Here is a 61043-nt window from a genome sequence, read left to right on the forward strand (position 1 = left end):
AGAACACAAGCGCTAGTCAACCTTTGAGGGCATACGTACAGGTATATATTTGTATACTTATTGGAGTGGATTTCCTCTGCAAAAATTTGCCAGAGGACTTCATATGTTACCATGGGTTCTCTTTCAGTGCGTCAAGTGCATGCTGCGTACGGGACCTGGTATTTGTATTTGTATCTGTATTTCTTTTTATCACAACAGATTTCTCTGTGTGAAATTCGGGCTGCTCTCCTCAAGGAGAGCGCGTCGCTACACTACAGCGCCACCCATTTAAAAAAATTTTTTTTTCCTGAGTGCAGTTTTATTTGTTTTTCCTATCGAAGTGGACTTTTCTACAGAATTTTGCCAGGAACAACCCTTTTGTTGCCGTGGGTTCTTTTACGTCCGCTAGGTGCATGCTGCAGACGGGACCTCGGTTTATCGTCTCATCCGAATGACTAGCGTCCAGACCACCACTCAAGGTCTAGTGGAGGGGGAGAAAATATCGGCGGCTGAGCAGTGATTCGAACCAGCGCGCTCAGATTCTCTCGCTTCCTAAGCGGATGCATTACCTCTAGGCCATCACTCCACATGGCTTTATCGTCTCACCCGAATGACTGGACGCTTAGAGTTTCCAGTTAGACTTGGGAGAAGGGGCGGGACTAGGATCCGAACACAGACCCTCACGTTCACAGTATTGGCAGATAAGCGTCTTTACCATTCTGCCACCTTCCTCTCTCAATAGACTGTTGACAATCCCGTCCTTTGCTGCCTGCTGTATTGCTGGAGTACGGGTCTGGGTTGCATGAGCGATCTATACAGCGCTGAGTTTACTGAGCGTTTAGAACGTTCCAAAGTCAATGCAGTTCGCGTCAGGGTTGGGAGCGATTTAAATCGATGTGGAGTGTTTGCCTAATGGTTGCGCGTCCGCCTAGGAAGCGAAAGAATTTGAGTGCATTGGTTCGAATCCCACAGTCGCCAGTATTTTCTCCCCCTTCACTAGAGTGGTGGTCTGGACGTTAGTCATTCGGATGAAACGATAAACCGAGGTCCCGTGTGCAGCATGCACTTTGCGCACGTATAAGAACCCACGGCAACAAAGGGATTGCAAAATTCTGAAGAAAAATCCACTTTGATAGGAAAACGAGTAAAATTGCAGACAGAAAAAAAGAAAGAAAAGGACGGCGCTCTCGGTGTAGCGACGCGCTCTCTCCAGGGAGAGCAGCTCGAATTCCACACAGAGAAAGCTATTGTGACAAAAATAGTAATACAATGCAATAGAATACAATAATTATAGCTCAGCAAAAGTAGCGTTGCTGATACAGCTCCTGCAACCCAGCCATTGATATGGCCGTTCTGATGGTTATCTATCAAAACGTTCAATGCTGGTGCTTCGGTCTGTGTAACCCCCCCCTAATTTCATTCCACATTTTGTCTGTTTGTCTGTACCACACACACACACACACGAACAAAACCTAGTCAAAACCAACTGATTTCCTCTTTTTTGTGAGAACGAGGGACAGCTTTTGTGAACGTTTTCTATTTAGAGAGACAGACAGACAGAGAGACAGAGAGAGACAGACAGACAGACACACAGAGACCGACTGACAGAGAGAGAGAGAGAGAGAGAGAGAGAGAGAGAGAGAGACAGAGACAGAGACAGAGACAGAGATCAAAACAAACAAGGCATAACTTCATTAGCAAAAAAAAAAAAAAAAAAAAAAAAAATCGATTCACATAGTCTGATTGATCATCACTTTCTTCGATCGTTGCTGGTGGTGGCGAGCTCTGAAGAAATCGAACGTGGCTTATTTGTGGATTGTTGATTGCTATGACTTCTAATTACACACGGGTCCGTGTTTGTTTGTGGCGATCGGCAAATCGTGGTAAAAATGAAAAAGTGTCGCGGAATGATTTACCTGACGGATCGTGCCAGAGATTTGAGTGACTGGTTTGACAGCACTCGTCTCTTTTCTTTTTTTTTGTTCTGTTTTGCGTGGGTGTGCTTTTTATGTCCTCTTGTACTGATACGTTTGCTTTCCTCTTTTACACGTGTGTGTGTGTGTGTGTGTGTGTGTGTGTGTATCCACGTGTGTCTGTATGTATGTGTGCATGCACGTGCACACGTGTAGGTGCATGTGTGAGCGCACGCGCGCACGCGTGTGTGTGTGTGTGTGTGTGTGTGTACTTAGCTTACCTAGCTATTTTGCTTCTTTCTGTGTGTATGTGATCTTCAGAGCAGACGTGTGTGCTTGAGTGTGTGAGAGGGTGCTTTCTGTGTTTTGTTGTTGTTGTTGTTGCTTTTTTTTCTTGCTGCGTCAGCAAACTATCATATTTCATAACTAAAAAGGAAAATGATAATTAATCATCACTTGCCGTTCATTTCTAATTGGGTGGCAGTGAATACCAGCATGAAATCTTTCTTCTTCTTTGTTCGTGGGCTGCAACTCACACGTATGGGCTTTTACGTGTATGACCGTTTTTACCCCGCCATGTAGGCAGCCATACTCCGTTTTCGGGACTATACATGCTGAGTATGTTGTTTCCATAACCCACCGAAAGCTGACATGGATTATAGGATCCTTAACGTGCGTATTTGATCTGCTTATGTATACACACGAAGGGGGTTCAGGCACAAGCAAGGCTGCACATATGTTGACCTGGGAGATCGGAAAAATCTCCACCCTTTACCCTCCAGGCATCGTTACCGAGATTCGAACCCGGGACCCTCAGATTGAAATAAACATGGAAGAAATAAATTAACAAGAAAGTAAATGAAATAGAATATAATAAAATAGAGTTGAGACACAGAGAGAAAGAGACACATACAGAGAGAGAGAGAGGGGCACAGAAAAACAGGCAGAGAAAGACAGAGATAGAAAGAGGAGAGAGACCGACACAAGTTTAAGACTACTAAATTCTCACATTTTTGTCACGGAAAGTTTGCAGCTTCATAGAAACATAAAGCAGTAATTACATAAGGAAAGTCAGGAACATACAGGAGTAGTCAGACACATAAAGTACTTACATAGGAACGTCGAAGTTTATGAAGCATTCCATTAGGTAGCAATGCTGGAAGTTAGGAAGTTTCCTGTGGAACTACGAGAGATGGGATGTAGTCGATTTCTCTCTCTCTCTCTCTCTCTCACACACACACACACACACACACACACACAGACACTCACACACACACACACATATATATATATATATATATATATACATACATACATATGATCACAACAGAATGAGAAGTACGAACGAATAACGCACATGCACGTGAGCACGGGTGTCAACACGTGCAAATCGTAAAATGAAGTGAAAGACTTTATTGATAGTTGTGTCAAACATCAGAACAAGCTTCTGAGCTGTGAAATTTGGTAAATGTACAATAGTGAATTAATCATGCATTTAGTTAAAGCGTTATTTACACATTCAATATACGTGCGATTACCTAAAGAAATGAAAATTTTTGTCTGTGAGTAAACAGTTTAGTTTCATTAAAATGAAAAAGGTGAATAACAGTGTGCAGGAAAGTAAGAAACGGTGAATCATTGACACAGTCAATTGAAGTCTGTTTAAACAACAAAGATGATTTGTTTATACAAATTACAGATCTTAAATTATCATAGAAAATTACAAATAGTGCACTGCCTGCAGAGTTTGGTGAAGAAATGAAATATCACTGGTTCATTATATCACGGTGGTTTTAACTAGTATTTTCAAACACAAAACAAGACAAAGTGGCATGGAAACCGTTCATCCATGATGACATAATAAAAGTGGACAATCAATTGTCACAAGTCCTGACACCATTTAGACACAAAGAATCCACACCAGTCATAAGGTACGTTGAACTGTCAAATAACTCGTTCGTGTGATTTCACAATTATTCCTAAACGAATATATTGACACCTAATGAATTTCCTTGATGGATGACTCATCCATGCAGCAGAAGTCCACGCCATGAATTGGGGTATGTGTCAAGTCCTTGGACAAAATCAACATGCTAAACTAATACAATCACATAATAGCGGTAAACAAATACATTTTGTTGGTTGGATAACTCATAACAGTCACACATGTCACAAGCAACAGAAACAATCAACAGGAACAACACTTTGACTTCATCAGCTTCAGCCATACAAAAATTGTATGTGGACCGGAGACCCAGTGTGCCTAACTAGAAAGCGAGTATCCACGGGTTCGAGTCCAATACGGACCGTGGTTCTCTACTTCCAACTTCATTAGTGGTCTGGGTAGTAGTCTTTCGGAAGAGACGATAAGCCGAGGCCCCATGAGCAGCATGCACTTAACTCAAGTAAGAGAACCCACGACGACAACATGGTTGTCCCTGGCAAAACTATGTAAACAGAATCCACCTTGATAGGAGGCAGAAAATAAACGGTGGCACTGCACTGTGGCGACTTGCTCTCCCTGGGCTACGCTGCTGGTCAGGCATCTGCTTGGCAGATGTGGTGTAGCGTATATGGATTTGTCCGAACGCAGTGACGCCTCCTTGAGCTACTGAAACTGAAACTCTCCCGGGAATTGTAGTCCAGATTTGACACAGAAAAACATGTTATGACAAACAGTAACACACTACAATGCTAAACAACACATATTATTAACAAAAAAGCAAACAAAAACGAAATCAAACATTCACCAGAAACAACACTTAAAACTCCAGCAGCTTTATTACTGAAATATCTATCTTATCTCTCTCTCTCTCTACACACACACAGAGAGAGAGAGAGAGAGAGAGAGAGAGAGAGATTATCGGGGTTATGATTTCTATGTAAAATGTTTCTTTTTATGATAATTCACTCGTTTGATATGCCTTGAGCATTACTCAATCTTAATGAAAGCCGCACCATTCTTCTTCTTATCATCACCATCGTCATCATCATCATTATCATCATCACTATTATCATATAAACTTGACTATCGGTACAGCAATCAAACAGGTTAATGGTGGATGGGAGGATGCAGGACGTGGGCATGCATGCAGGCAGCTTTAGCCGAATATATAATTCATGCACTGCATCAAACATACAGGAAAAACGCCGAATAAAACAGAAGCGAGTATTGAAATGGTAGGCTCTCAGGGCCTGACCAGCGCGCTGGGTTTATTCGACGGCCAGGCATCTGCTCCTCCCCCGCCCCCCCTCCCCCAAGTAGATATGGTGCAAGGTATAATGGGTCAGTCGCGCACTTTGAAACTGAACAATCTTTTGTTTTTTCCAAAGCAGATGGGGTGTCGCTTGACATGGGTCAGTCCTCTTGCTTTAATTCACCCAGTACGGCCAGTCCTCTCTTCTCCTCTACACTGACCTCTCGGATGTCCAGTGTGTGTCTGAATGACCCAACCTTTAGCTTCCGTCGTCAGAATTGTGGTATTCTTTGTCAACATTCACCTCTTCAGTATAAGAGCGTTTCGCTTGCAATATTTTGATGATGGTAATTATGATGAAACGCTGTTAACGTCGTCTCTCTCGCCGTTCGTATGGAGAGAGTTAACATCTTGAAACTGAAACTGATGCTGTCAAACAACTATATTTATCTACTAGCAATACTAGCTATACAACAACATAGCGAGAGAGAGGCAGAGAGAGAGAGAGAGAGAGAGGCAGAGAGAGAGAGAGAGAGAGAGAGAGAGAGAAGAGAGAAACAGACAGACAGACACACTGACACAGAGAGAGAGACACACACGTACAGACAGAAAGACAGAAAGACACAGACAGAGACAGAGACAGTGACAGAGAGTTGACAGATCAGACCAACGGAGGCATGGAGGGCAGACAGTTAAACAGAAGTACATTCATATACTAACATCTCAGCAGGTGCAGCTCATGAAATCAGGCTTCAGAAAGCCAGAAGGTTTTTCTTCTTTGTCACTCACACACACACACACACACACACACACACACACACATCCCCTTCCTCTCCCACTCTTCATCTCCCCTCACAAGACGCCAAGCCTTCTTACTCCGCAGCCCACTTCTTCTTGGCAAGTCCTCTCCGCGGCCCCAGCCTGCGTGTTGCCTTGACACCGCCGTCACAACAGAGCCCGGTGACGTCAAAGACCACAATGACGCCAAACACCACACCAAGCACCACAAGTCCCAGCCAGCCAATCGCCTGCGCGCTGGTGCGTTGGTCGGGGGCGCTCACGTGCTTCCGCTTGTGGGCGGTGGTTTTTTTGCGGTCGACGAGGAGAGCGCTGAGGAGCTCGGAGAGGGCTGCTTGCTGGTCTGCGGCCGCGCTGTCAGTCCTGTTGGTCTTGCTGCACGTGCAGCATGTGGGCTTCTTGGTTTCGTGCATTTCTGTGAAAAAAAAGGTGCCGACTGTGACTGATTCATGGGTTCGTCAAATAGGACTTTACTAGCATGTGATCTGTGTACCCATTTGTCTGTCTACCGGTCTGCCTGCCTGTCTGTCTGTCCATCTATCAATTGATCTATCAATACATTCATCATCGGTGTGTGTGTGGGGGGGGGGGGGGGGGGCAGGGGGGGGGGGGGGGGGCGGGGGGAGGTGCACGCGCGCGCGCCCGTGTGTGTGTATTTGAAATCGTTCATATCATGAACATGAATTTCTGTGTATCATGGAAAAATGCATGATGATCAACATTCATATACTTGTGTCACGAAAGGAACGAAATGTTTCGTTTTCAGTTTCATTTTCTCAAAGAGGTGTCACTGCCTTCGGACAAATCCAGATATGCTACACAATATCCACTCGGCAGATGTCTGACCAACAGCATAACTCAACGCGCTATTCAGGCCTTGAGAGTATGCATACATCATATTGGGAGGAATGTGGCAGAACGGTTAAGATGCTTAATTGGCAATACAGTGTCCGTGAGGGTCTGGGTTCGAAAACCGGTCTCACCCTTTCTCCCAAGTTTGACTGGAAAATCAAATGGTATTTAGTAATTTGGATGGGACGACAAACCGAGTTCTAGTTTACAGCACGCACCTGGCGCACTGAAAAAGAATCCATGGCAACAAAAGGGTTTTCCTCCTGCAAAATTTTGTATAAGAAATCCACTGATAGGTTGACAAATTTTTATGCATGCACTTACGCATTTGCCTAGCGGAGCATGACCTTGTCCGCTGAGGGCTGGACACGTGCCTTCTTCGGGTGGTGAGTCAAAATGCTTCCAATGCTTCGACTGGGCTTTAGTCTCTGAATCATAGTGATGAATCCATGTTTCATCCTGCGTGATTAGTCTGTCGAAGAAGTCCCCCTGGTCTTCTTGGCACATGGCCAAAAGAACCTGGGAGCATGTGACTCGTTCCTGCTTCTGGAGAGGTGTGAGCAACTGGGGAATCCATCGTGCAGACAACTTCCGCATGTGCAAATGGTCATGGATGATTTTTTCCACAGACCCCACACTGTTCTTAACAACTTGGGCTAGATGGCGAACGGTTATGCGACGATCCTCCAAACTGGTGGCCTCCACTTGCTGGGTGGTGTCTTCACTAAATAGGGACTGTGGTCGTCCGGAAGTGGGAGCCGTTTCCAGCGATGTCCGACCACACTTGAACTGACGATGCCTGTGCTTGACGATGTCACACGATGGGGCATCCTCCCCATAAGTCTCTTTCATCTCATCGAACATCTCCCTTGGTGTGCGGCCTCTCAAGTACATAAACTTGATGAGCGTTCTGCATTCAACTGGCTCTATCACACCTTACCCCACCATAGCACATGTAAACGAGAAAGTGTCATGAGTTCAGAAATGCAAATTACCACGTGCAGTATAGAGATATGTATTATTACACATGTGCAGTTTCAGTATCCTACAATAACCGGAAGTAAGTCAGGGGAAATCTTTTGTGATCATCCATCATACCTGTAGGTGAGGTCACTTGGAAGCTGTCCGTCTGGGTTCTCCCAGCCTGTGTGCCCTCGCTCATGGTGATGAGTCTGCGAGTGGTGGTGGTGCTGGTGGCAGTGGCTGTGGTGGTGGAGTGTATGGTGGTCAGTGTTGTCGTTGTCTCGGCATCCCCCGATGGCGTGATGGTGGTGTCTCCTCCCTCTCTCGGTGTGACTGAGGTGGTTGTTTGCCAAGTTCCCCGTCCTGGTGTTGGTAGTGATGGGGTGGTGGTCGGCATCGGTGCTGGTGATTACCGTGTATGAAAACCCGTCAGTTCAATTTAGAAGCATGGGAAAAACTAGTTTAGGTATTGGCGGAAGATTAATGGAAATTCACGGACAGACAGCGTAAACGTGCGCTCTCGAACTCGTGCGCGTGCGCAACAGCATGAGCTTCACACAAAACAAAGAATAACTGCAACGATAATATCGCCATCACTGCCACTGTCAGAAACAGCAAGAAGAACGACAACTCTAACAACTCCTGCGCCACAACATGCGCACAAACAGCAGCACCAATAGAGACAACAAACAAACTCTTGATGTTGCTGAAGCTGAAATCAGTAAAGCGTCAAAAACCTGCGTGTGTGCGCTCGCGAGTGTGTGTGTGTGTGTGTGTGTGTGTGTGTGTGTGTGTGTGTGTGTGTGTGTGTGTGTGTGTGTGTTCGTTCTTTAGGTTAGCGTCTTTTCACTATCAGTGATATTAGACGATTGAAAAAAAAAAAAAAAAAAAAAAAAAGGGGGGGGGGGGAGGGAAGAGGAAAACAGAAAAGGAAGAAAACTACCAAAGAATGCATAACTAACATTTAACAGTAACAATTCAATAATGATAATAATAATCAGAAACCATTAACACAATTCTGAAGTACATTAAAGGAATGTAGAAATAGGGCTAAGAACTAATGCCTGTGAAAGTTCGACCATGAGAACCTCGTCAGAAATAACTTTCCAAAAATCATCTGCAGAATATTTATTCTCTTTGAAATACTTGGGCAAGAAGGTGCGTTAACTGCTGTCATTGAAACAAACAATGATGCAAGCTGAACTGCTTACCACATATGCATGTAACATTTTTACTATAATTTGTCTTCAGCCCATCAAGTTTTATACGGAAGAAAGTAGAGGTTATTAATTTTGTACAGCAATCTGATGGATTCGGTATCTTTTCTTTAATAATATTCTCGGGGAATATGTCCGTTTATGTTTTAAAAAAACCTTTTCCTTCCATCGGTTATGAAATCGACACTATACTGATTTTTCAAACAAAGCGTATGCCTCTTTTACGGAAAGACGGACACGTATTTTTGTCGATTTTTCTGAATGTTGTGCTCCTCTCTTAGCTGCTTTATCAGCAGCTTTATTGCCATGAATGCCCATTATGAGAAGGCACCCAACAAAAACTGACCTCAGTCCATTTAATCCTCAAACAATGTACCAAATGATGTGCCTCAATAACTAAGTCAGGTCTTGTTTCAAGGCTAAATAATTCTATAGCATAAAATACTGATTTGGAATCAACAAAGAATGTTATTTTGGAGAAAACATTTTAATAGCTCACTAAGTAGTTCAGAGCTTGAAAAATAGCAATTAGCTCAGCTGTGAATATGGAAAATTGTTTTCAAATAAAGTAAGATTTTTCAACTTTAAAGGCAGGAATATAGAAAGCCGCGCCAGCATTTTTGTCATCAAGAACAGATCCATCTGTAAATATATGGAAATGATTCTGATATTTTTCTGCTATGTTAATTCTGGCAGTACTTGTCGTGATATTGATGTTTTCTGCCTTTTTTGTTTCAGAATAACTGATATCAAAATCTGCTTTCAACATTTCCCAAAAAGGAACAGGAGAATGCTGTGGTTTTGCAGCTAAGTCTTTTATGTTAACTTCAGATTCTTTTAACAAATTTGAAACGTAAATTACGACTGTTTCTTGTGATGAAGTGTGTGTGTGTGTGTGTGTGTGTGTGTGTGTGTGTGTGTGTGTGTGTGTGTCTGTGTCTGTGTGTCTGTGTGTGTGTCTGTGTGTAATTTCGGGCACGATCAATGAATAAGATTAAACTTAATTTGAGGCGGAACAGCTCCACCTTAGACGGGCGACGGGAGCTGTTCACTGGTCAGTGAGCTCTTCCCCATGGACTAATATATGTATATATTATGTATAGATTGTGTATATATTGTATATACTATATTGTTTTGCATATAGTCTGTATATATGTATATACTGTTTAAATATATATATATATATATATATATATATGTGTGTGTGTGTGTGTGTGTGTGTGTGTGTGTGTGCGCGCGCGCGCGCGTGTGTATGTGTGCGTGTGCCCATGTGTGTTTGTGTGCCCGTGTGTGTGTGTGTGTGTGTGTGTGTGTGTGTGTGAGAGAGAGAGTGTGTGTGTGCTGGTATGGTATGTGCGTGTGTGTATGTGTGTGTGTGTGTGTGATAACCAACCAATCAACCAATCTGTCAATCAATCAATCTCTCATCAAGCCATTCAATCAATCAATCAATCAATCTGTCAACATATCAACCAATCAGTCTTCCAATAAATCAGTACACAACGTACCTGAGGCTCCGAGACACGTTGGGCTGAATAATTCATGTCCGGTGACAAAATCCGTCTCAATCAATGAAGCTGTGACAAATGAACACACACACACACACACACACACACACACACACACACACACACGGGCACACATAGACATGGCACACACACGGGCACAAGCACACACACACACACACACACGCGCGCGTGCGCACACACACATACACAGGTACACACCGCGCATACACAAACGCACACACACCCGCGCACCAATAATAACAATAAGAATAATAATAAAGATAGTATTTATATGGCGCTGAATCTTGTGCAGAGACAAATCTAAGCGCTTTCACACCAGTCATTCAAATACACACCACACCACGACGCAACACGCACGCACACACACGCACACCACAACAAACCTCCCTCCGCCATCTCCCCCCCCCCCACACACACGCAAAACACAACCCCCCCCCTAAACCCCCCCCCCCCCACACACACACACACACACCACAACACCCCTCCCCTCCGCATCCCCCCCCCCCCACACACACACACAACACAATACAACCCCTACACACACACACACAAACACACACGTACACCATAACAACCCCCCCTCCTCCCCCCCCCCCCCCCCCCACACACACATAAAACAACACAACCCCTACACACACGCACACACACACACACCACAACACCCCTCCTCCCCCCCCCCCCGCCCCCCCCCCCTCGCCACACACATACACACACACACACAGACACACACACACTGCTCACCATTAAAACATCCACGTCGAACATTCAGGACGCTGTCATTGGCCGTCACTTCCAGATCGGCATCAGTGAAGGGAGCGTGAGCCAGAAACAAAACACACATGTTGTCACTGGTCCACTCGGCTGCGTAACAGTCTGTGCCTGTGCTGTGCTCCTCGGAAATGCACGCCTGCTTGCAGTCGCCTGGCGTGGCTGTTTCGTACTGGAGTCTGTCTTCCACTGCTGCTGTTGATTTGATTGTGCGGGAGTCGACAACGTCGAAAGAGTTACAGGTTCCTGTAGTGAGGGGGGTGGGGGTGGGGATGTGGGTGGAGATTAAAACCCAGCGCGGAAACATTCGAGAAAATGTACACACACACACACACACACACACACACACACACACACACACAATGTCAACCACATACTTGTCCAGTGTCCAATAACAAGACAACAGTTCTTTCAAAAACTAGCCGACCAGTTTCCACCAAACACATATTTTCCACTGGAGATGTTTTGAATAATTATTCATTACTTAAAAAACAAAAACAAAACAAAAAACACAAAAACAAAAAATCTGAATGTTTGATTCAAAAGTCCAGAAGACTGATCTCGTTTTTTTTGTTATCATAAGCATGCTTTTCACTGTTATATGGATTATTAACTCGCTGTTATAGTTCATGTTATAATTCACTGTTCGTACAGTCCCCCCACACACCCCTCTCGTCTAATATCACTAAACAGTGAAAAGACGGTAAACTAAACACACACACACACACACATTTACATGTGTGTGTGTGTTTTTTTGTGTGTGCATATATACATACATTTATGATATATATATATGTATGTGTATATATATATATATATATATATATATCATAAATGTATGTGTGTGTGTGTGTGTGTGTGTGTGTGTGTGTGTGTGTGTGTGTGGCAAGATAATCATCCCGTAATCTTTCGTGTTTTTGTTAAATGTCTATCCACAATTGAGATTTTAGACGACAATCCATCCCCTTCACCCACACTACCATTGCCTCATATCATTACTACTTTTTCCTATTCTTCTCTTCTCATTTTGCATCACACACACAAAATATGAACAAAATAAAACAAGAAGCTAACTACTCAATCGGCATAATTAGAACAGCGGGGAGCCAGTGGGGCTTCCAGTTAAACTCTGAACAATATGTAATGCAATATGATGTAATGAAGAGTAGCGCAGTCTTGTAATCGTCTCTCTCACCTCCTGAACACACGGCGGAACAAGACAAAACTAGGGAAACGAGCCACGGCAATGTCCAGTTATTACATTTATATTCATAATTATCACACCAGTCATTCACACACAACACAACACACCACGACACAACACAACACAACACACACACACACACACACACACGCACGCACGCACATCACAACATTTTTTTCTTCTTAAATCCACAAACCCAAGAATTCTTATTTAATGTCAGTACTAGGTGTATCCTTCAATAAGATAATTACCTCAGCAGTATTCACACCAAATGAATATCGGAGCGATATGAAATAATATATAGTCACATTTCAGATCAATGGGTGGATGGATATGGATGCTTACATAGCGTCTATCGTCGGTCAGAGACCAATTTCTAAGCGCTTTACAAACATGAATTCATTTGCACAACAGGCTGCCTACTTTGGTGGAGCTGACTGAAAGGTGCCATTGGGCGCTCATCATTTGTTTTCTGTTCCTTTCAATCAGGTTTCAGTCACGCACACTCACATCTTTGAACATACATGTAACATTTTACGTGAATGACAGTTTTGTTTATTTACCACGCCATGTAAACAGCCATGCTCCGTTTTCGAAGGAGTGTATGCTGGGTATGTTCCTGTTTCCATAACCCACCAAACGCTGACATGGATTACAGGATCTTTAACATGTGCATTTGATCTTCTGAGTGGGAAGGGGGGTTCAGGCACTAACAGGTCTGCACAAAATTAATCTCCACCCCTAACCCACCTGGGGCCGTATTCAACAGACCATTGTGCCTGCAGTTAATGTGTGCCTGTGGTTAATCTGTCTGAGGCAATGCAAACTGCCCGGGGGTTAGCAATATCCAGTATTCAGGAACACGAAAACCTACCTGTGGTTCTACAAACCCGAAGGCAAGTTACCTTTACTATCTGCTAAGGGTGACAGCCCACGAGGCAGAGGTAGGCTAAATATGGCGAATCGTTTTGTTGCGGTGGTTATTTTAAGGGAAAACAAGATATATATATATATGCGGAGAGACCATACCTTGAACAGGGCCTCTGATAGTTTGATTTTATCCTTTGTTCGCTTGACGCATTGAGACTGGCAGGCGTCATTATATTCTACATGAATTACATATGTAGCTGTGGAATGAGTACACTTGCAGACGACAGATTTGGAATGCCCGAAGTCTGCGTATCATCGAAATTCGTTCATTCCAGAGAAATATTTGAATCCTAACTCCATTTTTTCAGTTCAAGCTGTAAAGCAGGGATGACAATGTGTCAGAATGTGAAAGTGGCCTCTAGATTTGACAAGTTGCTGACTCTAATCGATGCTTTGCCACTGAAGCTTCTTCTTCTTTTTGACTCACAGGTTGGACAGGTTGGGAGAGGGGGGCGGGGTGTGTGTAGTGTAGTTGACACTGCCAGCAGACTATAACACCTTGTATATGCAAATTCTTTCAAGGGTTCTGAATGGTACATTTTGACTCACTTATGTAAACAAAGTGAGTCTATGTTTTAACCCGGTGTTCGGTTGTCTGTGTGTGTGTGTGTGTGTGTGTGTGTCTGTGTGTGTATGTGTGTCCGTGGTAAACTTTAACATTGACATTTTCTCTGCAAATACTTTGTCAGTTGACACCAAGTTAGGCATAAAAATAGGAAAAAATCAGTTCTTTCCAGTCATCTTGTTTAAAACAATATTGCACCTCTGGGATGGGCACAAAAAAACAAAAACAAAAAAAAGAAGCCTAATTATATGCAAACTGCATTTACTGTAATATTTATATTTTTTGTATTCTCTAAACTTGGCACTTTGATCTGATATTCTGACACAACAACAAGGGCGGTCATTATTATCATTTTTTTGTTCAAACAGGAACTTCTTTTGCTAAGCATGGAAGTTTTATTTATTTTGCAAACGTTTTGGTGCAGATAGTAAAAAAGGGAAATTACTCTGTAGTGCTAAGGGACTTAATTTGCTTTAAACTGGTCTTTCTCATCTTAAACATTACATTTTGAAATTATACTCAATACATAAAAAGCTTGGATTTTTTTTAAAGTGTATCACAAGTGAGTCTTGAAGGCCTTGCTCTCTTGTTATTTATAGACCAAGGGTCAGCTGTCTGAGTGAACTTTGTGTGTCTTGAATACGAAGATAACCTGGCCTTCAAGGCAAACTGTAACCGCGGGTCCCTGCCCTGGCAAGGGTAACTTGCCTTCAGGCAAAATGATTTTTGTCTTGAATACGGCCCCTGGTGGGACGGGGGTCGAACTCAGGAAACGGGCGAGAATCCAGCGATCTAACCATTTGACCACCAAACTCGTCAACAACACTGATGGCGCACACAAACGTTTGTCACCAGTCAAAACGCTGGGCACGTGTTGGCAATAACACCAACCAGGCTTGTCATTGGTCGAGTGTGAGTTGTAGTGTTAAACATTAAATTTTAATACTTTCTGCAGTCCTTCCTCTCTTTCTCTCTCTCTCTTTCTCTCTTATCATTAACGCTTACTCCACACCCCTCATACAAACCTCCGTCCCTGCGACAAATGACTTTGGGCAGGTCTCTGCTACACCTGAGCGTCCTCCACAGGTAACCGTCCAGGTCGTTCCACGTCAGTTCCACGCACCACTTCTGCCCGCCTCTCGACGGCTCGTCGTTGTCCCACCCCTGCCACGCCACTTCGCTCAGCGCCTGGCAGTTTGCTGGGTGGAAAAGTTGCCACTGGTATTCGAGCTCGTTCACCTCCGAGTATGGATTGTGTAGGCTGCTCCACGTGCTGCCAGTGCTGGGGTAGACAGAAGAAGAAGAAGAAGAATATATGTCTGTCTGTATACAGGGAAAAAAATGGGTGGCGCTGTAGTGTAGCGACGCGCCCCCCCTGGGGAGAACAGCCCGAATTTCACACATAGAAATCTGTTGTGATAAAAAGAAATACAATACACACACACACACACACACATATATATATATATATATATATATATATGTGTGTGTGTGTGTGTGTGTGTGTGTGTGTGTGTGTGTAAACAATTCTTTTAATGAACTTGCAGTTCTGATGACGCTCGTCAAGATCGGTCGGGTTTTACACAACGTAAACAGAGAGACAGAGAGAGAGACAAGAGAGAGAGAGGGAGGGAGGGAGAGATGTGTAGGTTTGGACAAAGTGATATTTGGCAGTGTTACTGGGAATTGATTTTTGCGGAACGTTCACACAGTAATCAACAGTAATGTAACAATGTGTGCAAGGAATGAAAACTGTTGCAATTTTTGGATTGATCTTTTTGAGAGAGAGAGAGAGAGAGAGAGAGAGAGAGAGAGAGAGAGAGAGAGAGAGAGAGAATCACATTAGTTAATTTCAATAAAAGAAAAAAACAAAATATTGTTTTGATGATAGCAGAACAATAAGACGTCGATGTTTTCAAGCAGTTTTCGTCTTTATTATTCTATCTTTATTTCATTATTTTGTTTGCTTTTTCTTTCTTTCTTTCTTTTTTTTCTTTTTTTTCCTTTTTTTTTTTTTTTTTTTTTTATAAAGAAGATTGTGTTTCAAACACATCAGCAAATGAAAATCCTAACTTACCTCCTGAAATAAAAACAACAAAACAAAAACAACAACAAAGAACAGAAAACAACATTTCCACGGCGATTCCAATTCAGCTTATTGGGTGGACTGCTCTGCCATGGGTTAATCCTTCCTTTCTGTGGAGACTTAGCTGAGCCTTAAAGGAAGGCGACGGCAGTTTGCAATCTATTGAATGGGGTGGGCCGGTGCTCAGATTTAGTTCAGTGAATGGCTGGGTTTTGCGTGGCATCATCAAAAGAACGCAATGTATTTGTCGACGGATCCGCTTCCTTTTTACTTACATTGCTGCAAGTCTATTACTTTAATCTATCGAGGCCCTCGTCGAGCTACACAAGAAGCTTTGATGATCAGCTCCCTGCGAGACGACACCGGTCACTGGGAAGTGAAGAAAATCCGTGAACAAACACCATGCAGGTGATGCGGTGCGGTGGTTAGGGTTACAGATTCCGTAATCAGTAGAAGGTTGTGGGTTCGAACCTCATCAGTGTCTTTTACAATGAGTGAGGTAAACCGACTCCAACACACACACACACACACACACACACACATACAGAGCAGAACTTAGCACTATACAAAACAACACAACATCGCACAACACAAAAATACCAACAAATAAACTTGTTTCATTCAGTTTCACCGCATCTCAGGACTTGGAAGAGGGGCCAAACCAGACCACTCACTTCTTGTTGTACCACAGCCCGCCAGACTGTCCAAGAGATGTCAGGAAGTCCTGCTCAGCTTGTGACGTCACGCGGATAAGTTCTTGACCTTGACCCCTGCAGAAGGTCACTGCCGACTGCCAGTTGACCACAGGTTTGGTGTACAAGGTGAAGGTCGTATTGGTGAGGCCCTCGGCCCAAGTAACTGAGGAAGAATGTTGACGAATTAAAAGGGAAAAAAGGATGTGTGAGCGCTCGCGTGCGTAGGTGTGAATCAGAATCAGAATCAGAATCAATTTTAATGTCAATTAAACCTGAACAGGGTTTATAAGACACGCATGCAAAGTTACATGAAAGAATGCACAAAAGAGCATAACAAAATGGATAAATATTGAACAAGAGATTGAATTACTCCTGCACGCTATGGCGTTTTTGGCAGCAGTTACTGACAAATTTCCCAAACAGTCCCACAAGTTTGTCTTCCAGTATTAGCTGACTGGGTTTAAAAATATTTGGAAGGTATTTTTGAAATTTTTGTATGAATTCTATTCTAATTTCTTTGTATAATTCGCAATCATCCAATAAATGATATTCATCCTCTATTGTTTGACATTGTAAACAGTCTCCTTTCTTTTGGGATGTAGAAATATTTGCCTTTTTCTATTGCTAAATCATGACAGGATATTCTTAATTTGCACAATGATTGCTTTTTGTTTTGTTTTTTTATTATGATTAAGATATCCTTCAAGCAAATAAGGTTCGGTTCTGTATTCATGAGTAATTTTATTATAGAATAGTAGTTTAGATTTATTTTCAGATTTGTTTCTCTTACAGAATAAAACATATCCATATTCTAGTTTATTCATCATAACGTGGGTAAGTCTATGAACATTGAACGTTGACTGATTATTCCAAACGTGTCTTAAACCAGGATTCTGTAATATAATTTCAACGAAATTAATCCATGTTCGCTGTTTTGCTTCCTCTGTAAGCATGTCGTCATAAACAATTTTGGTATACGAATTTTCTCGTGCCTGTGTTATGTGAAACCAAAATTTCATTATTTCACAAATCACTTTTAAACTTGAGGGGTATTTACCAATTTCACCAAGTATTGCTAAATTTGTGGCTTTTTGTGGACTCCCAATATTTGTTTAAAAAAGTTTAAAGGAACATGCTCATTAGGAAATTTGTTCATGAGACAATGGTTATACAGTTTGTTAAAGGTAAAAGTATCATCTGCTTTTTCACAAGTGTGGAACCACATTTCTGCTCCATACGTTAGTATTGGTGAAACGAGATTATCAAATAATTTTGATATTATATGTATGCTTATGTATTCATTCTTGAAAGATCTTTTAAGAATATGAGAAGCTTTATTACCTTGTTTTGCCAGATGTTCCGTAGCCTTTTCAAAATTGCCTGATAAATTAATGGAATATTATTCCCAGGCAGTTATTTTGTTCAGTTGTTTCTATAACTTCTGTTCCACACTTAAAAAAAAAAAAAAAAAAATTGAGCTCGTGGTTCTGATCTCGAATATATGACAACTTTTGTTTCGCCTCTATTGATTTCAATACCCCATTGTTTACAATATAAATATAACTGGTTCAGTTTCAGCTGTAGGCCATGTTTAAGATTTTGAAAGTAACACTAAGTCATCAGCATATAAAAGACAAGAGATACTTTTGTTTTGAGAATGACTGTTGGCGAATCGGTATCTGGGAGCCAATCAACACTATCGTTTATAAATGTTTTAAATAATGTGGGGCTCAATGTATTTCCCTGTAATACTCCTCTTCGAACATAGATTGAAAGGGAGAATCCATTTTCATTACGGGTGCAGACTTTCGTGTCTGTATACATACTTTTTATCAAATTGAAGCACCTACCTTGTATAACTTTTTAAAAATTGTTTATTTTAAAAATTATATATATAAAAAGTTTTGTGAACAACATACCTGCGTGTGAAATGCTATCAAAAGCTTTCTTGAGGACTACGAAACATGCGTATAATCTGTACTTTCGATTTTTTATGGTGTAATCAACAATTTTTTTTCAACACAAAAATATTGTCCGTAGTTCTTAAACCTTTTCTAAATCCAGTTTGTTCTTTTGCAAGTAAATTGTTTAATTCTGATTAATCATTTAATCTGCTGTTGAGGATTAGACAAAGTAGATTCCTTAAAGACAGTTATTCCAGTAAATTGTTTAATTCTGAATAATCATTAATTTTAATCTGCTGTTGAGGATTAGACAAAGTAGACTGCTTAAAGACAGTTATTTCTTTGTAGTTATTTGGGTTTGATTTATCGCCCTCTTTATGAATTGGGATAGATTTCCCATTTTCCCACAAATCCGGATAACATCCAGTTTTTAGAACGTAATTAAATACTGTTTTGATTGTGGGAAGTAAATATGACAAGACAGCTTTAATTATCTCATTTCTGATGCCGTCTATGCCCGGTGATTTGTTGTTCTTCAATTTTTGGCACGCGTTTATTACTTCTGTGTCGGATATATCATTATCTAAACTAGTGTTATCACAATCCACGTTGTTAAAACCGTTTTTCATCCCATTATCAATGGTATTTTGGTTTTCATCACCCATACCAACTTTGTTTCCAGTAAGTTCACGGAAGTGGGTAATCCATCTTTTAACTGACAGGGATTGTGTGTTTTGATGCGTTTCCATTGTTTTCAGCTATTTCAATTTTTTCCACAATGTATTTGGATCATATGCTAGATCTTTGTTTAGTTTAGCGAGTCAACTAGTTTTGATTTAGACATTCTCCTTTTTTTTCTTAATCATTTTATTATAAAGTTTTGTCTTATAAAAGTATTTCTGATGTAATTTTTGTAAAATGGGTATCTGTTTAAAGCATTTAGAATTGATTTCAATTCTTTGCGTTGTACATTGCATTCTTTGTCAAACCATTTTTTATTGTCACCTTTTCTTCCCAGACTTTCTAATTCTGCATATAAGCCCTTTTTTTTTTTTTTTTTTTTTTTTGCTTGCTGCGTCTTGCAATATTTGTATGAATTCATCTATGACTGTATGCACCATAGAATCTGTACTGGTACTGTTAGAAAGTCGAGTATTCAAATTATCATTTATATAATTTAATCGTTTTTTTTCATTTCTGGTGATGCTAGGATTATCCTCAGCTTTATTTTGAAATTTTCATCCCAAGAAAAAGCAATATCCTTAAAGGGGTTGTTAACATAACTAATATCTTCTTCCATAGAAACAGGTAATTTATTTCGTAACCTATGGCCAGTTTCTTTGTGGATAGGATAATTGATCAATGACAAGGGGCAGTGATCTGAATACGGAGTGAGATCATGAACTTTCATTTCAATAACATCTTGTAAAATATTTTGAGAACAGAGAAAGTAATCAACCACACTACTTCCCTTTAATATAAAACATGTATATCGACATTGTAAATCGAGTGTTCTGCCATTGAGAATGCATATGTTGTTGTATATACAAACAGAACTAAGTTTTCTCCCATTCTTGTGGAAAGTGTGATCCATTGAGCGCCTAAAATTATGTGACAAGGTGGAACACATAATCATCAGGTAGTGAATACATATTATCTCCATCCATTTGGATGAAATCAGGTAATATACCACTCCTGGCATTAGTCTCCACACAAGATTACATTTTCTTGAGCTGATAAACTGACGAGGTCAGATTCTGCTCAGACCCATATACTGTTTGTGTAATTTTTACTAAATGACGAGTGCGATGGTGGTATGTATAGACAGCCAGTGTAAGTGTTTCTATCTTCGGCGCGTATCTTAAACCAAACAATATCACTTTGTTTTGTGGTAAAAAAATTAACTAGTTTTCTTATGTCATTCTTAATGAAAACTGATATGCCCCCTGATGCTTTCTGTGTTTTTATATGTTCTGATCGACAATAGTGTATTCCGGATGCAAAGTCTGGTAAGTGTATATCATTTTCTGACTCTATCCAGATGAGTTTCCTCTAAAAACAAAACAAAACAACAATACTTTGAGAGAATATCAAGAACATTTTTTTTCTTCCAGTTTATTTATCTTTTGACCATTAATTGTTTCTTTGAAGCCTTTAAGATTCCATGAGATTATCTTTAACGTATCATGTTTCATTGTTCAAAGACGTACATAAATATCAAATATTTTCCACATTGTTCAGGAAGTTGGCGTTAGTACCATTGGCCAACATCAGTGTCATTGTATTTGTCGCCATGACTGATATCCCAGTTTTTTCGTTTGTAATGTCATTCGTTGCCATTTTCTGTGGTCACGGTCGTAGCTGATTCCTCTGAAGTCGTTTTCCTGGTCTGCAGTTTGATTGAAAATGAATCTTTGTGGATCTTGGTAATGTCTGTTGTGGCTGTCCTTACTTCCGTAGATATCGGCATGTTGTCGGTGTCGCCTTTCATCTTGCTGATCATTATGGTGATATCGATGAGTGAGTCGTCTGTTCCGGTAAGAGTTCATGGGGACGTTGTCAAGTGGAGATTCTGAGTGTCGGTAGCCTGTCTTATATCTCCGAGTGTCTTCATGGTACATTTGCTGGTCCTCCAAATCGTGGTTATTTTTTTTTGCGATTTTGGTAAGAGTATTGTTCTTCAGCAAAACGCATTTCATATTTTCTTTGGTCAGATTTCCGGAAATGGAAAATTTTCTTTTTGCTGCAGCTTGAGTGACGAAACCGTTTCAGGTCATATCTTTTGATATCTCGGTGAGAGGTCAGATGGTTCTCACTGTGATGTGTTTTTCATTGGTTCCGTGTTTTGTTAATATTTCTGTATGTTTCTCTCATGTTTGTTGTCAGAGGCACCTTTCACGGCGTCTCTCAGGTCATAGGTCTTGCTACTAGTTTTTGTTTTGATGTCACGTCGTCCATGTCGTGTTTTTCTTTGTTGCCATACGATGTTATGAACATGGCGTCCAACGTTACCAGCTAATATTCCTGAACCTCTTTCGTTTGGATGTATTTCATCGCGCATGAGGTTTGTTTTGTCTTTCATGTTGTCATGTCGAAGGAAAGTCACTTTCCTTTGTTTCAGGCTGGCAAACACCATCGCATTATACACTTCTTTTTTTCCTTCCAGGGTTTCATCCGATGTTTGGATGATATTACTGATGACAATTTCGGAATTTTTTTTAATTGGTTTTGCAGTTTTGAGACGCTTTTCGTCATTCTTTTGCTTGCTTTCCTTGTGGAGGTTGTTCTCAGGTTGTTGATACCAACATGTATGGCGATAACGTCAAGGTCGTTTTCATAATTTTGTTTAGTTTCAGTGATGTCGTAGATTTTTGTTGCTTTTTTTCTTTGTAACTCTGAAACCATATGAATTGCCGAGGCGTTCTGGGTCAACACCTCCAAGTACCGAGTCACTGATGATAAGGAGGTGAGGTACTTGTCCGTCATTGGAGCGACGTGTATCTTTGCTTCTTGTGCTGGAGGTGTCACTTTCGGTGTCTGACGAGCTGCTGTCTGGGATTTTAAACGGTGTCAGACTACTGGTGTTTGATGTTTTCACTACCTTCATTTGAGATTTCTTGTGTGTGTGTGTGTGTTTGTATTTGGGGTCGCCTGGGCCATGAGTGAGGTAGGTGTAGATACCACTACACTGAATGTTTGACTTAAGAGTTGATGGTGTTTGTTTGATGTGTCTGTTTGAGTTGATGGTGTTTCTGTTTGATGTGTCTGTTTGAACGCCCATTTCTTTAACAACTTTTTCACTGAATTTTGGTTGCAGCATGTGCACGAATTGTCTCATGAGTCTCCTCTGATTTCGTCTGGACAATTCAAGGTTTTGAAGAATACTTTCCGTTTTTTGACTGTGTATTTTCTACCAGTCCATACATAGCATTATCGCTAGTTTCTGATTTTATTATTATTTTATCATTATTTTCATTACTATCTTTTTTTTTCCCATCATAATTATTATTTATTTATTTGTGTATGTACGCTTCTCTCTCTCTCTCTCTATATATATATATATACTTTTTTTTTTCTTCTCAAGGCCTGACTAAGCGCGTTGGGTTACGCTGCTGGTCAGGCATCTGCTTGGCAGATGTGGTGTAGCGTATATGGATTTGTCCGAACGCAGTGACGCCTCCTTGAGCTACTGATACTGATACTCTGATGGCCGTGCTTTTTCATGATCTTCGTTGAAGTCAGAATCATGTTTTTGTGCGGTCATTTCTTCTATACTTTCATCGAATCGTGATGGAGCATATTTTGCAAGTGTATTTTCTTTGTGTTCTGGCGAAAATGCACACTTGGTATGGTGGCAGCTCAGTGCATGTGTAGGCCTAATGTATTTTTCTACTGCAGTCTGAGCATTTTAGGGACTTTTCTTGTTGTTTTTCATTTTCACATAGGCACTTTGTGGTACTCTTCTTGGTTGATTGACGTCATTTTGAGAGTCTGGAACTCGTTCATTTTTTGACGTATTCTTGTTTTCGTCATTCTGAGCCTGTGGACATGTTCACCCGTAGACAGAAAGTTTATTTTATCTACGTCACTTTCAGAACTTGTGACAGTTCCATTTTCATGTTCATTTTCTTTTTGTTGATATCGGTTTCGGCGTATCCGGCTCGCGTCAATTCACTCACCTCTGACGGATCTGTGTCCATGATAATTGTCATGTTCACGTCCTCACTGTAGATTTGTGGGTTGGCGTGACCAGCCAGCCGCATAGCCTCTTTGGCCTCAGCCATTGTTCCAGGCTGGCCTTAGGATACCCGTTGACTGACTGGGTAGCCAAATTTCAAGAAGTAAAAATTCCGTTTTTTCTTCCAGTACTCACTGCCTGTAGTCTTTCCCCCCCTTTGTTTTCGTTTTCGTTTTAACAGATGAAATGGTCATTTTTTTCATCACTGGACGCCATCCTTTTGTTATTTTTCTGCAGTCGAGCAATGGTTGCCTGAACTGTCCGCGATTATTGTAAGGTGATGTAATTCCGACCGATTTTTCATGGATCTAAACCCGGCCGCTTTACACAGTCACCTCTCCCCATGACAAGTAATGCCGATCAATTCACGGCAGTCGCCCGGGAAATTCTTGTTCGGATCGCCAACGGAATAAACCGATCATTTTGACCAATGAGAACATCACGGGAAGCCGACAGTGACGTATAGTGGCGCGAAAAGCGCCCCATATGTGCTAGGGCGCCGAATCGCTGTGACGGTTTATATAACGCACTGGTTTGGCAAGTGTTGCGTTACCATATAAGAAACAGTTGATTCGCTAGCTTGAACATGAGTCTGGGAAGTGATCACGTTATATTTCAGCTGGTTTCAAGGCTATTTTTGTCCAGGTAGTGACAGACAAAATCGGTCGATGTTAGATCCATTATTTCAATTAGTGGATCTAATTCCGACCAGTTCAGATGTGACGTGCTTTTTGTGTGTGTGTGTGTGTGTTTTGTTTCCAGTGAATATATCCCCTTTCTTGGCCATATATATATATATATATATATATATATATATATATATTGTATACATATTATATAGTGGTATAGGGATATATATGTGTGTGAGTTTGATCCCTATACCAATTCTTACACACTGCACACCACACAAACACACGCGCGTGCGCGCACACAAACACGCACATTTACAACGGGAGTGGAACAACCTGCCTGATATCACGTCAACTGGCTTCAGGCAAAAGTTTTAGAGCCAACACCAGTTGACCCACTCCTGTGTTGAACCCCAACTAACCCCCTCCCTGTTGCAGTTACAGTCACTTTCAGTCCCAGCAATGTACATATCCAGGTGCAGATTCACATATTCAGAACTCTGGTCGGCATTATAGATCAACATGGTCAGGTTAAGATCAGGCTGATCGGATTTAGATCAGGTACACCAACGTTCTTAACGGCTTCTGAAGAACTAAAAATCGGACACAGAAACATGACAGACATTCTACAATCACAGACTGCGAGCCAAACTGATATGCTGTCAGTTGACAGTAATGCCTTGAGAACCAAAATAAGTGACCAAATCGGTCGGGTTTTGATCCACCCGGTCGGATTTAGATCAAGCACACCAACGTTTTTAACGGCTTCTGCAGAACTAAAAATAGCACAAAGACACACGACAGGTGTTGTATTCGATCACATACGGTCTGACAAAAGTCACTGACTGTGCGAATCAAATAGGTATGCTGTTAGTTGAGAACCAAAGCAGGCGCGCGCTTACGTGTATGTGCATGTGCATGTAATTGTATGTCTATGTGTCATCAGTTAGCTGTTTGTATACATATGTCATAGACAGATAATAATGGTATTTATATAGCGCTGAATCTTGTGCAGAGACAAATCAAAGTGCTTTCGTACCAGTCATTCACACGCATGCATAACTCTGAAACTGTAGAAACTAAAGACAAGGAAGAGGAGGCAAGGAGGCTATTTTGTCATAGACAGATGGATAAATGGATTTGTAAAGTTGTTGATAGCTGGTTGGACCGACGACAGTCATAAGCAAAGATTAAAACTGATAGAAGACTGAAACATTTGACGGAATTGACATGAAAATCTATCAGTGAGTCGGACAAACATCCCTGCTGACGGGAAGAATGACGATAATGATGATTATAATTTCGATGATTGTTATATAAAATCATTTGGAGAAAGTTGTGTAAAGCATTTGAAAAGCGTATCATTTGTCTGAAATATGAAATTAAAGCTTTTAGCTTTTCACTGAAAGTGCGAATGGGCACAATGATGGGACGGGAATTTCCAGTGACCACGCTTCTGTTGCTGTTTATGACGTCTCTTGAAGACGGTAATGCTGGGGAGGTGTGATTGATGACGGCATTTCATTAGCGTGTTTTTGTTTTGTTTTTTCAAAGGGTTTGCTTGAAGTTTTAAGAGTTTGCTTCTTTTAAAATGATCATGCAGCCTGGACTCAAATGAAACGGGCTGATATTTCGTAAAATAACACACATTCATGCACATACACACACGCGTTCACACTAATACGCTGGGTGGCACTCACACGTTCTAGAAATAAAATACCGAAACCACATATATTACCCCCAATCACTTATTTACACACACACACATACACACACGCACCCACACACAACATAAGCACGAGCACGCCCACTCAGGCATACGTGCACCTACACTTACCTTGCAGAAATACAACTGTCCACAACCACAAATGTGTCACAGCATTCATCTAAAACAAAGCAACAATGTTATTATCGAATGATTACCATCATGAACTCATTGACGGATGCAAGAATTAGATGTCAATTCCTGCTGTTAACTTTAAAAAACAAACCAACCAAACAAACAAAAAAACAACAAACACCCAAAACGTCCGTTCCCATGCCAGAAAGCTATATTCAATTCACATTTGTGCAATGCAGAAAAATAACCAGCATGAACGCAGTCCGGCAATATTCAACCAAACTGTCACATTGCAATAGCGTAAGAAATGCTTCTTTCGGGATATAAAGAACAAGAGAGCCAAGGCCTTTAAGACTCACTTGTGATGCACTTAAAAAAAAAAAAAAATCGAATCATTATAATGTGTTCCGTATTTGTTATTATAAAGCAATTCGGGTTAAAAGAAAAGGAAAAAAAACTGTCCTAATGGCAGATTCGAAACCTGCGTGTTCTGGTGAGAAGAAAGTGTCATGCCTATTACACTATCGTGGCTCCTTAACTGACGTTCAAAAATATAATATTTAAACATGCTTTTATAAAGGGCGATAAATCGATTGCGGTATTGGCAGTGAGAACGCTGTTTGTTTAAATCATATAATTCTGGTGTATCTTGGGCATTCAAAAAATCTTTAAGGGCAATTAAAAATTCTTTTTAAGTCCGCGGTAAAGGAGACGTGGCTATCGCCGCAATCACACTGCACCATTTAGCCGTTTTTTCTCTGGATCTAGATAGATGTACAAGTTCAGTTACACCCGGTTGACACGGTCGATTCAATTTCTCTTTTATGTTCATTCTAGTTTTATAGTTTTAAAGTTGATATGAAAATTGAGTATTGTGTTAAACTCATAACATGTAGAGCCAAGTACAAGTACTTATAAACGTCGTATGAAGTGAAAAGGGCTTCATTTTGAGAAAAGTCAAGACTGGAAATTTGTACATTTCATCAATTCAAGGGTATTACTCGCATGGTTTATTATTTTTAACTGTGAATTCCGACTGATTCTGTGGATATTTTTATGACAGTTTGGGGCATAATCCAGTAAGTGATGCGGCGTTCACAAATCTTTCTCTGAATAAATATTTAACGGTCAATAAAACAGCCTTAGACAGAAAGTCACAGAGAAAGGGTCTTTGGTTGATTCAGATGACCCGCGAGATCCAACACTGAATGGGAACACTTCACAAAAAATGAATCACAGAACCTACATCTCTAACGTGAAAAAGAAAGAAGAAAAAAATTAAAAGAAGAAGAAAAAGAAAAAAACAAGAAAGGCAAGGCCTTTAAGACTCACTTGTGATACACTTAAAAAAAATCCAAGCTTTTTATGTATTGAGTATAATTTCAAACTGTAATGTTTAAGATGAGAAAGATCAGTTTAAAGCAAATAAACTCCCCTAGCATTAATTACAGAGTAATTTCCCCCTTTTTTTTTTTTTTTTTTACTATCTGCACCAAAACGTTTGCAAAATAAATAAAACTTCCATGCTTAGCAAAAGAAGTTCCTGTTTGAACAAAACATGATAATAATGACTGCTCTTGTTGTTGGGTCAGAATATCAGATCAAAGTGCCAAGTTTAGAGAATACAAAAAATGTAAATATAACAGTAAATGCAGTTTGCATATAATTAGGCTTCTTTTTTTCTTTTACTTTTTTTGTGTGCCCATCCCAGAGGTGCAATATGTTTTAAACAAGATGACTGGAAAGAACTGAATTTTTCCTATTTTTATGCCTAATCTGTTGTCAACTGACAAAGTATTTGCAGAGAAAATGTCAATGTTAAAGTTTACCACGGACACACACACACAGACACACACACACAGACAACCGAACACCGGGTTAAAACATAGACTCACTTTGTCTACACAAGTGAGTCAAAAAAGAAAGAAAAAAAAAGACAGACGCACAATGCCTATCGCACAAACCCAGTGCTGTTTTCATTGGTCAAGCTGATATACAGCCACTGCTTTCGGACATTTCTGTCAATCCCGTCAGGAAAAGGAAACTAGAAGAAAAAAAAAAAGAGGAAAAAATACATAATTCCATTGATCATGTTAGCGTATTGATATGCCATATGCTTGTCACTTAAAAGTCAGTGTTAAATCCAATGAAACAAAAACAGTAGCAAGAATTTAAGGAAAATTATGTTGATCACACATTTCCTTGAAAGGAGAATACAGAATGAAAAACAAAGCAGACTTGAAGACCAGTTAAAAATTCGGAAAAAAAAAGAAAAAAAAGAGAGAGAGAGAGAGAAGAAGAAGAAAAAAAAAAAAAAAGAGAGAGAGAGAGAAGAAGAAGAAGAAAAAAAAAAGAAAAGAAAAAAGATAAAACATCACGCGCAGAGGAAAATTCGGTAATGTCCAATTCTAGCATCCTAAATTATTGCACTTATTGGTTACATTTCCATGGTTTGTGGGATGAAAAACGGAAAAAGCAAGATGGTGGTACGTTCGTTTAGTGAATGAATGCGCATCAAAACTGAGTAAAATAACGTACAAATAAGAGTCGAAATCCACTGAAAATGGGTTACAGCATCGACTTATAGTAATATAGTTTCATACAAGCACAAAAATTGCCGTTAAAATAGGTGCAATAATTTAGGATGCTAAAATTGGACTTCTGTGGGCCTGTCATGATAACAAAACAGCACTGTAAGTATCTTACAAACGAAATGAAATGAAATAAAACAAGTTAAACCAACTAACACACATATCAAAGATACTCACAGCATATAATTTTCTTTTCAATATCATTTGTAGAAAGGCACAATCAGTTTGATTCGACTAGATTCTTTAAAATTCTCAGTCGGTGTCTTGTCTGCTCAAGTTTCTTGGAAAATAATTGTCGTCTGCGTAACTCAAGCAAACTTGCATGCATGTCAAATGTTCTGCGCAGAATGGCGAAAATAAGAATGTGAGAAACTGGCGATTTTCTGCGGGATGAAATCGATCCGATCATTTGGAACTTTGCTGCAATTTTCAAAGAAGGCCAACGCCAATGGTTTTATCGAACATGATAACAGTCTTAGCGTGCACGCGAAAGACATTTTCTGCTGCACACGCGAGTCTTGTTTGGCTCGGATGTCTTTACTGTGAAGCAAATTCGGAGCTTTTTTGTGTGTGTGTGGTTTTTGTTGTTGCTTTGTTACTTCAGTGTACTCATTCATCCATGCGTTTCTGGCACAACAAACAAATTCGTTCGGTTGGGCTTAAGAAGTATCGACCACGGGCATTAATCTGACTTCATTTATGATCATGCTGGGTACTCGCACACACACTAACCGATTGTGTGTGTGTGTTGGGGGGAGGGGGGGATGGAATGTGGGGGTGGGGGAGCAGCGGTGTGCCGGAGGGGTGCGGGGTGGGGTCTGACGTTGTATTCGTTATCTGTCAACTGAGTTTCATCAGTCAGCTGAGTAGATATATACCTATGCTAATATTTTATTGGCCATTTTGTGATGTGTTCACAGACGACAGAGAAGGAGAAATTATCATTATATTTGACTGACATTTTGCTGATTTTTTGTTTGGTTGGTTGTTCTGCTTTGTTTTGTTTTTGATTTAACTTATAATAGCCATTACAGAGCTCTTGAAAGGTGCACGTTATATGCGCACCCTGTAACTCTCCACTATCATCATTATTATTGATAATAAGGTCAATGTCACAATGACGCAACCAAAGATCACACCTTAATTGGATACGGGGGGAAAATAAGAGACGGTTCAGACTGATGTTTATGGCTTGACATTACATTGTGATGTGAAATATGGCGTGACTGTCTTTCCTGCGAGATTTTGAACAGAATTCGGAACAAAAGACATTCTAAATAAAGATTCTATTATCTTCTGCATCAGTGGTTATGGCGACACCGGAGTTTGGATGGACGAGAAAAAATAATGGAGATGGGTTATGAAATCCACGACAGTCAACAACAAAGGCACACGGCTCCACCAATGCAATCTATCTCACGAGCTGATTGCATAATGTCACGCGCTCATTAATTAACCTAATTGCAATTGTGTGAGCTGAGTCAGCTATTGTCACGAGCTGGTCAGACCAATATGTCATTGCGCATTGTTGGCCAGTGACGGGGAACAGTCACGCAAAGCATTCAGTTTGACGATCGTCAATTCTACAGTGTCGATACATTAATGTGCGGCTCAAAACAGAGAGATTATGTAATGGGTCTCGACTGAGGCAATGCATATTCTCCAGTCTCTGTGATCGCTGTAGTGAGTATGTTAGCAACAAGTCTTGTACGTCTGCATTTTGACGGGCGCAATAGCCGAATGATTGAAACGTTGGACTTTCAATTTGAGTGTCCCGGGTTCGAATGTCGGTTACGGCGCCTGATGGGTTAACGGTGGAGGGTTTTTTTGTGTTTTTTTTTTTCAATCTCCCAGGTCAACATATATGCAGACCTGCTTGTGCCTGAACCCCGTTCGTGTGTACACTCAAGCAGAAGATCAAATACGCACGTTAAAGATCCTGTAATCTATGTCAGCGTTCGGTGGGTTATGGAAACAAGAACATACCCAGTATGCACAAACCTGAAAATGGCTGCCTCCATCGCGGAGTAAAAACGGTTATACACGTAAAAGCCCACGAGTGAACGTGGGAGTTGCAGCCCACGAACGAATAATAATGACAATAATGATGATTGCATTTTAAGAATTCAGTGTAGGCTACAACCTTTGGAGTGAAACTTCTTCAGTCGGCGGTGGTTGTGTGTGTGCATGTGTGTGTGTGCGTGCATGTGTGTGTGCATGTGTCCATGTATGTGTGTATATGCGTGTGGACAGGGGTGGGTGTGGGGTAGGGGAAGGAGTTGCATTGGGAAAACAAATATCCTAACTTGGTCTGAAGCAGATGAAAGAGAACTGACGTTGCATGTTTTGTGGTGGATCTCAGTTCATCAGTTCAGATGCCATCCACTTTGTCCAGAAATAGTTACTCACCAACAAGCCTGTCTGGAGTTTCACTCGATCGAGAAGATCACTTAGTTTTTGTGTGGTACAAAGAGGACAAAGTACCTTCCTCCAAAAGCACACCAGATCCTACAGTTATCTGTGGTTGGCCTGTCTTAAATACCAAACAAGGTTTTGAGCTTTGTCTTTGTGGATTCTTCCAGGTTCGATGAGCCTACTGTCATTGTTATAGTCCCTGACTGCAAGCCAGGTATGATGGGAGAAGAAGCACTGTACATGATATACTAGTTTGTTTCTCAAGGTGCCACTGCATTCGGACAAATCCATATATGCTACACCACATCTGCCAGGCAGATGCCTGACAGCAAGCCAACATGCTTTGTCAGGCATTGACTGCGTGTATATATGATTATTAATTTTGTGTACCTATCGGGGTGGATTACTTCTACAGAATTTCATTATAGGACATCACTTAGGTTGCCATTGGTTCTTTCATTGTGCACTAAACGCGCACTGCACATGGGACCTCGGCTTAACGTCTCATCCGAATGACTAGATGCTCAGTTTGATTTTCCAATCAAACTTGGGAGAAAGGGCGAGAGCAGGATTCAAACCCTGACGGACAGTATTGGCAGATATGTGTCTTAACCATCCTGCCACCTTCCTCCTACATGATACACTATAGTATCCATTCAGTTGCTCTCAGACACTTTCCGGTGTGTGTGTGTGTGAAAGTGAGTGTGTGTGTGTGTGCGTATGTGTGTGACTGGGTGTGTATGTGTGTGTAAGTGTACATAATATTACCTTTCAATGTGGTACTCACTGTCAAATGGGAATAAGCAAGTACATTTCTTTACATTGTTAAGTAAAATAGAAAAAAAATATTGATGATCTCAGGTTTAGCATAAAAAAAAAAAATCATACTGACCAAACGTAGCATTACAATTAAAAAATGAAATGATGATGATCTTAAGAATCAGTTCAAATGGACATCATGATAATTTATGTGCCATTGTTGGAAATGAATCTTTCCCAAATGTTATTTTTGTTTGAATATCTGAACTGTTTTTTGTTACTTTTACCTTTACTTTTAAGTATGGTTTCCATTAATAAGATGAATTTTATTGGCAAAAGTGACAGGTGTGCAGCTTTTAGATATATATAGACACATGCATGCACATACCTGCCTCCATCACACCAACAATGACACAAAATACTGTTAATGAATTTTATTTCACATACTACAACTTCAAGTCTTGCAGCAAAAAGAGTCGCATCATGTTTCCATTCAGAATGTGAACTGTGCACACACCTGTCCCACATACATTCTCACTTTAAATGTACAATGTACATGCACATACTTAGATTCTCACTTGAATTCAAATGCATGAACCTAGATCTTACTTTAATGCATACCTATATCCTCACTGAAATGCACATATCTAGATCCTCTCTTTGAACACAAATACACACTCAAACATCCTCACTTCAGATGCAAACACATCCAACTAACGTGACAAGAATTATTTTTTATCCTTGTTCCTGCAAACACAGTTATATTCTTCTTGTTTTCTAAAATGAATCTCAATGAAATGAAATCTAAGGCGTTGTAAACAGAAAACCATGTTCATTTTTTTAAAATTTTTTTTTTACACACATTCTCTCTAAACATATTTTCTGGTCCAAAGGAAGAAAAAAAATGCACGAAGCTATACACCATAGCTAACAGGAAGGAAGAACAATAAATATGATGACAATTATGTTTGAGTGTTAAAAAGAATTACCTTAGTAAAATATCACCAGTACTTAACACTGGTACAAATCATAAAGTTTCTGGTCTCTTACTCCCTCTATACAGATAGGTATGCACATATACACATACACACACACACACTTATGCACTAAGAGTGAAATTTTCTCCCTCATCTTATAGTGAACAGACGTTAAACAAAAGAAAGAAAAGAAAACACACAATTGAAATGCATGTACACCACACACACACACACACATGCACAAACAGAGAAAAATATGTCTTTGATAAATATATACGTGTGTGTAGATCAAAGACCATTTCAGTAAAAAGTAGCCTGATTTGTAAATACTTCAATTTTGTGTTCAAAGTTATAAAAGTCAGTTTCTTTGAAGGTAAAATTTGCTTGAAAACATTATGCTTTCCAGCTCCTAAAATTGCCACTTATGGTACACAGCTGTGAGTGTAACTACTGAAAATGTCAACAACAGTTCAGTGCTTGACACACACACACACACACACACACACACAAAGAAGGAAACATTGTGGGTGGAGAGAGGCTGGATGCACAGCTGTGAACCAAACTACAACACATGAATATTTTTCAAACACTTGTTCCAAAATTGGGAGTAGGCACACAACCAAAACCAAGCCAAGACTGATCACTGATGACAGAATCAAGCGGAGAAATACACTTTCACCAGCAAGAGTTGACCCCCTTTACATTTTTCGCCTCTCAATATACGGTCAAACCATCTATTCCCCTCACCTCCCTGCCGTGACGAAGTGGTTAGCGTTGTGGATTGATGACACAGGTGTAATCTCTATACATCTATTCCTGATTCGCCTGTTCCTGATTCATCCATTATCAATATTCACCTGCCACTAAATCCAATTTGCCTATGTATTCAGTTTCCACATTCTCTCCACTCTTTCACTCCCCAAGACCTAGGCCTGAAAGCCATCAACTGCTCTCTATTGAGGGTTCATAGACAGGGTAGAAAAAGTTTAGTTTCTTTTGCAACAGGGAGACAGTGACTGGAATGGCTTCAAATGATTCTCCATCAATGTTGTACCACACTGGGGGCACCTGCAAGCACAGCAAATCGAGAACATGGTAAATAATGATATCATAATAGTAAAAGACAACAATGATAACAATTATTATAATGATGACAGTAACAATAATAACAATAATAATGATAATAACAACATACATATATGCAGTTCGCAAAAAAAAAAAAAAAAAAAAAACTGTTTATAAACTCCCTCCAATGAACAATCTGTTCCCCCTCCCCCTCCCTCACCTACAATGACATACACAGACAAACATACACACATGGACAGAATATATACACAATAATGAAAGAATGAAAGAAAGAAAAAAGGGTGGGGGATGGGGAGGACGGAAAAGGGAAAGAGTAAAGGATGGAAAGCATGAAATGAAAAAGAAAGAAAAGAAAAGCAAGCTGTAAAACTTTTAAGACTGCAGTTTACTGCAGTTTGTTTGGTATGTGAGACCCATGCCATGCCCAGAAATAAGATGATGTAATTTGGTGGTTGATGAAACACTGATCATTCATATCAGTAGAGTTTAAATATTGGGCATGTTTCACATTTAACAAAGTCCAGCTTCAACCATCAGAACGGATGAGGAGGCAACTGCTGTCCCAACTATCTGGACTACAGTTTGATTACTGTGGAGACTGTCTTACCCAAGCTACATACCCACTCCCTTGGCCAAGAGGGCTTTATTCTGTGCTTGGACAGAAATTACACAAATATGAACAATATCAGATCTGATTTCAATCAATACAAAAAGTGGTCTTTGAATGAAGAAAACTGATAATTTGGTTTTCACATCAGCATTTCAGTTTTTAAAACAACAGTTGAAATATTACATCCTTTATGTACTTCAACCATTCTTTGGACATCCTTCCAGGAGAGTAAAAAATATAATTGCCAGCTTCAATGACAAACAAGACAAAACAACAGTTGTACATGCTGTATCTACAAAAACACAAAACAACAGTGGTAAATGCAGTATATCTACAAAAACACAAAATGACATGTGTAAAAGCAATATGTCACTGTTTTAGGTCAAGCCATACCCCCTCCTTCTGTTCTGGCAGGTCCAACTGAATGCTGACGTCTTTCACAAGGAGCTGTTCGTTGTTGTCACCACCGTACTTTGGGTATGGCCTCTTCATTCTCTTCCAGCTGCAACCATCAATGGAACAAAACTTGTAATAATACTGTTGATATCGTAAGGTTCTGTCATTACATCCAGACAGAACAGTGGCTGGACCTTTAATTGCTGTAGTAAAGTTCTGTCATTACATCCTGAGAGAACACTGGCTGGACCTTTAACTACTGTAGTAAAGTTCGGTCATTACATCCAGACAGAACAGTGGCTGGACCTTTAATTGCCGTAGTAAAGTTCTGTCATTACATCCTGAGAGAACACTGGCTGGACCTTTAATTGCTGTAGTAAAGTTCTGTCATTACATCCTGAGAGAACACTGGCTGGACCTTTAACTACTGTAGTAAAGTTCTGTCATTACATCCAGACAGAACAGTGGCTGGACCTTTAATTGCTGTAGTAAAGTTCTGTCATTACATCCAGACAGAACAGTGGCTGGACCTTTAACTACTGTAGTAAAGTTCTGTCATTACATCCTGAGAGAACACTGGCTGGACCTTTAACTACTGTAGTAAAGTTCTGTCATTACATCCAGACAGAACACTGGTTGGACCTTTAATTGCTGTAGTAAAGTTCTGTCATTACATCCAGACAGAACAGTGGCTGGACCTTTAATTGCTGTAGTAAAGTTCTGTCATTACATCCTGAGAGAACACTGGTTGGACCTCTAATTGCTGTAGTAAAGTTCTGTCATTACATCCAGAGTTAAAAGTGATTGGACTCTTAAACACTTTATTCTATTCCCCTATAGGCTATAGAGAGAAGAGGTCTTGCCCTGAGCAGTTACTGCCTGCAAAGAAAGGAGCAGAGAGGCAAGAGATGGGAAGTGGTGCTATCAGCATGGGGAGGGATTATTGTTTACTTTCCTTCACCTATGGGGCCAGATTTATTTTCAAGCTTGTTGCACTCCTTGTTCTGGCTAAACTCCACAGTTAGATATAAGACAATTCTAGATCACTGGAGAACTGTCATCACCACCATCTCTGACCTACAAGACATGACTTGTTCACCTGTGTAGCTGTCAGCACACTACATGCATCTGAAAATGTGACTCCTGATGGATACTCGGAATCAGCTCACATACTCAATGCTTACCTCACTGCTGACACATTCTGAGATCTCTTTCAACAGCAGAGCATCACTAAGACCACACCAAATTTCTGTGCATTTACAGACAGTTCAGTTGTATCTTGTCTTATACTGGAAACAGTAAACGCCACAAACTCATTTGTATCCGTATCTTCTCAGTCCATACCATCATTCATGAGTTACTTCCCTTCAGCAGCATTCCGCCCGTTTGATTTGCATTTGGCAGTTTTTAGTAAAATGTTAATGCTGAAAACTCAGAGGTATTTGGCGGAGAAAGTTTTCATGGACAGTGACAGTGACATGGAGCCAAATAATTCAGAACTTCACCCAAGTGTCAACAATTTTGATGCAGAAAGACTAAACAAAAACTTACCTCACTCAACCCTGCACCTGATCATTGGTAGGGCGTCAAATTTATTTTTATTAACCCTTTCGCTGCCAGGAAAATAAGATTTAAGTGAAATCTATTTGCCAGGGTTTTTTGCACAAAAAACGGGTATACACTTTCAAAAAAATCTATGCTGTTTGTTACTGGAGAAAGACCCATAAAAGTATACATTTTCTTAAAGATAAATGAATAAAGAATACAAAACACATGATTTTTTTCCAATTTCATAAATTTTCAGTGACATGCTGTTGTTTTGAAATCAGTGTTTTGTTTTTTTGTCACATTTTCAACTTGTTCATTACAAACATCAGTCAGGTAATTTACACTATCATATAATATTTTCTGGAGAAATGCATAATACCTGTACACACAAATTATACTAGAACAACCTCAATAAAAAAAAGAGACAGAAACACAGTACATTGTGACTTCTCCAAGTGATAACATGGATGTGAGGCCACACCCCCTCAGTCTCCATCCCCCTCCTCTTCACCCCTCTCACAGGTCTCCACCCCCTTCCTCTTCACTCCTCTCAGACAGACACTTTATACAGTTCTCATTAGACTGCGTTGGCTGAGTGCCAAGAACATCACTCACAGTGTGTCCTGCTAATAATTCGGTCACTTTCTGTCGTCTGCTATAGGTGTACAGCCTGCATCACTCATTGATAGTTTTATCTTGGCCAGTCTCTTCGTTGCTCTCTTTATTTTCTATCAAATCGTCTGATGACGCATCAATTTTTTCTGAGCATCAGCTAACGAAAGCAATCTTGGTCGATCGCATCTCTTGGTGTCCGACATTTTGCTGAGCAAGCAAGGAGCCAGGCACAAACACTTCGGCAGTAACCCAACCAAAATATTCAAATAAAGGACTGCCTCATGACGTAGTGGATTTTCTAGCTATGAATAGAATCTAGAATGATTCCCCAAGCTAAATCTACCAGTGTTTCTGCCAATGAACTCAATGCAAACCGAGGACAAGTTAGAATATTTCGATGACAAGTTATCTCATCATTGTGGCAGCAAAGCGTACATGCTTGCGCTGACGAGTTATCTTGTCATATAGGCAGCCAAGGGGTTAAAATGGGTTTCCTACATATATGCATATGCATAAAGTGCAAGCAAAGGCTACTAACTTCTACAGTATTTCTGGCTTTGTCAACACTTGTCAATTTGAGGAGAAAAAAAAACAGGGAGAGCATGTCACTACATTGAGAGCACCACCCATTATTTTCTGCCTGCACGTGTATTTGTCTTCCAAACATAGTGGATTTTAATATAGTATTCTGCCAGGGACAACCCTCTTGTTGCCTTGGGTTCATTCATATGTGCTGAATGCATGCCACACACAGGACATCAGTTTATCATCTCATCCAGAGCACCACTCCTGACCGCCTGAAGGGGGAGAAAATAGTGGCGAGTGTGGGATTTGAAACAGTGCACTCATATTCTCTCACTTCCTAGGCAAACGTGTTATCACTAGGCCAACTTTCTTTTTGTAGTTATCTGATGTATTTGTTGTGTGTGAGCCATCATAAGGCTGAAGCCTTACCCTTCTGAGATGAGTTCCGTCTTTGATGGGTCGGCTGGCCCCACTTCAAAGTGAATTCCTGGCACGTCCTGCACACACCAGGCTCACAACTTGCTTCCGATACTATAAACATTACTAATACATACGTACATACATACACACATACATACATACACACATACAAAAACACACACACACACACACACTATCGCTATCACAGCGCTCTTATGGAATGTGAAGATAACAATCACAGATTCATAAGTCAATCACAGATACATATATTTTAATGCACATAAGCACAAAAACAGACATGCCACTCACATGCATCCCATTTGATTGATCTGAGCAAATGCCTGTATTTGCTTCTTTTTAAATGCACTAATTTGCTTGCTCTTTTTTAAAACTGATTATGTTTGTATTTTGTTAGCATATTCTTTAGTTTCAAAAAGGCAAACTGAAGACAGAAGATGTGAGAACCAACCTGCTCCAAAGTCATATTTGGAGACATGAGAGTGAGCTCCACTGTTGACAGTTCTTTGTCCACTCGCTCCTCTTCCTCGTCTTTTTCATCTGTCTTCATGTCAGTCGGTTCCTCAGCCTGCACCTCTGTCACAGTGAAACCATGACGCAATGCAGAGCATGGATCTCAAAGCAAACATACATCTACGTACTGGCACATCTCAGATTCTCTCACTCTCACAAACGTATCAGCAAGACAGCTACACATGTACCACCATGTCCAGACTGACAAAGAGGGTATCCGACAAACAGGAAGCTGACGGAGCACACCAAGATCCAAGTCTACAAGCCTTGTGTTGGAAGTACCCTCCAGTACAGCAGTGAGTCCTGGACCCTACGTGCCCAACAGGAACAAAAAGCTCAATGCCTTTCACGTGTGCTGTTTCAATGCATCCTGAACATCACCTGGCACAACAAAGTTCCAGACAACCCCATCCTGGAGAGAGCTAAATGCTCAGTATGTTCAACATGCTGAAACAGAGACCCATGCACTGGCTTGGTCAAACAGCGCAATCTGATGATGGTCAGATTCCCAAGGATCTCTTCACAGAGAACTGTTACTGGGTGGGACGTCCCACAAGCAGACCCCAACTGCACTATAAAGCCTTCAATGTTGACCTGAACACCTGGGAAGCTGCATCTTTACAATGATCAGCTGGGAGGCAATCAGTGCAGAAAGGCTTCTCCATGTTTGAGGAGAAGCTTGCCCAGCATTCCACACAGAGACTGAGGAGAAAGGACCCAAGCCAGACAGACAGACCAGCATCGGACTTCACCTGCGCACAAAGTGGGTGGGACTGTCATTCCTGTATTGACCTGTCCAGCCACACACAACTCTGTATCAATCACCACCCACTGTGCAAATTCAGTCTCCAGAGACTGACAGATGCCTGTCTACAGGCACAACATATGCATGCATGAATGTTCACTAACATGCACAAATACAGATGAACAAAAGTGGTACTTGCGGTCATGAAATACGAGATAGTATGGACAGAGAATTCATCAATATGTGTGGTGTCAGTTCATGAATTGTATGAGTGGGAAAAAAGTATATCTTGTGCTGACAGTAATTCACTTTAGTGAATAACAATTCTTTTTTATGTACAGTGTGTTGATTTACAGTAAATTCATTTAAATCATGTTTAGTGCTTTAATAGCTGGATTCCTGTTCTGTTATAAAGTAATTCACTGCAAACTGTTAACAGATCTGTTAATGTTCTGTTATCCTGGAGGTAGAACAATAAATTGTCTCCTAAAAATACTCCTCTTAACCCCTTATCTGCTGCTGCCCAGTATGATCATCAGTAAAGTGTTGTCACCTCACTGAGACTGAATTAACAGGTCAAGATGTCAGTCGTCTTTCTGTGTCTGGGCTTCTTGATCTTGAGACTGCATGACTTTTGTTCAACATAATTAACTATGGAGACGCAGTTAAATGGACAAAGTCATTTTGCTGTGATGGGATATTGTGGCCATATTTGAAAAATTCAGCACACTTTCAAGAAATGACATAGACATACAAATCAAACATAATTTGAAAGTTTACTATCTCTTCTTTCAACTTTTTAAAACTTTTTTTCATTAGATGCTAGTATTTGGAAAAAATATTTCAAAGTATGTCACAAAATACTGAAAAACAGAAACAAAGTATGTCACATAATACTGAAAAACAGGAAAAACAGGAAACTGTGTACAGTGCTCACAGTCGTAGGGGCCAGTTACAAAACTTGTCACTATCAAGATCATTTTCTGGTACAACCTGCAACAAATGCTGAAAAAAATTGTCACCAGTGTCTAGAAGGTCAGGTTTAATGTCTGAACCTTGTTGTGTCACAAATCATATTGCCTCTCACAACAAGTAAGACTGTTGCGCCGCCATTTTTGTTGAAAAAGCAACCTTTAATATGTGTCCAAACAACACTGAAAAGTAGTATTTATGCCCCACTTGGTGGTGTGTGTCCATCGAGATCGATGATGACCATTGTTGTCATCCAGCTGGGGGATGGGGGGAGGGTGGTGGGGGGGGGGATGCTCATGAATCTATCTGTGAGTGCGCAGATGGCTGAATAGTCCAATCTGCGCACGAAATGTTCGCTGACAGTTGGGGCAGACAAGAACAGGCATATCATTGTCAGGGAGCTTGTTTGCCCGTGACTTTCTGGCCTGCCTCTTCTGAACAGCTGCAGCAGTCCTGTTGGCCTCGCACAACTTGGCACCTTTGTGCACAGCAGTGCGCCATTTGTCACGGTCCGCTGCAGATTCCTCCCAGGAGTCAGGGTTGATATCAAACGCTTTCAGAGAGACTTTCAGAGTATCTCTGAAGCGCTTCTTCTGACCTCCGTGTGATCTCTTCCCTTGTTGCAGCTCGCCATAGAAGAGCCTTTTGGGCAGCCGATGGTCTGGCATGCGCGCCACGTGTCCAGCCCAGCGAAGCTGGGACTGCATCAGGATGGTGAAGATGCTGGGAAGGGTGGCTTTTGCAAGTACCTCCGTGTCTGGGGTCCTGTCTTGCCACTTGATGTTCAGTAGCTTCCTGAGGCATGTTGTGTGGAAGTGGTTCAGCTTCTTGGCATGTCGTTGGTACACTGTCCAAGTTTCGCAGGCGTACAGTAGTGTGGGGAGAACTACTGCTCTGTACACCTTTAGTTTGGTCTCAAGACCAATGCCTCTTCTGTTCCAGACATTTGCATAGAGTCTACCAAAAGTTGCGCTTGCTCTTGCAATCCTGACGTTCACTTCATCGTCAATGGTCGCATTTTGTGACAATGTGCTGCCAAGGTATGTGAACCGCTCCACCACACTGAGTCTCTGACCGTTGACTGTGATGTTGGGCTCAACGTGGGGTTTCCCTGGGGCTGGCTGATGGAGAACTTCAGTTTTCCTCGTGCTGATGGTAAGGCCGAAGTTCCTGCTGGCAGTGGCAAATTTGTCCACGCTGAGTTGCATGTCAGCTTCAGATCCAGCGTTGAGGGCACAATCATCAGCAAACAAAAAGTCTCTGATGATGTCTGTCATGACCTTCGTTTTTGCTTGAAGCCTTCTGAGGTTAAACAGCTTGCCATCTGTTCGGTACTTTAGGCCAATTCCAACATCGCCATCTCTGAAGGCATCAGTAAGCATTGCAGAGAACATGAGGCTGAACAGTGTTGGAGCCAGGACGCAGCCTTGCTTGACACCATTTGTGACAGGAAAAGCAGCAGATGTTTCACCATTGTCCTGGACTCGAGCCTGCATGCCTTCATGGAATTGGCTGACCAAGGAAATAAATTTCCGAGGGCATCCGTACTTGGCCATTATCTTCCACAGTCCCTCTCTACTCACGGTGTCGAAGGCTTTAGTGAGGTCAACATAGGTGGAGAACAGAGCAGCATTTTGCTCCTGACATTTCTCTTGCAGCTGCCTTGCAGCAAACACCATGTCGGTGGTTCCGCGCTCTTTCCGGAATCCACATTGGCTCTCAGGCAAATGACCTTGGTCAAGGTGTGCTGTGAGGCGGTTTAGTAAGATCCTGGCAAGTATCTTGCCTGCGATAGAGAGCAAGGAAATGACAGTTGGTATTAAACAGTTGCAGTTCCTTCGTTGACAGGTCGAAAGCGATACATTGACTGCGTGACAGGTTATCTTGTCATATAGGCAGCCAAGGGGTTAAAATGGGTTTCCTACATATATGCATAAAGTGCAAGCAAAGGCTACTAACTTCTACAGTATTTCTGGCTTTGTCAACACTTGTCAATTTGAGGAGAAAAAAAACAACAGGGAGAGCATGTTACTACATTGAGAGCACCACCCATTATTTTCTGCCTGCACGTGTATTTGTCTTCCAAACATAGTGGATTTTAATATAGTATTCTGCCAGGGACAACCCTCTTGTTGCCTTGGGTTCATTCATATGTGCTGAATGCATGCCACACACAGGACATCGGTTTATCATCTCATCCAAATGACTAGCATCCAGAGCACCACTCCTGACCGCCTGAAGGGGGAGAAAATAGTGGCGAGTGTGGGATTTGAAACAGTGCACTCATATTCTCTCACTTCCTAGGCAAACGTGTTATCACTAGGCCAACTTTCTTTTTGTAGTTATCTGATGTATTTGCTGTGTGTGAGCCATCATAAGGCTGAAGCCTTACCCTTCTGAGATGAGTTCCGTCTTTGATGGGTCGGCTGGCCCCACTTCAAAGTGAATTCCTGGCACGTCCTGCACACACCAGGCTCACAACTTGCTTCCGATACTATAAACATTACTAATACATACGTACATACATACACACATACATACATACACACATACAAAAACACACACACACTATCGCTATCACAGCGCTCTTATGGAATGTGAAGATAACAATCACAGATTCATAAGTCAATCACAGATACATATATTTTAATGCACATAAGCACAAAAACAGACATGCCACTCACATGCATCCCATTTGATTGATCTGAGCAAATGCCTGTATTTGCTTCTTTTTAAATGCACTAATTTGCTTGCTCTTTTTTAAAACTGATTATGTTTGTATTTTGTTAGCATATTCCTTAGTTTCAAAAAGGCAAACTGAAGACAGAAGATGTGAGAACCAACCTGCTCCAAAGTCATATTTGGAGACATGAGAGTGAGCTCCACTGTTGACAGTTCTTTGTCCACTCGCTCCTCTTCCTCGTCTTTTTCATCTGTCTTCATGTCAGTCGGTTCCTCAGCCTGCACCTCTGTCACAGTGAAACCATGACGCAATGCAGAGCATGGATCTCAAAGCAAACATACATCTACGTACTGGCACATCTCAGATTCTCTCACTCTCACAAACGTATCAGCAAGACAGCTACCACCATGTCCAGACTGACAAAGAGGGTATCCGACAAACAGGAAGCTGACGGAGCACACCAAGATCCAAGTCTACAAGCCTTGTGTTGGAAGTACCCTCCAGTACAGCAGTGAGTCCTGGACCCTACGTGCCCAACAGGAACAAAAAGCTCAATGCCTTTCACGTGTGCTGTTTCAATGCATCCTGAACATCACCTGGCACAACAAAGTTCCAGACAACCCCATCCTGGAGAGAGCTAAATGCTCAGTATGTTCAACATGCTGAAACAGAGACCCATGCACTGGCTTGGTCAAACAGCGCAATCTGATGATGGTCAGATTCCCAAGGATCTCTTCACAGAGAACTGTTACTGGGTGGGACGTCCCACAAGCAGACCCCAACTGCACTATAAAGGCCTTCAATGTTGACCTGAACACCTGGGAAGCTGCATCTTTACAATGATCAGCTGGGAGGCAATCAGTGCAGAAAGGCTTCTCCATGTTTGAGGAGAAGCTTGCCCAGCATTCCACACAGAGACTGAGGAGAAAGGACCCAAGCCAGACAGACAGACCAGCATCAGACTTCACCTGTGCACAAAGTGGGTGGGACTGTCATTCCTGTATTGACCTGTCCAGCCACACACAACTCTGTATCAATAACCACCCACTGTGCAAATCCAGTCTCCAGAGATTGACAGATGCCTGTCTACAGGCACAACATATGCATGCATGAATGTTCACTAAAATGCACAAATACAGATGAACAAAAGTGGTACTTGCGGTCATGAAATACGAGATAGTATGGATAGAGAATTCATCAATATGTGTGGTGTCAGTTCATGAATTGTATGAGTGGGAAAAAAGTATATCTTGTGCTGACAGTAATTCACTTTAGTGAATAACAATTCTTTTTTATGTTCAGTGTGTTGATTTACAGTAAATTCATTTAAATCATGTTTAGTGCTTTAATAGCTGGATTCCTGTTCTGTTATAAAGTAATTCACTGCAAACTGTTAACAGATCTGTTAATGTTCTGTTATCCTGGAGGTAGAACAATAAATTGTCTCCTAAAAATACTCCTCTTAACCCCTTATCTGCTGCTGCCCAGTATGATCATCAGTAAAGTGTTGTCACCTCACTGAGACTGAATTAACAGGTCAAGATGTCAGTCGTCTTTCTGTGTCTGGGCTTCTTGATCTTGAGACTGCATGACTTTTGTTCAACATAATTAACTATGGAGACGCAGTTAAATGGACAAAGTCATTTTGCTGTGATGGGATATTGTGGCCATATTTGAAAAATTCAGCACACTTTCAAGAAATGACATAGACATACAAATCAAACATAATTTGAAAGTTTACTATCTCTTCTTTCAACTTTTTAAAACTTTTTTTCATTAGATGCTAGTATTTGGAAAAATATTTCAAAGTATGTCACAAAATACTGAAAAACAGAAACAAAGTATGTCACATAATACTGAAAAACAGGAAACTGTGTACAGTGCTCACAGTCGTAGGGGCCAGTTACAAAACTTGTCACTATCAAGATCATTTTCTGGTACAACCTGCAACAAATGCTGAAAAAAATTGTCACCAGTGTCTAGAAGGTCAGGTTTAATGTCTGAACCTTGTTGTGTCACAAATCATATTGCCTCTCACAACAAGTAAGACTGTTGCGCCGCCATTTTTGTTGAAAAAGCAACCTTTAATATGTGTCCAAACAACACTGAAAAGTAGTATTTATGCCCCACTTACAGTCTAAGGGAAAGAACTGCATGTAGGAAAATGGTCACTCTAAAAGCTGGTGTAGTTTCCCTTTAATTGAACGTTGCTTAGTGTATTTGAAAAACAAACTGATGTTCCACCAATGCTTGAGCCTTGGCACGTCATTTTGAGCAGACAGAATGCCGATGCTCAAGCGTCTCCAAAGTGTTAACACCCCTTACAAGTACCGTAAAGTTTGGTCTATAAACCGCGACTTTTTACCCCAGCTTCAACCTCTGCGGCTTATACAATGATGCGGCTTATTTGCGGATTTTAACGATCCCGGGAGTGTCACATTCTCGTCTATTCTTAGCTGCCCTTTAACTCATTAAAATCATGATTTCTGTCCATGAATTTTTGGATGATCTTCAGGATAGTGTGCTAACTGTTCACATTTTATAAATCAAATCCGCACACATTAAAGCCTTCAGATCAGCATTCAGTTCTACTCGGCTCAAGCGTACACCCTCATCATGCCGAAAACGCGACGTTATGCCTATGATGCAGCCTTCAAATTGAAGGCGATCGACCCAGCAGACAACAGTGCAAGCGACGAACCAGCAGCGACCTCCACCTTCATGTTCATGAAGTGAAAGCGAGGCTGAAGTCAGTGACAAGATGGTGGAGGAAGCTGTGCTGGTTCTCTTCAGCTTGGACACTGAAGACAAAGATTTTAGTGGATTCAGTGAGCAGGATGACGTTGAATAAATGTGACTATCCCTAAATTATGGGTCTTATTTTCGTTGTGTTTATTTATTATTTTTTTTGTGGCACTAGCAGTATTTTCACTTGCTTTTCTTTGTGTTGTTTAACGCTTGTGTTTATTTCATAACCTACAGTATCGACAGCTTTTCTGTAGTATCAGTATGTGTTCCGGTACCGGAAATAAGTGCGGCTTATAAGCCGGTACGGCTTATGTATGTATAAAGTTTAATTTTTTCCAAAATTTAGCAGGTGCGGCTTATATACCAGTGCGCTCAATAGACCGAACTTTACGGTACACAAAGTGTTCTGACTGCACTTCACACTCACACCACACTGACTTCATTTCACCACAGTTCAGCAGTTAACTTACTGTGGATGAAAGGCCCTGATCAGGACCCTACTGTTCACAACCATTTCAGATGAAGGGGCACCAACTGGGGCCTTAGATAGTTTTGAATTTTTGGAGTGGCACCTAATTTCCATAATGAAGTTATGAGCTAAGAAAATGTTAAATGACCTTTCCACTCTCCACTGCAACCAATAAATGCAGTGTGTGTTGCTGTGCTTGTGAGCAAGAGTTATTTTGTGGTGATTGGTTCATGTGAACAGTGTGTGTCAACAATGGTGTTTGACCCGGTTTCATCTTCGTTATAAGGTAGACAATAGAATTAGACGAAGGGGACCTATAGTGGCTATATATCATTCTGAATCTAATCTGTTTCAAACTCTTTGTGCTTTTCTGCACAAGTCATCAGTGCATGCAAATTTTGAACATAAAATATAGATACTTTCATCTTCTCACTGTCTGATAGCATAAGAAGGGAGGAAATTTTATATTTTGTTCCCAGCTAACTCATAATGTTACTGATCAGTTTGGAAGCTTTCAATTGATAAATTCTAACATTTGTTTTTTGGTGATTTTATCTATTACCCACACAAATGGGTTCTCTGTGGGGAAAGGCAGGGGAGCTAACTGGCAGTACTGGGTTTCTAAACCAAATGATTCTTCTCACCTTGGGGCCTCCGTAACAAGAAATTCCAGAAACTCCAGGAGGTTTTCTTGGGCAGCTGCACATCTTCACTGCCCACGCCCTTCATATTTTCCTCCGTCGCCTCCACGTATGTGACCTTGGCCTTCATCGCTGGTGGCCATGTCTTCATGGCTGTGCTCACGTAGGTCCAGCGAGATTTGAGAGGTCCGAAATACCAGTACCTGAGGTTAAAAAAAAAAAGGAATCAGTGACAAAAAAACAACAACAACAAAAAAACAACAACAAGAACAACACACCCAGAAGCATGATGGAGATATAACAAACTGGCACATGCTGAAAAAAAAGAAGACTGCGTTAAAACACTCTCCCACTCTCACAGAAAAATCTGTTGTGACAAAATGTAAAACAATAAAATACAACACAGTACAACATAGTAAAATACAATACAATACAATACCAAACCATACAACACACTAGAATACCATACCATACAACCCCATACAATACAATACAAAGAGTTGGAAGAGGAGGAGAACAACAATCTAAGCTCACCGTTAGAGCAAAGTAAGAAAGGTTTCGAGATTTGTGACTTTTCCCCCCATTTCATGATGACCAACGCAGATAAAGGTAATGAAAATGCTGCAATAGAGAACCCATTAATGTTTAAGATAAAATAAAAAGACTTTTCTAAAGAGCAAAGTAAGGAGATTTAATTGCACCAACATTAAAAAAACACAGGAAACGTTTGTGTTATTCTTTGTTCACTTATCCTTGCATACCGCTGCAAATTCTATGGTTTTGTTAATGATATATCCTGGTGTTGATCACATCCAAGAGAAACAGACACCATTAACATTAGGCAGCATGTCGAGACAACACTCAAAGACATTCCCATAAAGTGGATGAGAAAACTGTGTGGTCCCAGTTTTCCCATTTCACTCATTCAACCCTGTGCCAGAGCATTCCTAGTACGTGAAATTCGTTTCATTCAAATGGTTTCCATGTTCCCATATACGCATAAACTGCAAACAAAGGGAACTAATTCTACAGTATTTCCAGCTTTGTCAACACGTCAGTTTGAAGGAAAAACCAGTCAATGTCATTGTATATTCTGATTTTTACCTCATCAAAATGGTGGGAAACCTGCCGAGGCAGTAAACTCAGCAGAGTTGAATGGGTTAAGTCCACAGCACATTCAGCTCTGGGTAGGAACCAGTTTTAACCCCTAACTCCCACAATGCCGAGCCTTTGACAGGTTTCAAACCACCGACCCCCAATGTGTGAGTTCTGATGCTAACCTGTTTGCCTCAGCCCTGGTAACAACTTTAATTTTTTTTTTAATTAAAAAAAAACTATTACTTATATGAAAAATTATCTTGCTGCCCCATCAACTGCATCATCTCAGTGCATTACTCCCAAACGACTTATTGAAGTTATTCTGAGGCCCCCTGTACATGGCCACACCCAGGTTCATCCATCACAGTCTCAGCATTGGCAGTCTGCAGGGAACTATTGATGATAGGTCACCAGAAGGCCACACACCAGAGGAGACCCTGCACTGCTGCTGAGTCACTTCAGTGGTGTTCAGTAGTGCCTGTTTTGGCTCGACATGCAGAGGACACCACCCACTAAGCCCACTACAGGCGACAACAATAGAGGCAGAGTGAGTGAGTGTACCCACCAGAGTGGAGACCGGCAGCATGACGTGGGTATCTCCTTGTTTCCTCTGACCCATCTCCCCACTGCGTCCCCACCCTTGAATCTCCTCCCTGACACACACATGCCCTCACCCACCTTCCCCACCCTAAACAAGAACCAACACTGACCTGGATTTTCTGTCCTCGGCATCCCTGTACGCTCCAATCTCCATTCCACACAATGCAAACGTGGTCTTCCCTTCGCCTCCCTGCCACACCAGCACAACAATACAGAGTGCTTTTTCAGCACCACCAACCTCATACACATCTGTATTTTGCAGACAACAAATTGCTTCATAACATAAGGTGCACCACTTACATTTAAAGAAAGAAAAAACGAATTTAACAATGAACAAGGCACAACACATTATAGGCCAAAGGAAAAGAATATTGAATTAACAATGAACAAGGCACAACACATTATAGGCCAAAGGAAAAGAATATTGAAAAGTAAAAAAAAAAGATTAAAGCAAGAAAGATAAATATCAATGTGAGCTGTTTGAAAGTGGACTGTTTATGAGTAGTTTTAATTCTGATTCACCATTTCCTTCAGAATCAGATAATGTCAGACTTCTGGGTTTGAACACCAACCTGCACATGATGCTTTTTTTTTTTATTCACAGCTTCATTTAGAGAGATCTCAGCTGCACACTGGATGCACTGTATCATAAAGCACATGGGATGAACTCAGGGAAAAAAGTATTGCCATATAGTCTATAAAATATGATACTTCATAAAGCCAGCATCAGTCCCTCCCCAACTTCCCTCCAAACGCACAATGCTTGTGCACTGAAACTTCTTTAAGCCAGAAGGAAGGTGGCAGAACGGTTAAGATGCTCATCTGCCAATATAGTGTCTGTAAGAGCCTGGGTTTCAATCCAGTCTTGCTATTTCTCCTACGTTTGACTGGAAAATCAATCTCAAGGCCTGACTAGCGTATTGGGTTATGCTGTGGTGTGCATCTGCCTAACAGATGTGGTGTAGCGAATATAGATTTGTAAGACTGAAGTGATGGCTCCTTGAGAAACTGATACCAATATAATCAAGTTCATGAGCTATATGACCAACAGACAAAGCTCTGTCACTGCATCATGACATGTCAGATGAAGCACAAGACTAGTGTCCATCAGACTGATGAAAATCATGCTATGTGAACACATCATAAACTGAAGCACAGAAACAAGCGTCAACAAAGAGTCTCTTACAGCAGCCAAAAGGCTGTGATTTGAAATCTTCAGTTTCTTTGAAAAACACCCATGTCTTCCTCCCTGATTCTATGTGGTCAGATTTACCGGTACATAATATATGACAGAGATTCATGGATGTTCCAGCAGTTTTTAATATTTATATCAGGGCTTGATTTAGAAAGACTGACTGATTTTCAAAATTTTGAATATTTCTGTTTAGCTTGATTAATATGACAGAGATTCACTGACCGATTTTCAATCAGTTCTAAAAACTTATGTCAGGGCTTGACGGTGAGATGTCTTATTACTGAGTTCACCACAAAGTTTGGCCAAACAGAGGAAACCAATAGTGGCAAATGGCCTAGTCTGCATCTGTTTGGCATGGTACACTACATGACACCAGATTACATGACAGAAATTCAGTGATTTTCAATCAGTTTTGAACACTTACGTCCACTTTGAGAACGTCCACCTTCTTCGTGACGTTTTTCACCACAGCCATTGCTGCATCAGCCATCATTCTATGGAACACCATGCACACAAGATTAAAAAAAATAAAGAGTGGTAACTCTCTCATTGCATAAGGTAAACAACTTAAGTCAATACTGCTTGTGCCACACAGGTAAATAAAAGGTACACTGAAACAAACCCAGATACTTCCTCAAAAAAGGGAAGCTCTGGGCTTGTCCTTATACTGATCATTTGACATGTGCACACAGCAGCAATGACAGAAGAAATGTGCAAACACAAATTAGCTTCTTTTTTATTTTTATTTTACCTTATTTTTTTTATTCAAGACTGGCATAACCTTTTAATCCTGAATATGCTAAACAGAATATATGGACAATACAGAACAAACACACTGCTGGCCTGATGGTTATTTGACTCAACATGAGAGAATAATGAAGCTAGGAGAGTAAATGATTACTAAACAATAAAGAGTGGTAAATCTCTCCATGTACAAGGTATGCAACTTCATTTAAATGCTGCTTATGTCAATTCTTTCAGGCACAAAAGACTTTACAACTTTATTTGTTTGTTTTCAGAAGATCTGGTTGTGGACTTTCAGTTCTGTTGATCGCCATCGCCGTTCCAACTGGTGACGTTTGCATTTTGCAAGTCAAATGTCTTCTGTGTGCCATGGGACGGAAGGTCTATCAGACAGCATGAGGGTAGTGGGGGGAGCATGTTCATCCAGCAGTTGAGAGAGAACAGTGTTGCAATGTGTGGAGACGTCAGTACAGGAAGAAAATTTGGAAAGACATTCAGCAGCTTGAGAAGAAAAACTGTTGATGTTGATGGATTTTAGGTTGCAGCAAGTAACAGATTTGTTTGCTCTGGTAAGTTTGAAATATTAAGCAAGAATACAACAGCAGTCACATGTGGTGAGCCAGTCCAATGTATGGCCAAATCTGTGTGTTGGTTCTGTGACAAGCTGAGATAGAGAATGATTGGACAGAGATTGACATAGGCATTTGACATCAGTGGAGGTTTGGTTGTCGAAATGAAAATTGAAATCCCCGAGGATGATAAGTTTGCCAGAACGAAAGTTATAGTGATCAAGTAGTGTTCGAAACTCATCGTGAAACAGAGAAGACGTTAGTTGTTTTTACGACTAGGAGGAGGATGATAGAGACAACAGAAGATGATTGAGTGACTGGCGACACTGAGAGTGACTTCGAGCATTTCGAAAGTATCATGTGGAAAGGCGTGGTTATGGGAGAAGGAGAGGGAAGACTCCAAGATGTCTCTGTAGATGATGCCGATGCCACCTCCACGAGACAGTCGAGGAAGTGACTTGGTTTTGTATCCAGAGGGGGTCAGTTGTTACAGTATGGGTTCATGACCTTGTGATTTTAGCCAGGTTTCGGTAAGAAATACGATATCAAAGCTATTTTCAAAAATATAATCAGAAATATAGTCAGTCTTTTGATCAGGGCAGACAGACTGAGCATTGAACAGACAGGCATTAAAGAGATCAGAGGCAGGCTGAGAGGAATTTAATGGTGAATCAGGTGAGTCAGACAGACAGGCAACAGACGGAGATGGTGGTGACTGAGCAGTGGAGGACAGTGCGAAGGAAGAGAAAGGTCCGAGAGGTGAGACAGGTGTGGAAGGATACACCACAGTTTGGAAAAGTGTCAGAGAGGACAGTGTCACAGGAAGTAAAGGAGTCAGCTTGAACATGAATGTTGAGGTTGTCAGTGACAGTCACAGCAACAGCAGGGCAGACATCGGAGACAGGACGATCAGCACAGGAGACAGGGCCACACAAACAGTGAAGTCTGCCCGCTCTGGTTCCCCTGTTTGTCTTTGATCTGACGATGCCCAGACTGATGATGCGTTGAGTCGTGTCATCGCAAAGTGGGTGTTGCTTCACCCATGACATAGTTGACAGCAACCCTACAATGTTACTGCTGTTCGCCATGGTGACAGTGGCACAAATGAGAGCAGAGGTCAGACGGTATGAGAGGGCTGGGTACGTGAAAAACGTGCCAAACGGCGGAGAGTGTCGTAGGCAGGGCGAAGATGATCGCTGACGCGATGATTAGGGTCAGGTGAGCAGCATTCATTTGTCAGTTTGTAAATAAAAACACAAACGTGAAGAATATGAAATGTCAAACTGTTACAAAAGTAAACAAAAACGATAAAAACTGTTCCGACCTTCGGAGTCCTTGAAATACAATGCACACACAGATATAAAAAATGTCCAAATCAGAACAGGATAAACACAGAAACAGGCACAAAACGCAGAGACCAACAGAGTGCAGCCAGTGGGCGCAATGGCAGGTAACTCTGAAAAAGATGCGAACGGTCCTTCTCTGACGTGTTTGTGCATGTGTTGTCACTTGCTTTTATTCAACAGGGAACGTTCCTCCTCTGATGTGTATGTGCGTGTGTTGTCACTCGCTTTTATTCAACAGCGAATGTTCCTCCTCTGACGTGTTTGTGCATGTGTTGTCACTTGCTTTTATTCAACAGGGAACGTTCCTCCTCTGATGTGTATGTGCGTGTGTTGTCACTCGCTTTTATTCAACAGCGAATGTTCCTCCTCTGACGTGTTTGTGCATGTGTTGTCACTCGCTTTTATTCAACAGCGAATGTTCCTCCTCTGACGTGTTTGTGCATGTGTTGTCACTCGCTTTTATTCAACAGCGAATGTTCCTCCTCTGACGTGTTTGTGCATGTGTTGTCACTTGCTTTTATTCAACAGGGAACGTTCCTCCTCTGATGTGTATGTGCGTGTGTTGTCACTCGCTTTTATTCAGCAGCAAGCAAACTACACACTCTGGAGACTGCACTGTGATCTGCCTGATCTTGAGACAGCATGCCCAGGTCTTCATGATGTGAATATCAATACGTATGACAAACACATACCATACAGTTGGCTCATTATCTTAAAGCATTTCTCACAAACCACAAGTCCAAAACACAAAGAGGCGGGTGAGAGTAATCTGGTCTCATAAGTACACACAAATGCACACACACACACACACATATCCTGCAAATCAAACACTTGGCTGGTATCAGAAAGCATTTCTCAAAGATCTATATATAAAGCCCAAAAGATGTAGGTTTTCAGAGTTCTTCACACACATGCATGTACGCAGACACATACATGCACACACACAAACAAGGTTTCTATATCTCACTCTCTCCAAATTTCTCCTAAAAAAAAAAAAAAAAAAAGAAAAAGAAAAAGAAAAAAATAACAACAACAAAAACTGTATACCTGACCGGGCCTTTATCCACCCCATACAAGAGGCGAGCAAAGGTGTTGGTGTACCCCACTGGTATCACACCCACAGGGATGTTGTGGAATGTCTGGCAAAACAGTCATCACACACTTATCAACATCAATGAATGTAAACAATTATGATCACATCTGTCTTGGTGTGAATGCTATCGTATGGTAAGGCATGGTAAGGTATGGTACAGTAAGGTATGGTATGATATGCAAAACTATGGTATGATATGGTATGGTATGGTATGGCATGATTTGGCATGGTATGGCACAGTAACTGCATGGTATGGTATGGTCCATATGGTATGGCATGGCATGGCATGGTGTGTTTGGTGTACATCCACAAAATGACATAAACTTTCTTACCTTGTTGTCTTTGCGCAGAATTCCAGTAACAGCCTGCAAAAAGTTTGACAGGTGAATGAATCACTTCTTGTGTCAGAACATAACATGAAAGATTAAACATTCATAAAAAAGAACACTCTGGTGTTCTACTCTACTGTATTCTGACATATATACACACAATCCAAATCATTCATTAACTGAGACACACATATCAAAACAATTATTAACTGAGATATGCATAGGGATTCCATGATGGGTCAGTTTTGCAGTTTAACAGTTGCTGTGCAACATCTCCAATCATCATCTGTTTTCTTTCTTTTCAACTTTGTGGGATGCATCTCCCATCTTTAATCTTATCTACGAGCCGGCTTTTATGTGTGTGACTGTTTATACCCCGCCATATAATATATGCAGCCATACTCTTTTCAGGGATGTGAATGCTGGGTATATCATGTCCATCATCCATCGAACACTGATACGGATCAGAATCTTTAACATGTGTATTTCATTTTTCGCGTGTGTGGACACATGAAGGGGACTTAAGGCACTAGCAGGTCTGGCTACATGTTGAACTGAGAGACAAGAAAATGTCCACCCTTAATCCACCAGCTGCTGATACTGGGATTGAAATCAAGACCCTGAGACTGAAAGTCCAGCACTTAACCATTCTGCTATTTCACCCACCATAATTATTAGTCAAACAGAGCATCATAAAATGCCCTAATGAACATTGTTACGTCCCTCTAAAAAAAAAAAAGATATATATAGACATACATACACACAAAGCAAATACCCATTTCTTGTTTTTGATGATAACAACAGCAACAATACTACCACTACTACTGCTACTACTACTACTAATATCAAAAAGTATTCATATAGTGCTGAATCATGTGCAGAGACAAATCAAAGCACTTATACTCCAGTCATTCACACGAATGCATCTCTTATTTAGTGAGATGGAAAACAAAACTTAAAAATACATGTAAAGAGACAGACAGAGATAAAGTAGAACAGAAAGAGGCAGGCGAGGGAGGTGTGTGTGGCTACTTTATTAAGAGGTAGGTTTTTAAGGCCAGACTTTGAAAGACTAAGAGAAAAGATTTGATGAAACCAAAGAGGGGGCTCATTCCAAGAGCAAGGCCCAGCCACAGAGGGAAAAAGAGGGGTCGATAGTGAAGTGTTTGAATATGGGAACACAGAAAATGAGCGGATCTGAAGCTGTTTGTTGACAGGGAGATGGGGTGTAGAGGCAAGCAGCCACAGAGACAAAAATTTTCGATGTTCCTGTGGTCCTGTGTTATTGACGTTGGCAATGTTGTCCCAAGGAACACTGACCTCCAGCAGTGTACCGTCGCCCCCGGCAACAATGATGGCGTCCGTCTCCCCGCTCTCCAACACACTGATGAACTTCTTCACCTGCCCTTCATACTCAGTCTGCACACACAGACACAAAGGCACGTACACACAAAGACACACACACACACACCACACACACATGACATATCACACACACTCTCATACATGCACACACACACACACAAATGACACACCAAACACACACACACACACACAGAATGACAGAACAAATATGTTCACTTTTGCTAGGTTCAAACATCTTAATTACAAAAAGAAAAAAAAACCCCAACAACCAAAGAAATAATAAAAGGGATTGCGAAATACACCAAAGCTTTCTATGAGAAAAAAACAACAGCAAGTTTGCGTGTGTGTGTGTGTGTGTGTGTGTGTGTGTGTGTGCACGTGTGTTGTGTGCCTGTGTGTGTGTGTGTGTGTGTGCGTGTGTGCGCGTGCGCACATGAGTGTGTGTGTGCTTGCGTGTGCGTTTGTGTGCAAGCTCATGTTTGCATTCTATCGAATATATTTGTGTTGAGGTGAACTCTGTGTGTGTGTGTGTGTGTGTGTGTGTGTGTGTTTGTGTGCATGTGCGTGTGCGTGTAAGCTCATGTCTGCATTCTACCTTATGTATTTGTGTCAAGGTGAACTGCATTAAAACCATGTCTGCATTCTACCTTGTGTATTTGTGTCAAGGTAAACTGCATTAAACTCCAGCCACAGCAGATTTCTCTGCATGGAATACGGGCTGTTCAAGGACTAGTGAAGGCTAGGGGGAGTAAAAATTCCTGACTCCTGCAGGATTCGAACAAGTGAATACTTGCTTCTTTGTCAGGGACCACTTGGCCACTGTAGTGTGTATGCAGGCATATGCACTTTTGTATCTGATTGTGTGTACAAAATGTGTGTTAGTGTCAGCAATACATTCAATGTGAAACTTTAAAAAAATTCATAAACCATACCATCATTTATAATTTAAAAAAAAAACAGGTAATTTTATCTATTGATGTATTTCTTCATTCATTTCTTCATTTGTGTATCTATTCATTTATTTGTTTATTTATTCATTTACTTTTTATTTTTTGTATATCATTCATTATTATCATTCTTTTCTCAAATCCTAAGCGTGTTACACTGCTGGTCAGGCATCTGCTTAGCAGATGTAGTGCAGCCTGCATGGATTAGTCCAAATGTAGTTGAGAAACAGAACTGAACTCGAGTATGACAATGAATCAGGATTCCAGTGCATCTTTACAATACTTTACAAAAAGCAACTGGAAACAAGACAAAACAAAACCAACAATAGCAGAAACAGCGATAACAACAATACCAGAGCAATAAGAAAACAAAATCAGTGTCATCAAAATTCGTATCAGGTTAAAAAAAGTTGAGATGACGGGCGCAACAGCCGAATGGTTAAAGCGTTGGACTTTAAATCTGAGGGTCCCGGGTTCGAATCTCGGTGACGGCGCCTGGTGGGTAAAGGGTGGAGATTTTTCCGATCTCCCAGGTCAACAGATGTGCAGACCTGCTAGTGCCTGAACCCCCTTCATGTGTATACGCAAGCAAAAGATCAAATACGCACGTTAAAGATCCTGTAATCCATGTCAGCGTTCGGTGGGTTATGGAAACAAGTACATACCCAGCATGCACCCCCCCGAAAGTGGAGTATGGCTGCCTACATGGTGGGGTAAAAACGGTCATACACGTAAAAAGCCCACTCGCGTATATACAAGTGAACGTGGGAGTTGAAGCCCACGAACGCAGAAGAAGAAGAAGAAGAAGAAGGGACAGAAATCATGGCATCAAAAATCAGTCAATTCTGTGTGGATCACGAAAAGTGCAAGGTGAAGCAAACAAAATGCAAAACTAAAGCACAACAGTTGCCCCTCACCTTGACAACATTCACCTCCATCCCTGCCAAGTATAAAATTGGTGCTGCATTCTTCTCAAACAGTTTTCGGGATTTCCTGCACATGCATTTTACCAATGATCAATCATACAGACGATATATGGGCCTGAGTGGTCAGATGGGTTATAACTATAACCAAAAAAAACAAAAAAAAACAAAAAAACAAAACAAAAATGAATCAATAAAGAAACTGGATTAACGGTATAGTTGCACTGATATTTCATAAAAGACTCTGCCATCATGTTTGTTCTATTTTTGAAGTGATGTATACACATGTTGATTTCTGGTATTGTAAACATTGTCATCTGTATATCAAAAAAGTATAATTATAAATTTAATTATGACTTTCAAGGCAAGTTGACTCATAACCACGTATACTACTAATATAGATTAAAAGGAAAAAAAACGTATGAGACAGATGGAGAGGCAGGCAGAAACAGAGACAGATACAACTTTACAAGCAAGGAAAATATGGTTTTGTGCATACATGCGAGCATGCAAGTGCATATATGTGTTTGTATACATGTGTGTGTGCATGTGCAGCATGCTTGCATGAAAGACATTGAGAAAACATTTGCTGTGATTTGGAGAACAGTTAACAACATCACCAACTGTGTGTGTTGCACACAGCCATTGAAGAGATAAATGTCTGGCTTGGTAAACTTTTTTTAACTTTTTTTTTTTCCAAAGGATTTCAATCAATGATCAACAGCACTGAAACTTTATAACTGCAAAGTTAAAGAAAAGCTCTTGCATTTTTACTCAGGCTGTTCTATGAAAGTGGCCTAAATTTCCTGACGAAGAGTAAGACTGGTTATTAGTGTTCACAGAAGCTGAGAAAGCACACACACGCATCTGTGGGCAAATTTTTTTCTCCCTTACAACAAAGGTTCTGTTCTTCTAAATATTTACAACATATATTTCTTTATCCAGCACATTGAAAGGATAAATTCAATAAAAGATTTGAAGCACTGAATACTACTAATAGTGAATAAAGCAAAGATTTAGGCATTATATTTGTAAATGCATCTTGCCTTCTATACGTGAAGAAACAAAGACTTTCAAAACACCTTTCCTTACAAGATGTATACAGAAGTAGAAACACTAGGTACAAGAAAGACAAGGGTTTTTTTTCACTGCTGATTCTTTCACTCTCTCACACACAAATACCTCTCAAACATCCCAACCCACCCAAACCCCCCTTCAACACACACTCTCTTTCTCCGAGTCTCTCTCTTGGCCTGTGTACTTGGGTGAATTCTTCTTAATAAAGTTACAGTGTTCAGTAAGTACTGTCTGATGAAAAACTCAATGAATGGAATGACTCACCCTGCCTGGGCTGCAGGGTTCAGAAACACAGTCACCCGCCGTGGTCGCTGAGTCAGAGTTATTTTCTCTTCCCCGTATTTCTGATGAGAGAAAATAAAAAATACACAGCTCTAGGTATTGTCTACTATGATCACAAAATTTGCAGAATATGGAATTGAGAATAAAATGCGCAAACACACACATATAATAAAAATCAGACATACACACACAGACACAGACACACACACATACATGCGACACTTGCATACACACACACTCCAAACACACAGACACATATAATATACACTTGCAGCAACTTGCCAATGAACATGTGCAAATTTCAATTTATAAGTATCATACATTATCAAAAATGGATCTGTGTTAAATGTAATCACAATATTAATCACTTAATATCAAATTCATATTAACATGCTAATTACTATCTTAGTAACAGCACTGTTCTAAGCTGGCCTCCTTAGTCCATTTCAATTGCAGGTCATGTTTCACAGCTGATTGCAAACAGAACATTATTATCATTCATTCTCAATGACGGGTGCCATAGCAGAGTGGTTAAAGCATTGGACTTTCAATCTGAGGGTCCTGAGATAAAATCCCGGTATCTGCGCCTGGTAGGTAAAGAGTGGAGATTTTTCTGATCTCCCAGATCAACATGTATATATATAAATAAATATGTGCAGACCTATTAATGCCTGAACTTCCTCATGTGTATACATACACAAGCAGAAGATCAGATACACACAAGACCCTGTAATCCATGTCAGCGTTCAATGTGTTATGGAAACAAGAACATACCAAGTATGCACACCCCCGGAAATGGAGTATGGCTGCCTAAAGTAAATGGTGGGGTAAATGAACAAAACTGTCATACACATGAAATGTTACATGTCTGCATGAGCATGTATACATGTGTGTGTGTGACTGAAACCTGACTGAATGACACAGGAAATGAATGATGAGTGCCCAAATGGCAGCTGTCAATCAGCTCTACCCAGGTAGGCAGCCTGTTGTGCAAGTAATGCGCTTGGTGACAGGTCTCCAGCCAAGGACAGGTGCTATGTAAGTACTCATATCATCATACAAAAGTTGCCTGTAGCTAACCGATAGGCCTAGTTTGCATCAGTTTGACATGGTACAGTATATGACACCAAACTATCTATCATGAAATAACTTTGTATTATATTGAATATCATAAACCCCATGTCATGCAAACACATTTTAAATCATCACCATCTTATTTCTGTTATTAAGGTTGCTTTTGAATAGATTAATAAGCAATCTGATGTAGTTCAATGCCAAATCCCTCAAATGGCTATTTTGCATAAAACAAATACCTTTGCTTCAGCACAGTAGATTCTTCTCAGAAGATGCTCCCTGAAAATAAAATAATTAAAACCAAATTTTAAAAATATGAAATGATGAAGTAAGGTATAAATCATAATAAAAATGATCCGTTTTAATTAATCATCGAACAATCCACAAAAGCTTCTTTTTTAACATCAAAGACCTATGATTTATGAGATTAGACTGTATGCAAGTATGCATATGACAAATACACAGTACACAATGAAATAGTAAACAAACAAAAAACCAAGAACAATATTAATTACTTGGATTGGATTATATGCTTTAACTTGTATAAGTTTTACTATAGATACTAGCGTTAATCAATTAACATACATGTATCCCACTGACACATACTATAGTGACATGCAGCACATCAAACACAAACACACACATGCACAAACATGTAAACACACACATACAAACACACACACTCTTCCTATTTACATAAGTGGAACATGTAAAGTTCTGTGATGTTTGTTGTAATTGAACCAATGACCAAAGTGTTGGCTGTCCTAATCATACATGAATTCCAAATTACATATGTATATACTAGTATTTAATAACACTGATAGTAGATTCCTTTACAACAAAACAACACACCCACAACAGCAACAACAAAGTTAGAAACACACAAGGCATGAAATCATTAAGCACAGTGAGTCATTGAGTCTGTCGAGCACATGACTGCAAGTGCTGCAGTCAGACCTGAAGTTTATTTTTTTTTTTTAGTGTTGACATGGAGTCAATCCAGAAAAAAAAGAAAAAAAAAGAGAAATAAAACAACAACATAAAACACCAACAAAAAGAAACAAACAAAGAAAAAAAAACCACGCAAGGTCTGAGATACAAATTATGTAAATCAAATGAAATATGAGAAAATCAGAAAAAAAGAATAACTGCACTTTCTGAAGTCAAATGTTGAACAATTACTCAGCCATCTGAATGTATTAAACTTGATGTGACTGTGTTATGCAAACCTGCTGGGTTTTTAGGACAAATAAATCAAATCTGGTTCTGATTCAATACACGAAAGAGACATGTATACATGTTCATCACCACTCTACAAAGACTTCAACCACACACGATACAGTGAAGGGCACTCATGTCAAAGCACTCGACCATTTGTATTTTCCCTCTTACTCATATCTGTCGTGGCCATATTTGACTCCATATATACTCAGAAGAGTGAAGAACGTAGATTTCTTCCAATGGTTTCTCAAAGTCTTCCCAATTTTCACAACGAATGCCATAATTCTGACTGTAACGGGCCCAGCATAACAAACACATGTGTACTTGTTGATAAACGGCCCGGAAGTTGGATTTCGTGCACAGTTTAAACTGAAACTGAAAACTGCACAGTTTAAGAAAGGGCCCAAGTGACGATTCTGTCTTTCATACTCCATACACTTTGAAACTGCATCAGTACATGTTATTATTGATTTTTTTTAATCAGCTGATCTACGTTGACATATACACCTTACACTTTTTATCTCTGTGTCTCAGTGTCTTTGTCTGTCTGTCTGTCTGTCTCTTTCTTCATCTAAACTCTGTGTGTGTGTGTGTGTGTGTGTGTGCAGCCCACACGGGCCCAACACAAGTCGCTGCTCAGCT

General features: G+C 40.7%; 1 protein-coding gene across 1 annotated transcript; it reads right to left on the bottom strand.

The window, feature by feature from the left end:
* Positions 1–32010: 32010 nt before the first annotated feature.
* On the bottom strand, positions 32011–60734 carry LOC143283846 (acylglycerol kinase, mitochondrial-like). The gene is made up of 17 exons (XM_076590222.1): positions 60573–60734; positions 59420–59459; positions 58089–58168; positions 56742–56817; positions 54833–54931; positions 53516–53548; positions 53138–53229; positions 49856–49925; positions 48347–48426; positions 46542–46741; positions 42842–42966; positions 42390–42457; positions 39963–40018; positions 38219–38382; positions 37759–37826; positions 34639–34747; positions 32011–33617 (listed from the first exon to the last, which is right to left on the bottom strand). The coding sequence occupies exons 1-17, from the start codon at positions 60680–60682 to the stop codon at positions 33492–33494; spliced, it is 1596 nt and encodes a 531-aa protein (XP_076446337.1). The 5' UTR covers positions 60683–60734; the 3' UTR covers positions 32011–33491.
* Positions 60735–61043: the final 309 nt, after the last annotated feature.

This window comes from Babylonia areolata, chromosome 7 (genome assembly GCF_041734735.1).
Source record: "Babylonia areolata isolate BAREFJ2019XMU chromosome 7, ASM4173473v1, whole genome shotgun sequence".
Taxonomy (NCBI): domain Eukaryota; kingdom Metazoa; phylum Mollusca; class Gastropoda; order Neogastropoda; family Buccinidae; genus Babylonia; species Babylonia areolata.

What these genes read in the sequence shown, in the direction of transcription:
- LOC143283846 (XM_076590222.1), bottom strand. Translation starts at nt 60,682, where the DNA reads ATGGCATTCGTTGTGAAAATTGGGAAGACTTTGAGAAACCATTGGAAG. An exon ending in GCGACGGTACACTGCTGGAG is followed by an intron (nt 53,549 to 54,832) that starts GTCAGTGTTCCT and finishes AACTTTTTGCAG; the next exon opens with GCTGTTACTGGAATTCTGCG. An exon ending in TGCCAGAACAGAAGGAGGGG is followed by an intron (nt 33,618 to 34,638) that starts GTATGGCTTGAC and finishes CTGTGCTTGCAG; the next exon opens with GTGCCCCCAGTGTGGTACAA.